Source organism: Oncorhynchus clarkii, chromosome 9, assembly GCF_045791955.1.
Source record: "Oncorhynchus clarkii lewisi isolate Uvic-CL-2024 chromosome 9, UVic_Ocla_1.0, whole genome shotgun sequence".
Lineage (NCBI taxonomy): Eukaryota > Metazoa > Chordata > Actinopteri > Salmoniformes > Salmonidae > Oncorhynchus > Oncorhynchus clarkii.
This window is the reverse complement of record NC_092155.1, coordinates 41,771,623-41,838,828: the sequence shown is the minus strand read 5'-3', so window position 1 is coordinate 41,838,828 and position 67,206 is coordinate 41,771,623. Positions and strand designations below refer to the sequence as shown.

Genomic DNA, 67,206 nt, shown 5'->3' with positions numbered 1-67,206 from the left:
GATAAGTGTGTAAATTACACAATTTTCTTGTCCTGCTAAGCATTAAAAAACGAGTACTTTTGGGTGTCAGGAAAAAAGTACATAATTGTCTTTAGGAATATAGTGAAGTAAAAGATGTCAGAAATATAAATAGTAAAGTACAGATACCCCAAAAAACTACTTAAGTTGTAATTTTACTTCAATACTTTACACCACTGAATGTAGGAGAGAGGAAGTTGTGTGTAGTACACTCCGATTAGGGCATACAGGTTTGAATGCCATGTTGTGGATGATAGGGAGACATGAAACAGGTCTGTGTGATGAGTGTTCAGTGGAGAAAACAATGGAGCATGTGTTGATATTTAGTGAATTCTATGACATAGATAGGGAGAGAGGCTGGATGAGTTTGGGGTTTGGTTGGTGTAGTGACGGGAGGAAAGGGGAGGGATGTGGTGTCTTGGCCTGCATTTCACTTTCTTTGAGCAACAGGACTAATGAAAATAATTTAATGTAGTTAGGCTGTGACTGGCCTCAAACTCCAGTACAGTAGGTGGCGGTGTATGCACCTTGAACATTGGATGCTATCCGCCAACCCAATCCCAAAGAAGAAGAAGACAAGCCAGCACAGGTGTAACACATACTATGCTTCTACATCTGCATTGCTTGCTGTTTAGGGTTTTAGGTTGGGTTTCTGCTTAGCACTTTGTGACATCTGCTGATGTAAAAAGGGCTTTATAAATACATTTGATTAATAGACCAATCGATGTGCCTAACTTGCTAACGTCCTACCTCAAGATATAAATGGGAAAAGCAAATCCTGTAACACATACAAAGATTAGTAATGACTTAAATCACACTGTGTCCTGTGAACTTCCATAGCCGCGGGAAGTAGGTCGGGGTTGGGGGTGCTGTGTTTTTTTTTCTCGCTGGAGGGGGGGCTGGACAAATCTTTTTTCCCATCCTGGCTCTGTGGACGGCTATATCGGTCCACTAATACAGGACTATTAAACTATTAAAGGCCCAGTGCACCACTTTTGTAAAAATATACACTACTGGTCAAAAGTTTTAAAACACCTACTCATTCAAGGGTTTTTCTTAATTTTACTATTTTCTACATTGTAGAATAATAGTGAAGACATCACAACTATGAAATAACACATATGGAATCATGTAGTAACCAAAAAAGTGTTAAACAAATATATGTGTTATATATAAGTGTTAAACAAAAAATAAATATTATATTTGAGATTTTTCAAATAGCCACCCTTTTCCTTGATGACAGCTTTGCACACTCTTGGCATTCTCTCAACCAGCTTAATCTTGAATGCTTTTCCAACATCTTGAAGGAGTTCCCACATATGCTGAGCACTTGTTGGCTGCTTTTCCTTCGCTCTGCGGTCCAACTCATCCCAAACCATCTCAATTGACGCCGACAGAGATGGTCGCCTCACTTCAGGTACTTAGGAAACTATGCAGTTATTTGGTTTTTTATGTATTATTTCTTACATTGTTAGCCCAGAAAATCTCAAGTGTTATTACATACAGCTGGGAAGAACTATTGGATATAAAAGCGATGTCAACTTACCAACATTATGACCAGGAATACGTCTTTCCCGAAGCGGATCCTTCGTTCGAACCTCCCCCTGGACATGGGATCTTATCCCAGAGGCCGACCCAAAACAAAGCGGTCGCCACAGGAGAGGCAGACGGAACGGCCTACTGGTAAGACTCAGAAGGTGAGCACACCATCCACCGCTTCCGAGCATATTACTTGCCAATGTCCAATCTCTAGATAACAAGGTGGACGAAATTAGGGCACGAGTTGCCTTCCAGAGAGACATCAGAGATTGTAACATTCCCTGTTTCACGGAAACATGGCTCAACATGTTGTCAGAGTCAGTACAGCCACCCAGTTTCTTCATGTTGCTACTCTAACTTCCGCTCTAACTTCCGCAGTGCATACAAAGCCCTCCCCCGCCCTGCATTCGGCAAATCTGACCATGACCCAATTTTGTTGCTCCCAGCCTATAGATAGAAAGTAAAACAGGAAACGTCCATGCTCAGGTCTATCCAACGCTGGTCTGACCAATCGGGTTCCACGCTTCAAGATATCTTTGATCACATGGACTGGGATATGTTCCGGATAGTCTCAGACAAAAACATTGATGTACAGTGGCTTGCGAAAGTATTCACCCCTCTTGGCATTTTTCACATTTTATTGCCTTACAATCTGGAATTAAAATAGATTTTTGGGGGGGTTGTATCATTTGATTTACATAACATGCCTACCACTTTGAAAATGCAAAATATTAAGAAATAAGATTGTAAAAAGCTGAAAACTTGAGTGTGCGTTGTCACGACTTCCGCCGAAGTCGGTCCCTCTCCTTGTTCGGGCTGTGTTCGGCGGTCGACGTCACCGACCTTCTAGCCATCATTGATCCATTTTTCATTTTCCATTGGTTTTGTCTTGTCTTCCTACACACCTGGTTCCAATCCCATCAATTGCATGTTGTGTATTTAACCCTCTGTTTCCCCTCATATCCTTGTCGGAGATTGTTTGTTGTATGTAGGTGTTTATTATTATTTCTGGTGGGCGACGGGTTTTGAACACTCTATTTGCTATTTTGTATACTTTGGTTTTCGGAGGTTTTGATGTTTATTAAACAGCTCCGTTTTTACCAAGTTCATTCTCCTGCGCCTGACTTCCTTGCCACCAGCACGCACCACATTATGTGCGTAACTATTCACCCCCCAAAAGTCAATACTTTGTAGAGCCACCTTCTGCAGCAATTACAGCTGCAAGTCTCTTGGGGTATGTCTCTATAAGCTTGGCACATCTAGCCACTGGGATTTTTGCCCATTCTTCAAGGCAAAACTTTTCTATCTCCTTCAAGGTGGATGGGTACCGCTGGTGTACAGCAAACTTTAAGTCATACCACAGATTCTCAATTGAATTGAGATCTGGGCTTTGAACCTCCATCCCAGTCTCAAACCTCTGGAAGACTGAAACAGGTTTCCCTCAAGATTTTCCCTGTATTTAGCGCCATCAATCATTCCTTCAATTCCAATGCCAATGAAAACATCCCCACAGCATGATGCTGCCAACACCATGCTTCACTGTGGGGATGGTGTTCTTGGTGGTGATGAAAGGGGTTAGACATAGCGTTTTCCTTGATGGCCAAAAAGCTCAATTTTAGTCTCATCTGACCAGAGTACCTTCTTCCATATGTTTGGGGAGTCTCCCACATGCCCTTTGGCGAACACCAAACGTGTTTTCTTATTTCTTTCTTTAAGCAATGGCTTTTTTTCTGCCCACTCTTCTGTAAAGCCCAGCTCTGTGGAGTGTACAGCTTAAAGTAGTCCTATGGACAGATACTCCAATCTCCACTGTGGAGCTTTGCAGCTCCTTCAGGGTTATCTTTGGTCTCTTTGTTGCCTCTCTGATTAATGCGCTCCTTGCCTGGTCCATGAGTTTTGGTGGGCGGCCCTTTCTTGGCAGGTTTGTTGTGGTGCCATATTCATTCCGTTTTTTAATAATGGATTTAATGGTGCTCCATGGGATGTTCAAAGTTTCAGATTTTTTTTTTATAACCCAACCCTGATCTGTACATCTCCACTTTGTCCCCTGACCTGTTTGGAGAGTTCCTTGGTCTTCGTGGTGCCGCTTGCTTGGTGGTGCCCCTTGCTTAGTGGTGTTGTAGATTCTGGGGCCTTTCAGAACAGGTGTATATATACAGTGAAGTTGGAAGTTTACATACACCTTAGCCAAATACATTTAAACTCAGTTTTTCATAATTCCTGACATTTAATCAGAGTACAAATTCCCTGTCTTAAGTCAGTTATGATCACCACTTCATTTTTTAAATGTGAAATGTCAGAATAATAGTAGAGAGAATGATTTATTTCAGGTTTTATATCTTTCATCACATTCCCAGTGGGTCAGAAGTTTACATACACTCAATTAGTATTTGGTAGCATTGCCTTTAATGCCTTTAAATTGTTTAACTTTGGTCAAACGTTTCGGGTAGCCTCCCACAAGCTTCCCACAATAAGTTGGTGAATTTTGTAGGCCTCCTTTTGTAGGCCTCGCCCACGCCTTTTCAGTTCTGATTTTCTATAGGATGAGGTCAGGGCTTTGTGATGGCCACTCCAATATCTCGACTTTGTTGTCCTTAAGCCATTTTGCCACAACTTTGGAAGTGTGCTTGGGGTCATTGTCCATTTGGAAGTCTCTGTGTTGAGATGTTGCTTCAATATATCCACAAAATTTTCCTGACTCATGATGCCATCTATTTTGTGAAGTGCATCAGTCCCTCCTGCAGCAAAGCACCCCCACAACATGATGCTGCCACCCCCATGCTTTACGGTTGGGATGGTGTTCTTTGGCTTGCAAGCCTCCCCCTTTTTCCTCCAAACATAATGATGGTCATTATGGCCAAACAGTTCTATTTTTATTTTTTCAGACCAGAGGACATTTCTCCAGAAAGTACGATCTTTGTCTTCATGTGCAGTTGCAAACCATAGTCTGGCTTTTTTATGGCGGTTTTTGAGCACTGGCTTCTTCCTTGCTGAGCGGCCTTTCAGGTTATGTCGATATAGGACTCATTTTACTGTGGATATAGATTATTTTGTACCTGTTTCCTCCAGCATCTTCACAAGGCCCTTTGCTGTTGTTCTGGGATTGATTTGCACTTTTCGCACCAAAGTACGTTCATCTCTAAGAGACAGAACGCGTCTCCTTCCTGAGCGGTATGATGGCTGTGTGGTCTCATGGTGTTTATACTTGCATACTATTGTTTGTACAGATGAACGTGGTACCTTCAGGCATTTGGAAATTGCTCCCAAGAATGAACAAGACTTATGGAGGTCTACAATTTTTTTGGTCTTGGCTGATTTATGTAGATTTTCACATGATGGTAGGCCTTGAAATACATCCACAGGTACACCTCCAATTGACTAAAATAATGTAAATTAGCCTATCAGAAGCTTCTAAAACCACGACATCATTTTCTGGAATTTTCCACACTGTTTAAAGGTGCAGTCAACTTTAGTGTATGTAAACTTCTGACCCACTGGAATTGTGATACAGTGAATTATAAGTGAAATAATCTGTCTGTAAACAATTGTTGGAAAAATTACTTGTGTCATGCACATAGTAGATGTCTTAACCGACTTGCCAAAACTATAGTTTGTTAACAAGAAATTTGTGGAGTGGTTGAAAAATGAATTTTAATGACTCCAACCTAAGTGTATGTAAACATCCGACTTCAACTGTATTTAATGCATTAGAACCTTGTTGTAAGTCATGTTTAAATAATGTTTTGTTCATTTCCCTTTCCCTTAAAATAATTGTTTAATGGTGCCATTATGTCTAATAGTCAATGCTACTTACTCTTATTTTTTTTCAACTTTGTCTAAGAATGACTCCTATGTCCCGGGGACAGTTCCCAGCAGTACTATAGCAACCAAGGCATCTGTATGGCCCTTTGGCCTCCTGCTTCCTTCCACATGCACTAATGTCTCTCTCAGTCTACTCACTGCACATTTAACTGCACTGTCAATGAAATATTAGCTGCGTGCTCAGCATGTACTGACAAAATCAATTTAAATCTTCTTCTGAAAGTAATTTAGTGGGATTCTCCTGGGTTGAAGACTTTACCTCCATGCGTTATTGTGATCCGGAGCGGCCACTCAAATACAGTTGATTATGTTACTCTGTAGTTTGGTTTACTACACAATTTTGGTTTCAGCAAGGTAGTTAAGTTCACGGTAAGTGAATAACTAACTCTTGATAAGGTATCACTTGACAAGGTATCTCAGTTAACGGCTCTTGATAAGCTATCTCTTGACTGAAAGATGCTACAGTTTGCTTACTCTATAGCACAAAGCGGGTAAGTGATAAATGAAAACCTTACTTTACATGGGAGATATTACGTTTAATAGTAGGATTCTATGGGAGATGAGCACTGTCTATGAAGTGTCTATGTGGTATGGTAACACTGGTGCTGATACATGGAGTACATGCTGCTGCAGACATGTTAATGGCAGACCCACTCTTGCATGCAGCTTTACAGTAAGCATTGGGTCTTGTTCCTATGCCCGGTCCCTGCAATAACTGCAATTATCGATCATTGACTAACAGTGAAATGAATCTCCTTCTGAAGGATATACAGTTCAATTAGTTTCCCCGTAGAGCTTCACAAGTGCTTACAGTATCAACACCATGATGTGTTTACTCTGAAGGGCCTCTAGACCTCCCCTACTAGAGAGTCGGGGTCAGACTTGGACCAGAAATTGGCACTGGTGTTTCTAACGCCACTCGCCCATTTTTCTTTTAAGTCCCCCGATTATTAGCTAAATAATGATAATTTAAAACAAATAAAAATGTAGACAAGCCCACTGAGCTGAAGATGGACCAGGGTCATTCCACCCGGAAAAACACAAGAAAGAGGTATGACACCCACCATCTCAGATTGTTCTATAATTGTTTCTGTTGTTAGAAAAAATATGGGATTAGCATTCCTGCAACATCACTGTGTTGAAATATAATTTAATCTCTTGAGAAATTAAGCCAATTGATTGCACACCACATTTTCTTCATAGGATTCATATACAGTGGCAAGAAAAAGTATGTGAACCCTTTGGAAATACCTGGATTTCTGCATAAATTGGTTATAACATTTGATCTGATCTTCATCTAGGTCACAACAATAGACAAACACAGTCTGCTTAAACTAATAACACACAGACAATTATAGGTTTTCATTGGTCTTTATTGAACGTTTACATGCAGTGTGCTGTGTAAACATTCACAGTGCAGGGTGGGAAAAGTATGTGAACCCTTGAATTTAATAACAGGTTGACGTTTTCTATAGTTGCGGATCAGACCTGCACAACGGTCAGGAGGAATTTTGGACCATTCCCCTTTACAAAACTGTTTCAGTTCAGCAATATTGTCTGGTGTGAACTGCTCTCTTGAGGTCATGCCACAGCATCTCAATCGGATTGAGGTCAGGACTCTGACTGGGCCACTCCAGAAGGCGTATTTTCGTCTGTTGAAGCCATTCCATTGTTGATTTTGCTTCTGTGTTTTGAGTCGTTGTCCTGTTGCATCACCCAACTTCTGTTGAGCTTCAATTGGCGGACAGATAGCCTAACATTCTCCTGCAAAATGTCTTGATGAACTTGGGAATGAATTTTTCCGTCAATGATAGCAAAGCTGTCCGGGCCCTGAGGCAGCAAAACAGCCTCAAACCATGACGCTCCCTCCACCATACTTTACAGTTGGGATGAGGTTTTGGTGTTGGTGTGCTGTGGCTTTTTTTTATCCACAGAGTGTTGTGTGTTCCCTCCAAACAACTCAACTGTAGTTTCATCTGTCCACAGAATATTTTGCCAGTAGCGCTGTGGAACATCCAGGTGCACTTTTGCAAACTTCAAATGTGCAGCAATGTTTTTTTTGGACAGCAGTGGCTTCTTCCGTGTTGTCCTCCCATGAACACCATTCTTGTTTAGTGTTTTATTTATCGTAGACTTGTCAACAGATATGTTCGCATGTTCCAGAGATTTCTGTAAGCCTTTAGCTGACACTCTAGGATTCTTCTTAACCTCATTGAGCATTCTGCGCTGTGCTCTTGCAGTCATCTTTGCAGGACGGCCACTTCTATGGAGAGTTGCAACAGTTCTGAACTTTCTCCATTTATAGACAATTTGTCTTAACATGGACTGATGAACATCAAGGCTTTTAGAAATACTTGTGTAACCCTTTCCAGCTTTATGCAAGTCAACAATTCTTAATCTTAGGCCTTCTGAGATCTCTTTTGTTCGAGGCATGGTTCACATCAGGCAATGCTTCTTGTGAATAGCAAACTCAAATTTTGTGAGTGTTTTCTATAGGGCAGGGCAGCTCTAACCAACATCCAAACTTGTCTCATTGATTGAACTCCAGGTTAGCTGACTCCTGACTCCAATTAGCTTTTAGAGAAGTCATTAGCCTTGGGGTTCACATACTTTTTCCAACCTACACTGTGAATGTTTAAATTATTTATTCAATGTAGACAAGAAAAATACAATACTTTGTGTGTTATTAGTTTAAGCACACTATGTTTGTCTATTGTTGTGACTTAGATGAAGAACAGATCAAATTTGATGACCCATTTATACAGAAATCCAGGTAATTCCAAAGGGTTCACATACTTTTTCTTGCCACTGTAATATTCAATAAATATAGTACCTAAATTCCGATTTGGACCAAACTTTTTTCTAACAATGAGTTAGACATGAGGAATCGAAAAACATTGTCAAAAACCACACCCACACACCACGCCAGTCCCACACCAACAATGAGTATATAGTATGTAGAGGGGCGGCAGGTAGCCTAGTGGGTAGAATGTTAGGTCAGCAACCGAAAGGTTGCTAGATCAAATCCCAGAGCTGACAAGGTAAACAATCTGTCGTTCTGCTCCTGAACAAGGCGGTTAAACCCACTGTTTCCAGGCTGTCATTTTAAATAACAATTTGTTCTTATCTGACTTGCCTAGTTAAATATATTTTCTCTATGTTCTCTATGTATGACAAGTATTACGAAGAGGCTCGGAGAATTGTTTCGTCATCATATGTAATGTATTCTGTAAAAATGAATTTGGTGACGTTTTTTCCACAAAGCTTAGAGAAGTTATTCATTGAAGTTGTTAGGTTTACGTCCCATCCTCGAGCCTGATATTAACAGGTTCTGACCACTAGATGGTACTGTTCCATGTGATTTTCCTTATCCCTGAACTCCAGACAATGGTACCAAATGTATCTGATTATTTGAAGGTGCAAGGTGCAAGTTCATTCAATTGAATGACTTGATTAAACGTCTCCCTTAAAAAAACAATGTTTATCTAGATGTGTAGCCTAGTTTCCTGTGTTCCCTCCCACTCCTGCCCGACAGACAATGTGCTGTGTTCACCATACTCATCTGCTGCAGTCACTGGCTCTTAATGGCCTCACAGCCATGAATATTAGATAAACTTTCCCTCGCCAGCAGAAAATGATGATGAGCTGTGATAAAATACACAGGCCGGCCAAGTGCTGAAAAAAACAACCTATAAAAAACACATCAATGTCCTATATTTTGAGGGTCCATGTTGTTGAGCTTGGTCTCTGTATTAGTAACTGACAATACAAACGAATGGCCACAAAGTGAAAAATTTGTCTAGCCACCGGCGTGACTAAGTGTGTTTTTGCTCTGCCTAATGACACTGCGGACTCCAAGGCTCTTGGACAACTTCATCGTCAGTCATCTATTGAGATTCCTATGGGAGCCTCCCTCCTTATCGAGGTAATAATTCTGCAGCTGGGACACAGGCCATTACTAAAGCGGGGTGGGGAGTAGGGGGGGGGGGGGGGGGGGGGGGGAGACAGGGGGATAAGAGAGCAAAAGATAAATTAGATAGAGAGGGAGTCACACACATCTGCATCCTAAACCAAGGAACACCATTTGGTTTTCGCTCCTCTTGTCTTGGAACTCTTTCCTTTTGACTTAACCTCTAATTCAGGACCATTCAGGGTCATTCTTTTGGTGTATCACTGTGCCTGGTCTAGAGAGATGGATGTATGAGCGGATGGAAGTTACCTGCAACCACAAGCAGCCCAGAGAGTAGACTGTCTTCAGAGTGCTGGGTGTCTCTCACACGCTGAGGAGACATGGCGGGGGATATTGTGGTGGGGATTCTCTATAACTTAGTATTACCTCTTCTTCTGCTTGCAGGTAAGTTTACCTTTATTTTACTTTGTATTCTTATGGGGCTGGAAAAATGTACAGTAACAATTCAAGTGTCAGTCCCCAATGCAGAAGGACTGTGGATGTGTTAGTTATTGAGGTAATAGTAGTGACTTTTACAGTTACATTGAGAGATTCTGCCTTTTTAAAGTGATCTAATAATATTGCTACAAGCACCATTTTGGATGCTTTCTGGAATTTTTTTTTTTTTTTTTTTTGAGACATGTTGTTTGGGGGAATATGCAGATTAATCAATTATGTCTTGTTTCCCCTGATGGTAATTCTTTGACTGGACACAGAAATATTGTATATTGTGATCATGCAGTAATTGAGTAACTTGTGCTGTAAAACTGTAATGGGGAATACAATGTTTAAGTTGTTGAATAGTATGTTTATTGTATTGTAAAATGTAAGACATATTTTACATGTTAAGGTGTCATTACATTCAGTAAGTATTCAAATTTTCTAGTTCAGAATTAAGTAAAGAAAATCAAGATTTCAAGTAAATTCAATAAGAAAAAAATACAATTAATCGTTCAATTATGCTTTCCTTCATTTGAGTGTTTTGTGTTGGTAAAAGATTGAGAAAGTTAAAACCATGACCCGTGACTTTGTTGTCAGTTTCATTGCCATTGTTGGTCCAAGAAGCCACACTGTTTGTTTTTTTTTAGCTGCTAACTTGTTTACTGTGTGATGGAGTTTTGTTCAGTCCAACACTAATGCATTTTGAATTAGCAGGTGCAATGGATCATAGTATTTTATTACCAACGCCTTTTCTCTTTGATGGATAATACTGTAGGCTATTTGTTTCTAGCAGGTCTTCTTCATCTGTATTTATTTGGATTTTCAGTAGGACAGACTCAACATAATGAAAAATCTCATAAAATACAGCATCAAGGACAAGAAATGAAAATCATACCTCGATATTATATTCAGATTAACATCAATGTAAAATCATTGTTTTCTCTCCGTAGCGTCATCATTCCGGTACAATGGTCTGTCTGTGGTGTATTTCCTTTTCTTTCTCACCCTTCCCCTGCTGCCAAACCCCTCTCTCACCACCATGCAAGGTAAGACTTCAGAGGAACACCACTGGCTTGGAAATGGCACCCCTACAGTAGTAGACATTAAAGAATAGGGTGGATTTTATTCTAAGCTACAAGGCCCTCTCTGTTTGAATGTTTGCTAATAAACACGGACCCTGTGTTTTTTCAAAATAGTGTTAATCAAGGCCATGACATTTAATGCTGATGATGTTTGATTTCAGCCATGGAATGTGGGAACTGACGACCACTGATGGTGTGTGTGTGTGTGTGTGTGTGTGTGTGTGTGTGTGTGTGTGTGTGTGTGTGTGTGTGTGTGTGTGTGTGTGTGTGTGTGTGTGTGTGTGTGTGTGTGTGTGTGTGTGTGTGTGTGTGTGTGTGTGTGTGTGCGCGTGTGTGTGTGCGCGTGTGCGCGTGTGATTCATCAACTCATTTTGATCAACATACAACATGTCCATTCTATTTTAGATTGATCAATAAGGTTGCTGAATTAAAGGATTGGTCATGTACTTTGTAAAGGGATGTGGCCTGTATGGTCTTATCTATTATGTATAACCTAGTAATTATATAGTCGAATTAAAAGTTGTGGTGTCAGCTCTTGTAAAATGGTTTTCTTGCATGCTGGACTTTTCTCTTCAATTCCTCGTAGAACCTTATCCATCTCTTCGTCTCGCTAATATGATATCACCCCTGGCTTGAGTGGCCGGGGGATGGTGCAGAGATGATTATACACATCATGCTGAAGCAGAATTGACCGGCCTTTACTTGGGAGGGCAGAAATGAAGAAAAGCTTTTTAGTAAAAAACATGGCATCAGAAAGAATTCAGACCCCTTCCATTTTTCCACATTTTGTTACGTTACAGCCTTGTTTTAAAATTGATGAAATAAAAAAAAATGCCCTCATCAATCTACACACAATACCCCATAATTACAAAGCATTAACAGGGTTTAAGACATTTTTGCAAATGTATTATAAGTAAAAAACAGAAATACCTTATTTACAGAAGTATTCAGACCCTTTGCTATGAGACTCGAAATTGAGCTCAGGTGCACCCTGTTTCCATTGATCATCCTTGAGATGTTTCTACAACTTGATTGGAGTCCACCTGTGGTAAATTCAATTGATTAGACATATATTTGGAAAGGCACACACCTGCCTATATATGGTCCCACAGTTGACAGTGCATGTCAGAGCAAACACCAAGCCATGAGGACGAAGGAATTGTCTGTAGAGCTCCAAGACAGGATTGTGTCGAGGCACAGATCTTGGTAAGGGTACCAAAAAATGTCTGCAACATTGAAGGTCCCCAAGAACACAGTGGCATCCATCATTCTTAAATGGAATAAGATTGAACCACCAAGACTCTTCCTAGAGCTGGCTGAGTCTTATCAGGAAAACTGACCAATCAGAGAAGGGCCTTCGTCAGGGAGGTGACCAAGAACCCGATGGTCTCTCTGACAGAGCTCAAGAGTTCCTCTGTGGAGATGAGAGAACCTTCCAGAAGGACAAACATCTCTGCAGCACTCCACCAATCAGGCCTTTATGGTAGAGTGGCCAGACGGAAGCAACTCCTCAGTAAAAGGCACATCAAGGACTGTCAGACCATGAGAAAAAAATCCTCTGGTCTGATGAGACCAAGATTGAACTCTTTGGCCTGAATGCCAAGCGTCACGTTTGTAGGAAACCTGTAACCATCCCTACCATCCATGGTGGTGGCAGCATCATGCTGTGGATATGTTTTTCAGCGGCAGGGACTGGGAGACTAGTCAAGATCAAGGGAAAGATGAACGGTGCAAAGTACAGAGAGATCCTTGATGAAAACATGCTTCAGAGCGCTCAGGACCTCAGACTGGGGCGAAGGTTCACCTTCCAACAGGACAACGACCCTAAGCACACAACCAAGAAAACGCAGGAGTGGCTTTGGAACAAGTCTCTGAATGTCCATGAGTGGCACAGCCGGAGCCCGGACTTGAACCCGAGCGAACATCTCTGGATAGACCTGAAATGAACTGTGCAGCAACACTCCCCATCCAACCTGACAGAGCTTGAGAGGATCTGCAGAGAAGACTGGGAGAAACTACGCAAATACTGAATACTTACATAAATGCATTTTAGTTTTTTAATTAAAAAAAAACTGCAATAATTTCTACAAACCTGTTTTTGTTTTGTCATTATGGGGTATTGTGTGTAGATTCATGAGGAAAAAACTATTTCATTTTAGAATAAGGCTGTAATGTAACAAAATGGGAAAAAAGTCAAAGGGTATGAATCTTTTCTGAATGCACTGTAGAACGTTTCAAAACACAGAAAGTGTCACATGATGTGTTTTGTATCATATGATGCAAAACGCCAGTGATGGAAATAGTACTAATTGTCATACTTGAGTAAAAGTTAAAAAGTTAAATTAAATGCTATATCAAATTCATTACATTATGCAAACCAGAGGGCATGATTTTCTTGTTTTTAAAATGTACGGACAGACAGAGGCCCACTTCAACACTCAGACGTCATTTACCAAAGCAGTAGTAGGATAGGTGTGGGAGTTAGGCCATTTTGCTGTCCTGCCTGAGCATGCGAAACCTAACTATTATTTTGTACATATTTTCTTTAGGAATGTAGTGCAGTAAAAGTAAAAGTTGCAAATACAAATAGTAAAGTAAAGTACCACAAAAAACGATATAGTTACTTTACACCACATCAAATGCATCATACTGTGTCACTTTCTGTATTTTTGTTAAAATTCCATTGGCTATCTTGAAAACTTGATTGCTGACAGGCAAACCTTTTTTGAGATTATATCGACAGTGAACTAATGGAATACCAAAATATAGTTTTGAGTGGGATTTTCCTTTAAATACAAGTGTTTTCTTTTTGATTAAGTTTGTTCTGATGTTCAGGCGAATCCAGTTCCATGTTGGCTACTTTAGTAGACTCTTGATCACAGAAACTGCTTGTACAAAGGCACAAAGGGCTCTATTTTCAGGAGGCGCAAGTGTCAAACGCCGGTTAGTTTGCAGTTTCGTCGTGTAAAAACTGGCGCACTTGCATTTTCCACTTCTTATGCCAGGCTCGGCAATTTACCTGTCTAACATTAGCCACTTGCGCTGGTGTGGCAATATTTGAGGTGTGTCCTTAAAAACAACCGCAAACGTGGCATTTTCCTGCAGCGCCAAAGGGACGTTTTAAAACCAACCAAAGCAGGTCTTAACAGTAACGCAGTTGCTCATGGCATATATTTTGAGAGTAGAAGCGCAGCCGTGATGCACAGTGCGCTTGGAATGAGAGGTGTACCTTTTGCACCGTGAATCTGGTATTAAGCAACATAAAAAAAAAAAAAAATGGATTCCCCATTTAATTTAATTAGATATAAAAACCAAACATTAATCAAAGCTGGTTAACAACTTGGCATAGGGGCGTCTTTTTTTTATCCTGGCCATGCATTAGTCAAGTAGCCTATAAATAAAGGGGTTTTAAATGGTCTACTGAGGGTGCCTTGTCCTCGTGCTTTTTTATGCTTCACAATTCACATAACTGCATAGTTAATTTCGCTGGTTCAATTAGACAATCCATCCCCATTTTCAAAAAGCACCACTCGTCCGATTATCAAAGACACGCTCCTGCAAACTACTCAGTATAATGCCATATCAACAGCGGATTTTTTTTTTGAATGTGCCTTGCACATAGGCAGTGACAGTTGACAGGAGCCTAGTATTTTGTATAGATAAGACATGCGTGTGCACACACTGCCATGGAACAATATATGCAATTAATGATATCACGCTTCTGGCCGCATTCTATATAGAAATATTTCTGTTGTTCTAAAAAAAGATAGCTTGTTTTTCGTTTCATTTGATTAAAAACCAAGCATAAGCCTCTCCCCTCAATTAAGGCGTTTTTTTTACCAGCCCAACGCATTCGGCAATTAGCAGCCTATCAATAAATGGTTTGTCTCATGAGACTGCTTTGAAATAAATATTAATCACCAAAGCTTTATTAAAATATCAAGTTTGGGAGCAGAAAAACAGTGAGTGGACTTCCCCCTTTTTAATCATAATTTTTTTGAACGTGCAACCCCCTCCATTTATCCATATGCCCATCATGAAATGATGGGATGAGGGATGAAATGTTGCCGGTGACCTTCATATTTAGAAGCAAAAGTAAGGAGCCTTGCACGAGCCTTGGCTTGTGCGAGCCAGAGTCATATTTAGAAACATTTATGTTATTTTCCTGCAACATTAGCTTGTTTCCCATTTAATTTTTATTAAAAACCTAAATATAATATATATTTCCATATTGAAGCCATGCACAGCTCACTCTCTGTAAGTATAGAGACAAATGGGATCTGCATTGCAGCAGTAGACTCCACCACTATCCTCAGCCATTAAGATAGGGGGAAAATGGAGTAGAAAAAGGCCATAAAAAGTAACAGCCTAATTACATGTAGTGGTCCCCATATGGATGATAACAGTCTGATCTGAATGCTTTGTATTTGTCTTTTACGTGTTGAAAGGAAGAAATATGTTTTGTTTCTCAACAAAAAAAAAGGAAAATATATTATTTTCGACCTCTGTTAATCTGTGTCTCTGGTCTTGTATTTCTAAAGGAAAAACAGGGAAGTTCCTGCTGCTCATCTGTTCTACCAGCGTGACGTTTCTGGCTCTCCAGTGTTTCATGCAGATCACTTTTGCCTACGTACCTCAGAATGGTAAGATAACACCAGCCTCTATCAGCTCACAAAGCCACTAACAACAGACTACTCAGAGATGCTGCGGAACACCGCCCAAAATAGAGGCCGAAGAAGTTTGTTTAAGAATTTCAATACACGGAGAGTATGATGAACGTATGACTTACTCATTCAATGAACATTTGATGAGGGTGGATGTTGCTTTGGCATTTTGCTGAACCGACTAAACTTGATCTTCTGTCTGAAATATTTGTGTTGTTCAACAGAGAACGAATATTGGGAAAATGTTCTCTACCATTTGGGCATTGTACGGTAGGGCCACATTTAGTTGACTTTTTTAAAGCAGACTTTGGTGGTGTTTCTAATGCAGGTGTTGTTCATCAGATTGTCTTGTGTTCTGTCCCCAGGTTCAGTTTGGTGGATGCAGGGAACACTTTGCGTCTCTTAGCCCCTGATCTGGGGCTCTTCCTGTCTGGGCTCTTCATACTCTGCCTGGTCAGGAAGTTGCTGTGCCTCGCGCCACAACTTAATGTCCACGAGAACTGCATCAAACCCTCTGACCCTGAGGTATCCACATGGCCAATTTCATCTGCCACTTTTGTTCAATTCACAGCATAGTTTTACCATGATTGTTTTACCTGAGAGCTTTAGAAAAGTACATCATACATGGTGATATGTTGTAAAGGATTTCAAGAATGTGAAGGTAGGGTGCCTCACCTTCTCACGCAGTATGTCAGCACCTCTACTCTAGTGGTTTGAGCATGGTCCTCCTTCAGCTTAAATCTGTTAGGAAGTCAAATATTGTTATGAAACAACACCAACTTCTTGTCCACCAAACTTGTGCTCTTTTGACAAAGCAGGATGTGGAGATGTCCGACTCAGAGTCTGAAGTCGAAAGTGATGTCACAGATGGCTCGTCCTGTGACAGCTCAGATGAAATCACAGCGGCGCCGGTAACCCCTCCTCAGTTTGTCCAGAAGTTTATTGCATTTGCCCTTGGACTGCGCCTCTTGCTGTCCGCCATCATGAACACAGCAGGGAAAGTAGTGGTCACCATACTACTGGGTCTGGCAGGTACATCTCAAAGGGCTGCCACTTTGGACTCTCATGTACTTGTCTTGCATGCCAGACTTAAAGTCTTGCATTGGCTCAGCATTCTCTGCTGTCCAACTCAGCCAAAATAAGACACATTTACTATCTGCTCCCGCACGGTACTATAATCTTCTCTTTTCTCCCCTTGACTGGTCCTCTTTCCCCTGTACCAGGCATCGCCCTACCCTCCCTGACTTCGGCAGTGTATTTCGGGACATTCCTGGGCCTGGTGTGGTGGTGGGTGTTTCTCCGCTCCCTCAGCCTGCTGTTTTTCAGTACCCTCTGCGTGATGATGGCTATATTCAGCGCTGGTCACCTGCTGTGCCTCTACCTGTACCAGCTTCCCCTGGCCCAACAGATCGTACCCCCACAGGACATCTACGCCAGGTAGGGTCACGGGACCAGGATGTAGCAACGCTGGACACTGGCTGGATGCTGACTGTGCAGATACACACTGTCCTTTTAACCATATTGGTTTGCTGGCTGAAAAACAGATTGTATTTATTCACACTTGTCGAAATAACAAATAATTACACACTCTATTACACTGGACACAGGCATATACAAATCATTGTTAATTAAATGTCATAAACTAATACATGCCCGTCTTCCAATTTCAGTATATACTTGATCTATCTACTGTGAATGTTGTTTGTATACCAATCTGGTCTATCCAGAACTAAAGTCTTGCGTAATTAGTCAGATGCTCGATTAAGTTCTGAGTCTATATGTAGTAAGAGAAGAGATCGGAACCGGAACAAAGAGCAAACGAGTCTATGGGCCAAATGTTCACTCCCCTTCCAAAATTTGAAAGATCCTAACGCCTGGGAAATCGTGATTTGTCCGAAGCACCGGAACTAATACCGCTCGTTATCTCACGCATTCTGTTGTATCGTGAGAGATCTACGGTCCCATTTTTGTTTACGTGGTCTGTCCCAAGAGATTAATCGCCCTCTGGTTTTGTTCAGGCTGTTTGGTATGACAGCGTTCATCCGGACCAATGAGACTGAGCCATACAGTCTGGGTCTGCAGGCAGATGTCAGCTGGCCTGTCTTCATCAACCCCATGGTGCTGCTGCTCCTCTATTACACAATGGTGGCTTTGCTGCACAAGTGGGTCTACATCCCCGAAGAAGAGGTACTTTACCTAGACTGAGACTCTAATGCAACTAAGACCTTCATAGTGAATAGCTGCATCTGAAATTCCCTATATTCCCTATATAGTGCACTACTGTAAATGGGTCAGGGCTCTATATAGTGAATAGGGTGCCATGTCAGACGCTGTCAATGTCTTGTGGATTAAATAAAACTTTGCTGGTTTATCCTTTGTTGGAAGTGTTAAGTGTGTCAGCCTGTGTATTTCTGCTAGGATACTCTGGTGAAGTCTGAGAGTCCAGTAGAAATCCCAGAGGATCCCCCCAGCTTCTCCAAGATCTTATTCATCTCAGGAGACAGACTGGAGGTCTTGAAATCTACTACAGTTCTATTTTTCTTCTACATTCTCCTGTAGTTTTACCATCATGATTTTCTACAGATTTCTGGAACAATTGTGTTTTTTATTTTGCAGCTACTGACCAGTACGGATGAGGAAACTTACATGCCAGATGAGGAGGTGCAGGAGGTACATTCTGCTCTCCCAATGTGTTGTCATAACTACCTTAACGGGACGTTACATGTCTGGTTAGACACTGTACATTCGGTGCGCATCACTTTTCTTCAAAGCCAAAATTCCTAAGCACACTGTTTTTCCTCTGCAGCCAATGGTCTTACTGATGAGCAGCTCATGGCATGATCTGAGAGGTCAGGAGATGGGGTTACTGCTGGGAGGGCCAGGGGCAGGGTATGCAAACTGCTACCCTCCACCACAATATGAAGGAATAGACTTGTCACCCTCACAAGGTATGTACCTGCCAGCCTTGCCAATGTCCAAGTCAAATCTACTCCAGGGTCCATTATTTGGTAGAATTACCACAATGTTCGGTTATAGACGAAAGGTTGGACTTATGGGAAGTCATTTTTTTTATCCACCTGGATATTTTGATCTTACCCAGTCATGAATATATGGTAGGAATTGAATATTGAATACATTTTCATCACTAGTGTAGAAACTGATACAACATATCCTTAAAATATGACAATTATATGGTATAACAACTCCATCTTCTGCTGTTTTCCTCTCTCAGAGTCGGAGGAGGTTGAAGAGAAGGAGAGGAGGAGTGATGTGTCTATGAGGGAGGGGAGGAGTGAGGTGTCTATGAGGGAGGGGAGGAGTGAGGTGTCTATGAGGGAGGGGAGGAGTGAGGTGTCTATGAGGGAGGGGAGGAGTGAGGTGTCTATGAGGGAGGGGAAGAGTGAGGTGTCTATGAGGGAGGGGAGGAGTGAGGTGTCTATGAGGGAGGGGAGGAGTGAGGTGTCTATGAGGGAGGGGAGGAGTGAGGTGTCTATGAGGGAGGGGAGGAGTGAGGTGTCTATGGGGGAGGGGATGAGTGAGGTGTCTATGAGGGAGGGGATGAGTGAGGTGTCTATGAGGGAGGGGATGAGTGAGGTGTCTATGGGGGAGGGGATGAGTGAGGTGTCTATGAGGGAGGGGAGGAGTGAGGTGTCTATGAGGGAGGGGAGGAGTGAGGTGTCTATGAGGGAGGGGAGGAGTGAGGTGTCTATGAGGGAGGGGAGGAGTGAGGTGTCTATGAGGGAGGGGAGGAGTGAGGTGTCTATGAGGGAGGGGAGGAGGGAGGTGTCTATGAGGGAGGGGAGGAGTGAGGTGTCTATGAGCGAGGGGATGAGTGTGGTGTCTATGAGGGAGGGGATGAGTGAGGTGTCTATGAGCGAGGAAGAGAATGGCCCCAGTGGACTGGCTGTGTTTGGCCTGTTCATCATGAAGCACAGCTACATCAGCGCACTCATCATCATGATGGTAAACCACTTCCTTTCCACGACGCTATTAAAGTTTTGGTGTAGACATTAGTCATTCAACAATTAACTCTCTGAAAACAATTCCTTTAAAAGTCTAACTGAATAGAGCTACGTTACCTTCACATTACCTTGCAATCTTTAAATATGAACATAAGATGTGTGGCATGCCTCCTGTATTCCTTCAACCACTCAGGTGTGGAGCATCACCTATAACAGCTGGCTGACGTTCGTCCTGCTGGTGTGGTCGTGTGTGATCTGGATGATGCGTGACCGTCGGCGCTACGCCATGATGAGCGCTCCCTTCCTGGCGGTGTACGGCACCTTGCTGTTGCTGCTCGCCTTCCTGAGCGGCCTGAGGCTGCGGCGGGATGAGCTGTACCCTGGCCTGCCACATGCCATGCTGGTGGACTTTGACATGGCCATCTACCCAGCACCCTGCATCCACCTGGGAGGCAAGGTGTTGTACACCTTCAGCTTTTGGCTGCTGTTCCGGCAACAACAGAAGGAGAAACAGGAAGAGCAGGATCTCAAGGAGTCTGACGAGTCTCTGGAAGAAGTGAAAGTACTCCCATGTATGGACTCCTCTCTTTATATGCACCCTTTATGGCTTTACATTGATAAAGTCACGTTCTCGAATTCAGTTCCGATGCATTAGAAATGGATGTGATATTATTCCTAGGTGTTTATAACAAGCTTCACTTAACAGTGCTCTCTAACTCATAGGTGTTTGAACCTTGGCCCAGGTACGGTGACATGTTCTACATTGTGCTCCTCCTCTCCCTCAGCGGAGGAAGGTGAAACCTCTCCCATAATGGAGATGCTGGGTTCAGCGGTCAAAGGAAACCTGGTGAAGTACTGGATCCTGTTCTGCTGCTCCATGTTCTTTGTGGTCAGCTTCTCCGGGAAGGTGATGGTCTACAAGATCCTCTACATCGTGCTGTTCCTCTTCTGTGTCGTCCTCTACCAGGTGGGCCTCATATATATGACTCCTAGATAGTGTTGTGGTGTACGTCAGTGGTGATGTGTACGCTGCACATGATATACAATGTACAGTACAACTTTACTGTCCATGTTCCAGGGAACAGCGGATATTACTGAACTCCTCCAGATTGCACACATCTCAGGGTGGCCGGTTAGGCTCGCAGTTAAGAGCGTTGGGCCCGTAACCGAAAGGTCGAATCCCCGAGCCGACAGGTGATACATCCGCCGTTGTGCCCTTGAGCAAGGAACTTAACCCCTTAGCTCCTGTAAGTCGCTCTGAATAAAAGTGTGCGCGGTAAATCACATGGTAAATCACACATACGAGACATTATAAACAGTCGGATGTTTTTCAGAAGGGAAGGGAGAGAGAAACAAATGTACTCTGTGAAAGATACGATTGTGTCAAACAAACAATCATAGTGGCTGTGGAATAGTTTCGTTCAAATAGCTGTATTAGTGGGTTTACCCGAAAGATTAATCCGACTCTGACTATGCAACTATCTTATCACTGACCTCACTATCGGTATGACACATTTACCGCCCGGCCTTACGGCCAAGACCTCAACAACAGCCAAAGGCTCTAAACTCTTATCAATAGAGCTTCCGTTATGAATATTGATCCGACCTCGTAAACACAGACACAAAACATTTCCGCGGCCATTTTCCTGGTTTCCCTCCCCGTCTGGTATTTCCGCTGACCTTTCAGCGCTGACCACTTACCTAATGGCCGAGCTACGACCTCACAGCACGCACACTGTCAGAAAGCCAATATGAACCTGACATTTATCAGTGCCAGCAGCACCGCTGTTTCACACACTGGCTGACTGAGGGGAAATAAACAGCAATTGAGTAAAAGACGTAGGTGTTCTTGCGTAAACAAATGTTGAATTTGAAATGAACATTTCAAGACACTGATGATAGATGGGCTCCCGAGTGGCGCAGCGGTCTAAGGCACTGCATCTCAGTGCTTGAGGCGTCACCACAGACACCCTGGTTCGGAATCCAGGCTGTGTCACGACCGGCTGTGGTTGGGCGGCGCACAATTGTGTCATCCGGGTTCGGCCGGTGTAGGCTGTCATTGTAAATCAGAATTTGTTCTTAACTGACTTGCCTAGCTAAATAAAGATTAAATAAAAATAGATGATTGTGAAAAGGTAACTTGTTTTGTGGTCGCCTGTTGTCATATGAAATTTGTAACATATTTTACTGTTAATAATATTGCTCGCTATGGTCATTGGTCTTTGATTATTGGTATGCCAAAAATCCTGGGGAGCAATATTAACAGTAAAATACGTTATTTTATAAAGATCAACCTAACCCTCTGATTTCCCTCAGTTACTAGACACATTTCATAGTGATTTGACCTGATTAGCATCATGGGATCTATGTTACCATTCCTCAGATCCGTTGTGACGTGTGGAGGCGAGTGCTGAAGTACTTCTGGGCGGTGGTGGTGGGCTACTCCATGGTGGTCCTGATTGCCATCTACATGTACCAGTTCAAGACTGTCTCTGGCCTGTTCAGACAGATCATGGGCATGTCTGAGGAAGGGTGAGTGGGCATGGTGGCACTGTGGCCAACCCTGTACATTCACAATGCTGCTTATGCCTCCATATTGTTGTAGTCATCCCAAGACTTTGATGTACTACATTGTTAATTGATTGATTGATTCATTGGCGCAAAATTACTCATATCTTATACCCTATGTCTAGAATTCTCCCTGGTGGTCCATGGCTAAGGAACATTTGCGTTTCACAGTGTCTTTGCATACTGTGACTGAGTTATTCTTATACAGATGTAGTAGGATCTTAATTTTATCACTATTTTGTTGCTGCGATTTTTCCTGCACTTTAGGAAATGCAAACTTTTAGTTTTAAAAAGGATTATTTTAAGTTTGTCAGACTTGACTTTAAAGAAAAATGTATCAACCCCTACCAAAAAGTGTCCACATAATCCACATAAGAATTCACATTTGCTGCTGTAGCAAACTGGCTCAAAATGAAGATCCTACGTCTGTTCGCTCAGTGCTGTCCCTGTCCCGCTCTGTCCTCTAGTCTGCGTGATCTCGGGTTGGAACAATATGATACTGTGGAGCTGTTTGCTCGGATCCTCCTCCCTGCAGCCTTCCTATTGGCCTGCATCCTGCAGCTACACTACTTCAACCAGGACTTCCTGGATCTCACCAACCTGGACAACGTACCTGTCCACCACGGACCAACCAGGTGGGACAGCTTACCTGATCGCAACCACTGGGATAATGTGCTTTATATCAGGGAGGAGGGAAATATTAGTCCATTGAAGTGTTTCTCTCGTGTCAACTGGTATTTTTAGAGACATACATTTTCTTAATCAAAAAAAATATGTACAATGGCGGTGGAGGCTGCTGAGGGGAGGACAGCTCATAGTAATGTCTGGAACGGTATCAAACCGCTCCAGCCATTAGCACGAGCTTGTCCTCCCCAATTAAGTCGCCACCAACCTCCTGTGCTGCAGAGAGATATTGAACATTTTGATCTGATTGGTCCCCAAAAAAATGGCGTAATACTTGCTGGGGTGTTCTTTCCTTTTTTTGGGGGGGGGGAAACAAGCTGTCTGTTATTCTCCACCCATCTCCTCTATGTTGTTGTGTCTCATCCGTTCTGTCCATCTCTTCACCCAGAGAGGAGGAGCTGAGGAACTCCGTCAATGTGATAGCTGACATGTAAGAGCCGTATTTTTGTCTCCGTGGACGGCATGCTTCACACAGTGGATTGCTCAGAGTTTGAGTCATCTTAAACAACCGCAGTTAGGCAAAAGCAAAGCAAGGAGTGTAAAAATAGGTTCCTCTCATGGTATGATAACACGTCGGCGCCGTTATACGGCGAAAGCAGCACCCTTTGAGCGTGCAGATATATCATTTCATTCCATCCGTCCGTCATGAATTCGGAGTCATTGGATTTCTACCACTGTAAGTGCAGTGTTTAACTGGTGTTTGTTTTTCCTCAGAATGAAAGAAAACGTTGAAAAGTTACAGAAACGGTACGTTCGTCAAACACTTTCTTCCTCTACGTGGATGAAACAGACCATGTATTGCATCATATATATATATATATATATATATATAATGTTGTTATACCGTATAATGTATTAAAATGACTACATCCACGATGGACTTGCCTGCCCTCTTTCTGGTAGGATGGCGAAGGAGCAGAGCGAGCAGACGAGTGGGGAGTCGGAACGTGTGGGGAGTCAGGACACGTTGGAGAATGATGGACTGTCTGCCTCATCAGAGAAACCTGAGGAGGAGCAGTGGGGAACAGGTGTGTGCCACTGAGACGCTGAGATTCCGATTCGAATTTATTGTACGAACAGTACATTTTAACAGCACAACGACAGTACAAGCAAAACACGCCACATAAACCAAAGTCTGGGAAATCTAGCACAGCATTTCAGATCTCATGTCTGACCTTATATCTGACCTTGAGTCTGATGTCCTTTTTGTGTCTGCCAGTTCCCCCAGAGGAGCGTCTGACCCAGTGGGGGTTGATTGTGGACCGGGCCAGCCTGCTGCTGTTCCAGGCTCTGGCTCTCTTCCAGCGGGCTCAGGAGATGGGCTGGAGGCTGCTGGAGGTTCACAGCCTCAAGATTGTTTCCACTGGCATCATCTGGGTGTCCCTACAAGAGGTCAGATGTCTTTATGTGACCCTTGAACTCCACATTCTCATTGTACCGTGACCCCATTTATAGCACCTTCTATATTGTATTTACTGCATTTACACTGCCCTGATTTTCACCACCTAATATGTTATGCAGGGCAGGGCGTCTGCACAAAACGTTTGTTTTCTTTCTTTTTTCTTTGTGCCCAAGGTGTCCCTGATGAACTTCATGTTCCTGGTTCTGTGGACCTTCGCCCTGCCCTTCCCCCGGCTCCGCCCCATCGCCTCCAGTGTGTCCTCGGTCTGGGCCTGTGTCATGGTGGTGTGTAAGATGCTGTACCAGCTCAAGGTCATCAAACCTCTGGAGTACTCCTCCAACTGCACCGCCGTGAGTTCACTTACCACTAGCATGCGAAACACTGACCAAATATTCACTAGTTATTCCACAGGCACAGCAATATATACTCAGTCATGGTTGGCTCCCAAGGGGATTATGTCGTCGTTTAGATACAATGGACTGTGTGTGCGTGTGCCATGCTTGCGTACGTGTGACCATCTACGTTTACAGTAGTATGTGTCTCTGTGTGTCAGAGCCTGGTGTCAGCTAACGGGACAGGGCTGGAGGGGAACATGGCAGAGCTGCTGAGGAGGTCTGTGCTGTATGTGAAGCCTGTTGACCCAGCCATATGGTGTGGAGCCCTGCGCAAGTGTGAAGACAGGATCCTGCCCTGTCTCAGCGTAAGACAAGCTTCTTACTCGGTGTCCGTGGTTATTCAGTAATATCGACGTCATTTGTCAATCCTGCCATGCACTGTATAATCATGAAATGAATTGAAAGAGAGATTTTGAGATATATGCATATTAATAACAGATTCATGCATATCGGTAAATACGGCACATGTAAATTAATATCCTCTCTATTATTAGTGTGGTAGCTTCATTGATCTGTGGTTCTATAGTTCAGTGGTCTGAGTGTTCTTCGGTTGTGTTTTTCTTTGACGTCAGAACCACCTGACGGTGCTGGGGCTGCTGGTGTTTGAGGTGACGGTCTCTCGACACCAGCTCTACTACCGCCTTCACAACAACCTCAAGGTGCCCACCTTCAGCATTATCTTCCAGGGCATCACACGCCAGCACCTGGACCATGGCATCCTGCCCTGCATCAAGTACTTCGTCAACTACTTCTTCTACAAGTTTGGCCTGGAGGTAGAGTAGCTCCAACCGATTCTTGGGGCTGCAATATCCTCTTTTACGGTTGATTTCCATTTGAGATTTGTATGACCTTTGCAGTGTTTTAATTTGAAATGCGGCTTCTGAAGTTATCTATAGTCGTCTTTGCTGTTAATCTATATGTTTAAATTTTTGTAGTGTCGTCACGGTGGTTGTATAGCTCTTTGAGATGGTCCTCCTGTCCCTCAGGTGTGCTTTGTGGTGGCGGTGAATGTGATTGGCCAGCGGATGGATTTCTACTCGCTGCTGCACGCCTGTGCCCTGATGGCCGTTCTGTCACGACGACGCAGGAAGGCCATTGGGGAGGTGTGGCCTAAGTACTGCTGCTTCACTGCAGGACTCATGGTGCTGCAGTACCTGCTCTGTATCGGCATCCCTCCCGCTCTCTGTGTCGGTAAGGAGAGATATGCTAAATGACGCTGGCAAAATGACGCTGACATCACATGCATTTCAGGTGCTGAGGGAAGGTTAGAACATGTATTTTTCCGGACGTCGAAAATTTGTACGGCGAAAATACGTATTTTCCCGGACGTCGAAAATAAGTCGCAAATGGATGTTGACTAGACGTCTTTTCAGGACATCGAAAATTAGTATTTTACGGACGTCAAAGAGACATCTTATGGGGACGTTGAAAATATAAATTACAGACGTTGAAAATATAAATTACAGATGTTGAAAATCTGTATTTCCGGTCATTGATTCTATGGACAAATTTCAACTGCACATACATTCTCAAAGACGTACGCATTATATCACAATTACAGTGGGGCAAAAAAGTATTTAGTCAGCCACCAATTGTACAAGTTCACCCACTTAAAAAGATGAGGGAGGCCTGTAATTTTCATCATAGGTACACTTCAACTATGACAGACAAAATGAGAAAAAAAATCCAGAAAATCACATTGTAGGATTTTTTATGAATTTATTTGCAAATTATGGTGAAAAATAACTATTTGGTCAATAACAAAAGTTTATCTCAATACTTTGTTATGTACCCTTTGTTGGCAAAGACAGAGGTCAAATCGGTACCAAATATAGACATCCGTGATTGGTTCAGATTTGATCCGGTCCGGACAGGACCAAAAATCAATGTCAGTAGACGTTTAAATCAAGGCCGGTCCAGGCTGCACCAAAAAAAAGACCTGAAAAAGACCACCTGGTCCAAATAGGAGCAAAAAAAGACATCCGGTAAACGCTTAGTGGAAACCGTCTTCTTCACCATAGTTAAAGTGTGATTAGGATTTGAGTAACACGTGTGGTGGAATTATTGTAATAATTTTTTTTTTCAAAACAATCAAACTTTGTTATTTAATTACGGCAGTAATGGAGCTGGTCGGTAATCACCCCTGGAAGTGATCACTGAGAACTCAACGAGCGGATTTGAGCCACGGCATTTTATAGCAAAGTCCATCCTCCTGGATGTTCATGACAAACAACAGATGTATGGAATGTGTCACAAGGTTAAGATTTGTGTGAAAGTTACTAATAATTCACAGCAGACAGTATCTCATTGTGTAGAGACCAAGGTCTGGCCCAGGGGTCATCTCTCCCTGGTACCATATAGAACAGAAACATTAACTCATGCTCTGGAATGCGGTATCCCCAAAGACATCGTAAATCTCCTGTCAGTGTTATCTCGCGGAGGCCCACTTTCAGTTCACACAGTCACAATAGAGTAATAAGAACCCTATTATGTTGCATAAAACAACCATTTGATGCAATAAAGTATTATAACATAATCTTGCAATTTTTCTCTCACACACGATTGCATATTACATAGGCCTTAAACCAGAGTAACTTTCGGGGCCAGTATCTACAAAGTGACTTAGGGTAGGAGTTTTGATCTAGGATCTGTCCATACAATCTTATTCATTATGATCTAAAATACTAAACTTATCCTAGATCAGCATTCCTACTCTGAAACTCCTTATGGAACAAAAATATAAATGCAACATGCAACAATTTCAAAGATTTTAATGAGTTATAGTTCATATAACGAAATCAGTCAATTTAAATAAATCCCTTAGGCCCTAATCTATGGATTTCACATGACTGGCAATACATACAGTGCATTGCGAAAGTATTCGGCCCCCTTGAACTTTGCGACCTTTTGCCACATTTCAGGCTTCAAACATAAAGATATAAAACTGTATTTTTTGTGAAGAATCAACAACAAGTGGGACACAATCATGAAGTGGAACGACATTTATTGGATATTTCAAACTTTTTTAACAAATCAAAAACTGAAAAATTGGGCGTGCAAAATTATTCAGACCCTTTACTTTCAGTGCAGCAAACTCTCTCCAGAAGTTCAGTGAGGATCTCTGAATGATCCAATGTTGACCTAAATGACTAATGATGATAAATACAATCCACCTGTGTGTAATCAAGTCTCCGTATAAATGCACCTGCACTGTGATAGTCTCAGAGGTCCTTTAAAAGCGCAGAGAGCATCATGAAGAACAAGGAACACACCAGGCAGGTCCGAGATACTGTTGTGAAGAAGTTTAAAGCCGGATTTCCCAAGCTTTAAACATCCCAAGGAGCACTGTGCAAGCGATAATATTGAAATGGAAGGAGTATCAGACCACTGCAAATCTACCAAGACCTGGCCGTCCCTCTAAACTTTCAGCTCATACAAGGAGAAGACTGATGCAGCCAAGAGGCCCATGATCACTCTGGATGAACTGCAGAGATCTACAGCTGAGGTGGGAGACTCTGTCCATAGGACAACAATCAGTCGTATATTGCACAAATCTGGCCTTTATGGAAGAGTGGCAAGAAGAAAGCAATTTCTTAAAGATATCCATAAAAAGTGTTGTTTAAAGTTTGCCACAAGCCACCTGGGAGACACACCAAACATGTGGAAGAAGGTGCTCTGGTCAGATGAAACCAAAATTGAACTTTTTGGCAACAATGCAAGACGTTATGTTTGGCGTAAAAGCAACACAGCTCATCACCCTGAACACACCATCCCCACTGTCAAACATGGTGGTGGCAGCATCATGGTCATCCCTGCTTTTCTTCAGCAGGGACAGGGAAGATGGTTAAAATTGATGGGAAGATGGATGGAGCCAAATACAGGACCATTCTGGAAGAAAACCTGATGGTGTCTGCAAAAGACCTGAGACTGGGACGGAGATTTGTCTTCCAACAAGACAATGATCCAAAACATAAAGCAAAATCTACAATGGAATGGTTCAAAAATAAACATATCCAGGTGTTAGAATGGCCAAGTCAAAGTCCAGACCTGAATCCAATCGAGAATCTGTGGAAAGAACTGAAAACTGCTGTTCACAAATGCTCTCCATCCAACCTCACTGAGCTCGAGCTGTTTTGCAAGGAGGAATGGGAAAAAATGTCAGTCTCTCGATGTGCAAAACTGATAGAGACATACCCCAAGCGACTTACAGCTGTAATCGCAGCAAAAGGTGGCGCTACAAAGTATTAACTTAAGGGGGCTGAATAATTTTGCACGCCCAATTTTTCAGTTTTTGATTTGTTAAAAAGTTTGAAATATCCAATAAATGTCGTTCCACTTCATGATTGTGTCCCACTTGTTGTTGATTCTTCACAAAAAAATACAGTTTTATATCTTTATGTTTGACGCCTGAAATGTGGCAAAAGGTTGCAAAGTTCAAGGGGGCCGAATACTTTCGCAATGCACTGTACATGCATCTGTCGGTCACAGATACCTTAAAAAAAAGGTAGGGGTGTGAATCAGAAAACCAGTCAGTATCTGGTGTGACCACCATTTGCCTCATCTCCTTCACATTGAGTTGATCAGGCTGTTGATTGTGGCCTGTGGAATGTTGTACCACTCTTCTTCCATGGCTGTGCGAAGTTGCTGGATATTGGCTTGAACTGAAACATGCTGTCGTACACATCGATCCAGAGCATCCCAAACATGATCAATGGGTGACATGTCAGGTGAGTATGCAGGCCATGATAGAACTGGGACATTTTCAGCTTCCAGGAATTGTGTATAGGTCACATGGGGCCATAAATTATTATGTTAAAACACGAGGTGATGGCGGTGGATGAATGGCCCAACAATGAGCCTCAGGAACTCGTCACCATGGGGCATTCAAATTGCCATCGATAAAATGCAATTGTGTTTGTTGTCCGTAGTTTATGCCTGCCCATATCATAATCCCACAGTCACCATGGGGCACTCAGTTCACAAAGTTGACATCAGCAAACTGCTTGCCCACACAATGCCATACACGCTGTCTGTGGTTGTGAGGCCGGTTGGATGTACTACCAAATTCTGTAAAACGACATTGGAGGCGGCTAATGGTAGATAATTAACATGAACTTATCTGTCAACAGCTCTGGTGGACATTCCTGCAGTCAGCATGCCAATTGCCCGCACCCTCAAAGCTTGAGACATTTGTGGCATTGTGTCGTATGACAAAACTGCACATTTTAGTGGCCTTTTATTTTCCCAAGTACAAGGTGAACCTGTGTAATGATCCTGCCGTTTAATCAGCATCTTGATATGCCACACCTGTCAGGTGGATGGATTATCTTGGCAAAAGAGAAATGCTCACTAACAGGGATGCAAATAAATGTGTGCCCAACATTTTAGAGAAATAAGCTTTTTGTGCTTATGGAACATTTCTGTGATCTTTTATTTCATCTCATGAAACATTGGACCAACACTTTACATGTTGCGTTTATATTTTTGTCCAGCATAACATCTCAATCTTCTCTTCTCTTCTCTCTGTCAGATTATCCATGGAGGACCTCCAGTCAGGCTTTGACCTCCAACCTCATCAAGTGGCTTTACCTGCCTGACTTTGCCATGCGTCCCTCCCCTTCCTTCATCCTCTGTGAGTCTCTTTATGTTCATCCCAGCCATTTCCAAATTCACAAATTGTGGGGAAATCTCACATTGGCATTCATTCTTGATTTACGTGGAAGTATGAGTTACATGCATATCTCAAGGATTCAGGCCATTGTCTACTACATATAGTGTGTACTGTAAATACCTTCATACACCATCAATCTGTAACTCCTACATAAGTGAACAAGGCAGCCATTTTGTTTTGCTGTGTGTCCAGACGACCACCTCCTGCTGCTGTGCTCCACGCTGCAGTGGCAGGTGTTTGAGGAGGAGAACCGGGCTGCCGTGCGCCTCATGGCAGGGGAGAACGTGGAGATCAGCCGCAGCCTGGACCCGCGTTCCTTCAACCAGTACATTCCCGTCAACAACTTCCTCCAATGCAGGTCAGAGGGCTCTCTTCGCTAGCGTGGGTTTTAGACAACTGCTTTCGTGAAACGTGGCCTGATTAGGAAAACTTTGAATTTTCAACTAGGGTTTTTTTTTCCAGTCAGGTCACATGGTCTGGAAAAAAAATCTTGGACCTACTCATATGGTTATATGGATATGTATGTGTCTCTCCTTACCTCAGGTCCTACTTGGACATCGCCAAAGTGTTTGTGTTCAGCTACTTCTTCTGGCTAGTGCTGTGCCTCATCTTCATCACGGGCACCACCCGCATCAACATCTTCTGCCTAGGCTACCTGGTAGCCTGCTTCTACTTCATGCTGTTTGGAGGAAGCTTGCTAATGAAGCCCGTACGATACATCCTCAGGCTCTGGGACTGCCTCATTGGATACACTTGCTTCGTCATTGGCATGAAGAACCTGCTATCGGTACGTTAACTAACTAATTATTAATTGCCTAGGATAGCCTATGCTAGTAACCCAGTCGATTTTAATCACTTGTCAGTGCTAACTGCCTGTTCTGTGTTAGTGCTTCACAAACTTCACAAACTCACTGTCTCAAGTCTAGTCTTCTCTCTCCTCTGTGCTATCTGTCTTGCTGTATGTGTGTCCACAGCTTGGCTCGTGTGCTTATCTGGACAGCCTGTTGAAGAATGGCTGCTGGCTCATTCAGGCCTTCAGCATGGTCTGTACAGTCAAAGGCTATGATGTCTGTAAGTGTGACTGATAATACCGATTAACACACTCTGTGTGTGTGTGTGTGTGTGTGCACGTGCGCACATCTTCTCAGTTGTGTATATATATATATGTGTGTGTGTTCCCAGCTGCTCCTGATGATGAGTGTGAGCTGCCGGAGGGGGAGGCGGGCATTGTGTGGGATGCGATCTGCTTCACCGTGCTCTTGGCTCAGAGAAGGGTTTTCCTCAGCTACTACTTCCTGTATGTGGTGTCTGACCTCAGGGCATCCAAGATCCTGGCCTCCAGGTTAATAATAACAATCATCATCATTTAGTTACTGACCACTTCCCTATCAATGATTTTTAGATGTTTTTAGAATACTTTGGTACTATTGGAAATAGTCATGTTTATCTATGGAATGGTACCAACTGAAAGTAGGACTTCATAGGTTGTTTGTCTCTCATATTTCAAGGGGTGCTGAGCTCTTTGAAGCCAAGGTGAAGAAACTGGTTGCTGCCAGACTGGAGATGGAGAGGAAGTCTGTGGCGTCCCTGAAGAAGCAGTAAGACTTATTCCACAGCAGTTTGTTTGTTCTCATTTAGTTCCCAGTCTAATGGGTTTGCTACTGTTGCATTGTTTGAATTCACTGTGTTGATTCCTTCCTCTAGGATGGAGAAGATCAAATCCAAACATAAGAGTAAGCCTGGCCAGGGAGATGCAGCAACACCCCCTGCTGATATAGTGCCAAAGGGTGAGCCTCATGGGGCTAGCTAGTGGAAGTTGTCCTTAACCACTGACGGAGGGTCAGTTCTTAAACATATACTCTTTGACCGGATCTTTGTATTTCCCCCTACTAGAGTTGGTGCTCAAATTGCTTTACATCATTTTAAGGTGGTGGGAGACTCAACTCATCATGATCATTATTCTTGTCATTCTCACTGAATGAACGGATACATTTATGATGTCAGGATGAATGGGTGAACATGTTTTCCAGGTGAGAGTGAGAAGGCTGGGAACGATCAGGGGAAATGGTGGAAACCATGGGTCTCTCGGCCTGGCGGTAAGTGTTCCATAAATCTAACTAACATAATTCCGATTTTGTCAGTTACAGAAAGAACCTTGAATGGGGAAATGGGATGGATATGGCTTGAAAAGATAAACAATGTGCTTGATTTCACCTTATTAGATCGGGTGCTGAATCCTCGTGTGTATATAATGGGATATGGTTTAATTTCATCTCATTATAAATACTCACTTTTTGATTCAAGTAATCAAAACCATTTATATACTGCAACAGTATAAAGTAGGATGTATAAGTAGGAGTTTGTCTTTGTTGTCTGACACTTCTGTCGTTTCCCCTCAGTTGAGAACAACTGTGGCTACCATCTTTTTGAGAGTGACAGTGAAGAGGAAGAGGAGGAAGTCCAGGAAAAGAAAGAGGAAGAGGCTCCACTAAAGAAGAAATCTTCTTTTCAGGCGAGGGCCATAAAAGACAAACTATAAAGACTAGTAAATTAGTATGTGTGGATGTTTTTGAATGTGATGTCAAACTGTGTGCCTCCTTTCTCCACAGATAGCCTATGAGGCATGGGCCACAAGCTCCAAAGCAGCCCTGGATTTGCACAAAAAAGAAGAAAACAAGATGAAAAATGAGGAGAAGAGGAGGGCAAAGAGAGAGCTGCAAAGACAGCAAGGTAAAGATGGGCTCGTTTGCATGGGGCTGTTTGCATAATGTTGTCATAGGTAGTGTATTATTTTGTGTCGTTGTCTGATCCAAGGCATTGAGAGAGCCGAGTCTCACGAGTCGGACGAGTTGGAGGTGGAAGAGAGCGATGAAGAGGAGGAGAAAGGTAAACATTCCACCTCCACAGACCCTTCGTGGATATACAGTAGACTAACTAAGTCCTTGCACTGCTCCTAACTTGATAGGTTTCTAACGACTCTGTCCTCTCACAGATAACCTATTTCAGAGGATCATCTACTCACTCAAGTTTCTATGGGTGTTCATCCTCTCCCTTTTGGATGACGTCACTGAGGGCCTTAACTCTTTCTGCAAAGATAACCAGGACATCACCAAAGTGCTGCGTTTTGAGAGGGCTCTTCTCGGCCAGCAACAGAAAAAGGTGTGTGAAACATTCATCCACTCTAACTCTCCAAGATGCTTTTTGTGTATTGCAGGGGATACTTCCATTTGACTTCACTCAATTGAACTCTGTTTTAATGATGTCCTGCCTGCAGTGAGGATAGTATTTTACTTGTATCTTTTCCCCTGTGCCTTCGACAGGGGAAAGAAGTGTCACAGGAGAGCGTGACGCGCTTCTATGAGAACTGGATGTCTAGGCAGAGCACTCTGGCCTCGCTGGAAGACCAAGATGACATAGTTCTCCCCATCTCCTCCCCACCACCTGTACCCTCATCACCGCGAGGTTACTCAAAGCTGAAACACACCCATTCCAAAATCTCCTGGGGTAGCAGCTTGTCCAGGTCTGCATTGATGTAACACCTATAGTCATGATTAGTGAATTCGTTTCTATTCCGTACGTAGACGTCATGTGTTATACAGAACGGATTACTTTTGAATGAATGATGGAGTAGTATTTTCTATTACTATGTTATTCTGCATTATAACCTCCTATATGGAGGATTTATAAATGGCCTCGTAAGAATAGGATGGCCACCATGTTTCCCTGTCGTCATGTCTTAGCTGCGTGACCGACGAGACCCTGCTGGGGTCTCGACAGCCCACTCTGGATGAGCTGGATGACCCTCCTCTACTCCAGCCAACTGCCGAGCAACTCAGACGGAAACTACTGAAAACTGCCAACCTGGACCTTGGCTCATTTGACAGCGAAGTCCCTCCACCAAGGTGATGTTTTTGTTGTTGTTTTATTTATTAAGATCCCCATTAGCCGGCGCCAATGGTCGACGGCTAGTCTTACTGTGGTCCAACACATAACGAAAAAATCATTACAGACAAAATCATTTACAATTTATCTACATTTAAAAGCATTAACATGTCGTGTGTGTGTGCATCTATCAGTTACACATACACGTCAGTACATACACACAACAAGTAGGTCACATGGTGGAGAGGCGTTGTGCCCATGTGGTGTTGGTCTATTTGTTTTTAAAAACAGGTTTGTTGTTCACTTGCGCTATATTAGATGGAACGGAGTTCCATGCACTCATGGCTCTGTATAATACTGTACGTTTCCTGGAATTTGTTCTGGACCCAGGGACTGTGAAAAGACCCCTGGTGGCATGTCTGGTGGGGTAAGTGTGTGTGTCAGTGCTGTGTGTAAGTTGACTATGCAAACAACTAGCAATTTCCAACACATTAATGTTTCTTATAAAAACAATAAGTGACATAATTAGTTTTTCCTCAACTCTTAGCCAAGAGAGACTGGCATGCATAGTTTTAATACAATGAAGAGAGCCAAGAGACTGGCATGCATAGTTTTAATACAATGAAGAGAGCCAAGAGAGACTGGCATGCATAGTTTTAATACAATGAAGAGAGCCAAGAGAGACTGGCATGCATAGTTTTAATACAACGAAGAGAGCCAAGAGAGACTGGCATGCATAGTTTTAATACAATGAAGAGAGCCAAGAGACTGGCATGCATAGTTGTAATACAATGAAGAGAGCCAAGAGAGACTGGCATGCATAGTTTTAATACAATGAAGAGAGCCAAGAGAGACTGGCATGCATAGTTTTAATACAATGAAGAGAGCCAAGAGAGACTGGCATGCATAGTTTTAATACAATGAAGAGAGCCAAGAGAGACTGGCATGCATAGTTTTAATACAATGAAGAGAGCCAAGAGAGACTGGCATGCATAGTTTTAATACAATGAAGAGAGCCAAGAGAGACTGGCATGCATAGTTGTAATACAATGAAGAGAGCCAAGAGACTGGCATGCATAGTTGTAATACAATGAAGAGAGCCAAGAGACTGGCATGCATAGTTTTAATACAATGAAGAGAGCCAAGAGACTGGCATGCATAGTTGTAATACAATGAAGAGAGCCAAGAGAGACTGGCATGCATAGTTTTAATACAATGAAGAGAGCCAAGAGAGACTGGCATGCATAGTTTTAATACAATGAAGAGAGCCAAGAGACTGGCATGCATAGTTTTAATACAATGAAGAGAGCCAAGAGAGACTGGCATGCATAGTTTTAATACAATGATGAGTAAAAGGTGCCACTCTGTTCTGGGCCAACTGCAGCTTTTCTAGATCTTTCTTTACAGCACTTGACCATATGACTGTATCAAGATAAGATACAACTAGAGCCTGCAGGACTTGATTTGTGGAGTGGGGTGCCAAAAAAGCAGAGCATCTATTTATTACAGACAGACCTCCCCATCTTTGCAACCATCTCTTTGTTATGGACAGACCTCCCCATCTTTACAACCATTGAATCTATATGTTTTGACCATGAAAGTTTACAATCTAAGGTAACACCAAGTAATTTAGTCTCCTCAACTTGTTCAACAGCCACACCATTCATTACCAGATTCAGCTGAGGTCTAGAACTTAGGGAATGATTTGTACCAAATACAATGCTCTAAGTTTTAGAGATGTTCTGGACCAGTTTATTACTGGCCACCCATTCCAAAAATAGACTGCAATTCTTTAAGGGTTTCAGTGACTTCATTAGTGTCATGTCTACTCCCGCTCCTCCTCTCTGGCGCTTTGTCGGCAGTTGTCTAATCATTACGCACACCTGCCACCATCGTCCTTCACGGAGTAGTGTGTTACCAATTGCTTTCTTGGTGACTATGGTCCCAGCTGCCTTGAGATCATTGACAAAATCCTTCCGTGTAGTTCTGGGCTGATTCCTCACCATTCTCATGATCATTGCAACTCCACGGGATGAGATCTTGCATGGAGCCCCAGGCCGAGGGAAATTGACAGTTCTTTTGTGTTTCTTCCATTTGCGAATAATCGTACCAACTGTTGTCACCTTCTCACCAAGCTGCTTGGCGATGGTCTTGTAACCCATTCCAGCCTTGTGTAGGTCTACAATCTTGTCCCTGACATCCTTGGAAAGCTCTTTGGTCTTGGCCATGGTGGAGAGTTTGGAATCTGATTGATTGATTGCTTCTGTGGACAGGTGTCTTTTATACAGGTAACAAATTGAGATTAGGAGCACTCCCTTTAAGAGTGTGCTCCTAATCTCAGCTCATTACCTGTATAAAAGACACCTGGGAGCCAGAAATCTTTCTGATTGAGAGGGGGTCAAATACTTATTTCCCTCATTCAAATGCAAATCAATTTATAACATTTTTGACATGCGTTTTTCTGGATTTTTTTGTTGTTATTCTGTCTCTCACTGTTCAAATAAACCTACCATTAAAATTATAGACTGATCATTTCTTTGTCAGTCGGCAAACGTACAAAATCAGCAGGGGATCGAATACTTTTTTCCCTCGCTGTATAGGAGTGGCTATAGAGTCAGCTGCCATCCTCAGTAGCTTTCTATCTAAGTTGTCAATGCCAGGAGGTTTGTCATTATTGATCGATAATAATACTTTTCACCTCTCCCACACAAACAGTTTTCAACTTTTTTATGCATAAGAACGATGGCTGACTGTTCATTGTTTGCATTTCCTGCACAGTTTGCCCACATTTTACCTTTATTTAACTAGGCAAGTCAGTTAAGAACAAATTCTTATTTACAATGACGGCCTACCCCGGCCCAACCCGGACAAAGCTGGGCCAATTGTGCGCTGCCCTATGGGACTCCCAATCACGGTCGGTTGGGATACAGCCTGGAATCGAACCAGGGTCTGTAGTGGCACCTCTAGCACTGAGATGCAGTGCCTTAGACCGCTGTGCCACTTGGGTGCCAGTTAAATAATCATTCAAATAATTGGCAACATCAAATGGTTTTGTGACTAATAAGCCATCTTTCTGCCCATCATTTCAGTTAAAGTACTCCAGTTTTTTTCCATCATTCTTTATATCATTGATCTTGGCTTCATAATACAGTTTCTTCTTCTTTTTGTTGAGTTTAGTCACATAATTTCTCAACCTGCTGTAAGTCAGCCAGTCAGATGTGCTGCCAGACTTATGAGCCACTCCTTTTGCCCCATCTCTTTCAACCATACAGTTTTTGAATTCCTCATCAACCCATGGAGCCTTAACAGTTCTAACAGGATGTAGCCACAATATTGCGATCACTGCATCCAATGGGTAGTAATACAGCTTCAGAACAAAGTTCTACAGTATTAGCAAAACTGGGATCAATACATGTGGATGATCCTGTTCCTGTAGTGTTTGTAAACACCCTGGTAGGTTGATTAATAACCTGAACCAGATTACAGGCACTGGTTACAGTGATAAGCTTCCTCTTGAGCAGACAGCTGGATAAAAACCAGTCAATATTCAGGTTCCCAAGAAAGTAGACCTCTCTGTTTACATCACATACACTATTAAGCATTTCACACATATTATTTCAATACTGATTGTTAGCACTTGGTGGCCTATAGCAACACCCCAAAAGAAAAGGCCCCAGATGTGCCAAGTGAACCTGCAACCACAACACCTCAATAACACTTGACATAAGATCTTCTCTAAGCATTACAGGGATATGGTTCTGAATATATACAGCAACAACTCCCCCATAAGTATTCCTGTCTTTCTATAGATCCTGCCTTGCAATATCCTTGTATTGCTACTACTGTGTCATCAAATGAATTATCTAAGTGGTGACTTCACTTAGGCACTTATGGTTTTTCTCTACTCTGTATACCAGACTTACTGTATATATTGTTTCATATTTACTCACTCTCTATACACCTCTATAAACTCTTCTATCTTAATAATGTCTTTGACTCCATCTTATTACTTTCTATAATTACATTTTTCAGCAGCCATGATGATACTGTTCCTGATAAGGAGGACCGTGAAGGAGAGGATGCATGTAAAAAGGAGGGGGAGTCTACAGCGGAGGAGGAGTATAGAATGGAGAAAGAGGAATGGAGGGAGGAAGAAGAGGAAGAGAGGGAAAAAGCTGTGATGTTTTCGGGATTTATCTCCCTGGACTATCTGGAGTGTAATGAGAAGTGCGACGATTTCCCAGACTCCCCCCGGCCTCTGAGTGAGACCAGGAACCTCACGGCTAGTGAGCTGCTGCTCAACAAGTCAGTCATGGGAGATTGGGACTTTGTGGTTTTTCTGGTTACAATTGTGGTATAGTCAAGTGGAACCACTCAGTTGTGTCACATTACCTCGTAGTAAATTAAAGTTGAGTATCACATATTTAATTTACACTTCAGGATACTCACATACTGTTTTTGCCCTCTATTGCAGCATGTTTGAAGACGATGAAATTGAAGAGTCTGATAAGTTTTTCCAGTCTCTCCCGAGGCACCTGAGACTGGTGTTTGCCCTGTACAACACCATGGTGTCGAAGTCAGAGATGCTGTGCTACTTTGTGATCATCCTGAACCACATGGTGTCTGCCTCCCTGCTCAGCCTGATCCTGCCTATCCTCATCTTCCTCTGGGCCATGCTGTCTGTGCCTCGCCCAACCAAGCGCTTCTGGATGACTGCCATCATCTACACAGAGGTAGGCACAGCAGGCACCCCCAACGGAGAGACATGTTGATTGGCTGGTTGGTTGATTGATTGGTTAGATGGAGGGTTGATTGATGATTCCTATCTCTTCCAGCTGATTGTGGTGGTCAAGTATTTTTTCCAGTTTGGCTTTTTCCCCTGGACCACCTCGGTCTACCGAGGCATCAATGCAGACCGGCCCTTTGCTCTGCCCAACATCATTGGGGTAGAGAAGAAATATGGCTATGTTCTCTTTGACTTGATACAAATGCTGGCTCTGTTCTTCCATCGCTCCATTCTGAAGGTACTGGCGGGAATGGTGGTTTCTGTGTTACATCATACAGGGTATACTAAAGCACAACTTCTCAAAACGTTCTTCTTCTCTCCGTAGTGCCACGGTCTTTGGGATAACAAAGAGGTGGAGATGCCGGACTTCTTCAAGAAGTTAAAGAAGAAGACGGAGAAGATTAAGATGAGTGGAGGAGAAAAAAAAGGGGACGAGCCGAAGCGAAGACTGCCCTGCCTCCCTCTCCAGGCCTCGACTGCGTCCTTGTTTTGCAGATGTGGAAAAGCCAACTCCACTGAGACAAACGGTACATACATTCAGCAGCATAAGCATAGTGCTGAAAACATCTCATTTGTTTGAAAGCGTACTGAAGTTGAAATGGTGACAGATGTGAAACGTTATCCAACCTGAAACTACGACCGTCTCTTGATGTGGATGGGATATTCTTGCAGGTGATATTTTGCTCACAAAGCGCCACTCCAAGAAGAAGAGGCACCACAATAAAGTTCCCCTGACCAGGAAGGAGAGCATCAAAAAGCTGATTAGAGAAAGGATGCTGGAGGCTAAAGCTGCTATCATTGAAGTGTGAGCATTTAGTGCACTATCATGTACTGATATGTGTTGTCGGTGTGTTCTGATACTTTAATTACACATCTCCAGTGATAAATGGCAACAACAAGTTCAGGCGGCAGCACTTTTGACTGGACATGAATGCATCTTTAAGTGACGATTTTTTTGGTTTAAAAATGAAAGAATATTTTCAGCCATGGTCGTCTTTTGTCTTCGCAGTGCCCTGCATATATACCTACCCATCAGGCAGTTCTTCTATGACATAATTCACCCAGAGTGCAGCCCGGTGTGTGACGTCTACGCTCTCATGTTTCTGATTGACGTGGTCAACTTCATTGTCATCATATTTGGATACTGGGCGTTTGGGGTAAGTGCCTGTTTGAGTCAAAAAAATTATTTGGAAAGCTATTAGGCCTATTTGTTTCTAGTGGATTTCTTTCACTGTTTTCTTTTTTTGTGTGTCGGAACAGAAACACAGTGCTGGTGCTGACATCACAGATGCTCTTGGGGAGGACCAGGTCCCTTCGGCCTTCCTGGTCATGCTGCTCATCCAGTTTGGCACCATGATAGTGGACCGCGCTCTGTACCTCCGGAAAACCCTAATGGGAAAATGTGTCTTCCAAGTGGTGCTGGTGTTTGGTATCCACTTTTGGATGTTTTTTATACTCCCTGGGGTGACTGAGAGGTCAGAGTTCATGTTTACTACTGTGTAAATAAACATGCAATAATAAAAAATAAAAAACAGAGCTGCTTATTTACCTTTTTCATTGTCATTCTCTTGTGTTCTAGGAGGTTCAACATGAACCAGGTGGCACAGTTGTGGTACTTTGTGAAGTGCATCTACTTTGGCCTCTCCGCCTACCAGATCAAGTGTGGCTACCCAAATTGTGTGCTGGGAAACTTCCTGACCAAGAACTACAACTACCTCAACCTATTCCTTTTTCAAGGGTACAGTCGATGCTCTATGATAGATAAGCAAAGGCAAGTTGAAAAGCCATCCACTTCCTTGTAAGGGTCTTAGATAATCCATAATACCAGTGCATTGGGTTGTCCATGTCTACTCCTCAGGTTTCGCCTGGTTCCGTTCCTCATAGAGCTGCGTGCCGTGATGGACTGGGTCTGGACCGACACCACCCTCAGCCTGGGCAGCTGGATCTGTGTCGAGGACATTTATGCCAACATCTTCATACTCAAGTGCTGGAGGGAGTCGGAGAAGGTAACTGGGATGCCGAACTGCCAATAGGCTGGTAGCAGTTGACAGTTCCCAACTGAATCACTATAGAATTGTTTGTCTGTCTTCGTTTGATGTCTATGAACACTAGAGTATACTAAGTATTATTGTATCAAGAATAATTGTGTTCAACTTGAACTGATTTGAAATTGTGTTGAACTATGAATTTGTACAGAAATACCCACACATCCCAGGGCAGAAGAAGAAAATGGTGGTGAAGTATGGAATGGGTGGCTTCATCATATTCTTCCTCATCAGTGTCATCTGGTTCCCCCTCCTCTTCATGTCATTGGTCAAGTCAGTGGCTGGAGTGACCAATCAGCCTCTAGATGTCTCTATTCAGCTCAGCATAGCAGGATATGAGGTTTGCGATGGCCCCATCAGCTCACAATCGCTCTGTTTTCTGTGATGTTTTTTCTTCTTCTGTGAAACTGTTAATGCTGGTGTGGTTTTCTGTGTGCGTTTCTCACAGCCAATGTTCACAATGAGCGCCCAGGAGCAGAACCTGGTGCCATACTCAGTTGCAGGCCTCAACCGGCTCAACAACCTCTATGCCACTCACCCAGTAAGTGTTCTCCATCTCGCTACAGCAAGTTGCAAGTTTGAGGACCTCTGACGTACTCCTCTCTCTCTACCTCTCTCATTCTCTCCTAGTCAGCTATGCAGTTCCTTGGGAACTACATGGCCGAGGACATTGTCATTGCAAAGATCAAGAGTGATGCCAGTCTGCTGTGGAGCATCAGCCCTGCCAGCCGTGACGCTATGATCCATGAACTCAGCAACTCCACCCATATCTACATCACCCTGCGATGGGTACTACTCAGGTACATGCAGTGTAGCAGGACCAGCTACGAACAAGCGTTGGATAGGGCTCTGGGTTGGTTATACATGAACAGGGTGTAACACCGTTGAGGCTCAAGGACTGTCTTTTTTGGACTTTGTGTAACTGCCAAGACCGTATGATTGGTGAAATAAACATACACCATATGATACAGCCATAAACAACTAGACGTAACCAGTGAGTGAGTGGTTGTGATATCACTGAGTTTGTACATGTGCCCCTCCTCCCAAGGAATGCGTCTCTGTCGATGAACGTGGAGACCATGGGGGAACACACTGTGAAGTATGAGGACCGGACCCTGAGGGATCAGATCGTTCAGATGCTCAAAGGGACACGCAGTGACTCTGTGTGAGTCTCATCACAGCACTCTCACTATATCATCAAATGTTATTGGAATTCACAGCCACAGTCAACATTACATCAATAACATAACCTTAACTCTGAAAGCTAGATGTAAAGGAACTTATTACATTCAGAATAACCCCAACTATAAAAGAGACGATCACAACGGTTATTATATATTGGTGTCGATATGCTCAACAACTCTCATTCATTCTCTCTGATAGGATCATTGAGTCTCTCCTGCCCAAGTTCCTCAGAGGTTCCGGAGGACCTGTGTCCAATATGGCCACCCGTCTGAAAGTAGGTTAGTGACACTATTCAACCATCATACTGTATAGAACCCTCAAACTCAACTTTGGACCTCTTATGGTAAGAGTTCAATACCCCTGGTATAGAACATCAACATAACAAATGCAGATGCGTGTATTACTATGGGATCTTAAAAATGTCATGGTCTCTGCTTCTCGTTTGATTCAAATCTTCCCTGTCCCATCTAACACCGCAGAACACTCGGATCGGCCTGAGGACCTGCAGACTTTTGCCTTCTTCTTGCCCCTGTCCATCAAACTACAGCGCGCAGAAGACAACGGAAGTGCAGAGGGGGGTCAGTGGTGGATAGTGCAGGAATGCACTCCTGGAAAGGGGCACATCCAGAGCAGCTGCCACAAAATTGAGATAGTGGTGTTCAACGACAAAGTCAGTCCCCCCAGCCTGGATGCTCTTGCGGGACAGGGGTAGGTTAAAAAACAAAACCCATGCAATGCTTCCCCAGGAGCCATTTACATTTTGAGAGGAATATCCCTTTAACTTGTTGATTTGTTCTCACTGCTAAATAAAGTCTCTTTCTGCCCTTTTCCATGGAATCCCATATGATAATGTTGCTTGCCTGGCCTCGACCTTCAACCTGATTCCACCTTGCTACGGCAGAATCGTGGGCCTGTACATGTCTGTGGTGCTGGTCGTCGGGAAATTTGTCAGGGAATTCTTCAATGGGATATCCCGCTCAATTATGTTTGAGGAGCTGCCGTGTGTGGATCGGGTGTTGAAGCTCTGCACGGACATCTTTGTTGTGCGAGAGACTGGCGAGATGGAGCTGGAGGAAACACTGTTTGAGAAGCTCATCTTCCTGTATCGCTCACCGGAGACCATGATCAAGATTACCAGAGAGAAGAGCGACTAGAGAGCATGATGACATTTGTTATGAAGAGGACGATTTGGCTTTTGGTTCTTATCTGGGGTGTATTCATCATGCCGATTTTGCAACAGAAACTGTTCACTCAAAGGTTTTGTAACAAACTAGTTTCTATTGGACAAATTCAGGTAGGTCCCTCCCTGTTTTGTTTAAGAACCAAACAGCTTCCATTGCAAGATGTAATGAATACACCCCTGGAGTTGCACTTTTGATTGTACTCCTGCACAATGCATGCATTTTTCAGTGACTTATGATTTTACAACGGAAGACCATAGGCCAATCAGAAGTGTTCCAAATGTTAAACAATTTAATTTAAGTTTAGTTGCAACATCATAGATGTTTTGTATGAAGCTGATAGAAATACATTATGTAGAACAGACCTGCTTCTCTCTCAACATTCTGAACACGACCCCGTTTCATTCCACTGAAAAGCTCATCTAAAAGTATTCATTCTCATTTCACACTGTAGTTCATGTACAGTATTTAATTCAATGAATAAAATATTTGAACTACAAGGCCAAGTTCAGAGCTTTTAGCCTACTTTTACATGTGTTCACAGTTAATATTGCCAGATAAAGCATGAGTTAATCTAGCAGACAATTATTTTTAGATGGGAGTTTTATTTCATTTTCTTAATTACAAATTATAAAGGGGAAAAATCAATTATGTTAAGTTTTCCATCTCTCGACAAATCTAGATGTAACCCTTGCTTTGTCATCCATCACAAAGATATGTTGGCCGGGACAATGACAAATCCTCTTGGTCCCGAAGAACATCCATTACATGATGACGTACTCAGATCCTGCAAGATAAAGTGTGTCAAGTTAAACTGATCTTAGAAACTAGTGATGGTAGCTAGCTATTTGTTGAGAACTACAGATTATCAGAGTAATGACCATAGACAATCTGATATAGAGCTGATATTGTCCCACTATGGGCATTAAGGTGTGTTGATAATCTGCAGTTCTGTAGTGTTCTACGTCTATGGTAATGACAAATACTTGACATGCTTACTTGGCAGCTGCAGTATGTACAAAAAAAATATCAGGTGTGATAGCAAGAGCAGATGAGGCAATATGGTGTGATGGTTAGTGGGTGGTAGATGAATTGAGGTCCAGCATCCCCACCTCTTATCCACAATACTGTAGTGATTTCTGATTTGTCTTTTCAACACTTACATGCTACAGCCTTTGGTACGTAGACTTTGACGCTGGACTCCGCAACCTTCAGTGCCTCGACTTTGAACTGGGGTTTCAGTGCCGCACGCACTGCACTTGCGCAGATCGCAGAGAAGCGAATGTAGCTGCAGAGGACACAGATAATCACACTTTAGCCAACATGCCGAGGCTAGCATCTGAATGATACTTAATTCATTGTCATGTGTTCTTAAACCACGATGATGCGTATAACAAAAAGAGTGGTACCACACCAATTACGACAATTGATATAACTCACGGGAAACACGTTAGTTAGCTTGTCAAGTTCATTGAACGTGTTAGCATTCCGGCTAGCTGGATAGTCATATCCATCACACCAGAGCTCTCAAGCAAATATGCAATTTAGTAACTACATAATTTAAGTGCATCACCTTACATTCAGAATACAAGCAAAATGTAATATTGTGTTAAATATACAATACATTTACCTAAGGCCAGCTTGTCTCCAGTATGCAACCATTTTGCCAGCGATGTTTCGTTCAAGGACAACTCGGAAATGTGCGTGATGACGTCGTTAGCGTGGACCCGTCTTCTTTTTGGGGATTTGGTTGGCGGATCGCATCCGAATTTTAAGTGCATATACCGCCACCTACTGTACTGGTGTGTGATGCCATTCACGGCCTACCTACATTAAATAATTGTCTTTTTTTATTGAAACTTTATTTAACTAGGCAAGTCAGTTAAAAACAAACTTACTACAAACTTCCGACTTCAACTGTATGTATTACAATTGTATTACAATTATACACTTCAACAGTGTTTACCACTCCTACCCCATCAATGGTGGCAACCGCAGCGTTTTAACTGGTGGCAACCGCAGCGTAATCAGGTGAATAGTGGCTGGTGCTGAAAATATAGCTAACTTGTTATGCAAGTGTTGCACACCAACAGATGGAGATGGAGCCTAGACCTATACAAAATAACTTAACTGGCTGAGGTAGGCTATGAGGCTTAACAGCCTAATATAAGTAGATTTTATTTTAATTGTATTAGGCCCACTTACAATTGCAACTGGTCAAATATTTAGCATCCAACTTTAAAACAATAATTTAAAGAAAAAAAGTCTGCACGTTCAAACTAAAACAATGTAACTACTAATTAAAAGCCCACATTTGTAAATCCCAAACTCTAAAAGTAATTGGAAAGGTAGATGCAAATTATGTGTGACATTGTGGTTACAATAAAGAATGTAGCCCATCATGCTACTTTTTATAGCCCGGCTACTGTTGTGAAAACCCCTCAACTTGCAATGTATTCAATACTTTTAAAATTTTTATTTAACCTTTATTTAACTAGGCAAATCCGTTAAGAACAAATTCGTATCTACAATGACAGCCTAGGAACAGTGGGTTCCCCTTTCCCATTTTGTATCACAACGTGTAATGGATCTAAATTGGGGGCGGTAATGCAACATATTGGATGCCAACCGCAGTTAAACATAAACGAAGACGAATATTTTCGTCAACAAGAAGTACAACATTACACATCCTTTCAGAGACGTCAGCTTGTTTTCTGTAATATCATAATAGCTTTGGAATCGCGATATTATGTACTTTCGAAGAAAATAGGCAGGTTTCTCGATTTGCACCCTGCCTTTGAGAAGGCATTTCGTGAGGATTAGTTTAGCAACCGCGTCACGCAGCATGACAACGTGAACGCGATTGGTCGACAGTCTGCTGGATGGGGTGCTATATAGTCCTCCATTCATTGACCAATGGGATCCCTATATCCTCCTTTCTTTAATATCTCTTAACCAATTTTATATATATATATAAAACTAACCCATTGTTCTAGCTCATTGTTCTATCTGTGTCTCAACATTATCCAAAGATTTGTATAACTAACCCACTGTTCTATATGTGCCTTCTCTCCGCAATCTTCTCTTGACTCGCTTCCTGGGGGCGGGATATTGTCTGTGATTTGCGATTGACAGCCCGTTAAATTTGGTAGGCACAGCCTTTCACGTTATGTAAGGAGATATGTACGAGATAAATTCTTACTCAAAAATACGCGTCAGAAAAATTACAGTGCAGTGTACTCGGTCATGTTTTTCTCTGATTGGTTGATCATTTTTTTTTTAAGAAGTGGGTGGAGGGGACGGACCATAATTTTTCCACTAGTGGGCAACGTCGTTTCCTTCACAGCTGAGGTCAAGCTGTCGTAAGTGGCCGACTCGCAAGCCCTGACAAAACGGTCTAAAACATGAAGATCTGGACCTCCGAACACATATTCAAGTGAGTAAATTATTAATAAGGATTTATAAAGTGCGTATTTTAAATACGCTTGATATTACGTTATCTTGCTAGCTTATTTAAGTTTGTAGCATGCTAGCGCTGGTAGTGGTAGCTAGGTTCCCAACCGGCCAACGTTAGCTCTTTGACTTTAGCCAGCTAACGCTAGCCTTCTGCCAAATTAGTGAGTGTTTAGTTAGAGCATCTAACGTTGTAGCTAGCTAGCTAACAAGCTACTTGGCTAGCCAACACATCAAACTCTGTCCATTGTTATTGCTAGCTATTGTTCTACGAATGGCTATCGAGAAAACAGGCAGCCATAATTATATTAACGTTACTAAACAGTATTTTTAACTAACCAAATCATACTAGCTAGTTAGCTAACGCTGCTAGTTAGCCACATTACAAGTAGCTAATTAACTATGTCAATGCATTCCAGTCGAAGTATCCAGCAGTGGTCGAACTTGCGAATTCATTATGTTCTCGTAACCTGCCATGGAAAAAGTCACTTCCGGTCGTAGCTGTATAGAAATGGCGTTAAAGGTGTTTCTCTCATTACGTAACGGTCACTGAGGTATAATAAGAAGGGCAACAGTCCAAGCCAACAAGCTAAAATATGGCAACAGTAAAAACATGGCGTAACCCGCGGACGATGCAGCGCAACCCCTCGGGCCAATTGAGAGAGTCACACTAACACATTTAAGTTAATTACTAGCTCCCACCTTGGGCCAATCGGTGTAATTGTGTTCACACAAGTTTCCTCAATCGTCCCAGTGCTGTCTGAGAACGCGTGATTAACGGACGGATCCACTGTCGCTTCCCCGATTTCATCGTAAGGGGGCAGTTAAAGGCCTTAACATTTCACTTTGGCTGCTGTTAAATGTTAAAAAAAAACAGGTATTCACTCTGAGACTCGAATAAAGGGCGTTCTATTCCAGCTAGCTACCCACCTACTGTACTGGAGGCACAATGGTTGGATCATGGTTCTTATGTCCCAATAACCAGGGTTTAATACTCTGGGGATTTTATACCTCTAACCAGGTTTCCATCCTACCATTTTATGCGAGTCAAGTACATGTCTTTTTTATATTTTTTATTACTGGACTGATTGTAACATTTTGTCTAAACTTTCCAAATGTTGACAAAATACAAAGAGATCCCATCTTGTCTACCGTCTCTTTAAAATGAATTGTGAGAAATATTGATATAATATCGAAGAACTTGGAGTCACGCGACAATGTGTGGTCCTCCCACAACGACTAGTCGGGAAAGCATGCAGTTAAAATAAGTTAGGAAGAACTTCACAGGTTTGAAAAAGTGACAGATGTTGAGCTCAATTGATGCTCCTTTCCAATAAATATTGTGGGTCTTATTCTGGTGACATGATCATCGATGCTTGGCTGCCTGTTTGACAAATAAAAATAATCTTGCTCTTTTGTCCAATATCTCATAATAGAGTGGGGGTAGGCCAGCCTACATCTGCAACCTGTTGGCTAGAGTGCACCTGCTAATACCAACACTCGCTATATAACACCATTATTTTGTTGTGAGATCCATCAATAGAGTTGAAAATGCTAAGCCCATTTAACTTGTCTTTTTATTCTGTACATGGGAATTTAACTGCAAAACATATGTGTATTTGCACTACGTCATCACGCACAGCTTTTTATCTACATCAAGTCAATTTGATGGACACTCATCTCTGGTGGGTAAATGCACATTTTAGAATATTTGCATAAATCATGTCGCCAATTAGATGGAAACCTAGCATGCGATTTGTAAACAAAGCTGCAATTGTACATTAAAAAGGATACATGGTCAAGGTCAAACCAAGTACATTTACTTGTATTACTGAACCCATAATGAATATTTCAAAATCCATGTCCCACAGTATAATGTCTAGCTGGCTAAACTACTCCATGGTGACGGAAGTTTCTGATTAATTCCACCAATGGAGTGGAGCAGACACCAGGCTTTGTGGAATTCAGCTCCAACTACATCGATTCGCCCAAGGTCAATACTTAAAAAAAAAAAATAATAAGTTAATTCTGAAACGCTTACCTTGTAAGCAGAGACCAGGCTTAGGGGAATTCAGCTCTGACTAGTGATTAGCCCAAGGTCAATACTTACATATTATGAAACATTTACCTTGTACCCATGTTTGTTCTCTGTAGTTGCATGCCTTTGTTTGCTATAATCTATACTTTATCCATAAACGTTAATCAAATTGTTTGTCCTCTGTAGTTCCGTGTCTGTTTGATTGCTGAAATCCTTACTTTTTAAATAAACATTAAACAAATACAACCATTGGCGGTTTGCTCATTGCTTTTGCTCGAAGATGACTGCTCAGCGCAAATGCACATGTCACTTGAATCTCAACAAGGAAAAAGTTGATGGTTGAATTTGATTAACGTTTATGGATAAAGTATGGATTATAGCAAACAAAGGCATGCAACTACAGAGAACAAACATGGGTACAAGGTAAATGTTTCATAATATGTTTTTAATATGTAAGTATTGACCTTGGGCTAATCACTAGTCAGAGCTGAATTCCCCTAAGCCTGGTCTCTGCTCCACTCAGTCATTGGAGTTCATCAGAAACGTCCTTCACCGTGAAGTTTAGTCAGATAAATGTCAGGACAGGTTTTCAAATGAATTCATTTTGGCGCATGCCATGATGTCCACGTGATAAGATTATGAAATGCACACATTATGATAGTATTACAGTCATATTGATTTCCTGTCTTGTCTTTCTTTCCCCCCCACCCCCCACCCCCCCACACAGCCACCCGTGGGAGACTGTGACTAAGGCAGCAATGCAGAAGTATCCCAACCCAATGAACCCTGGCGTGGTAGGGGTGGATGTGTTGAACAGACATGTGGACACACAGGGCCGGCTATACAGCAACAGACTGCTCAGCACAGAATGGGGACTGCCCTCCTTGGCCAAGACTGTAAGTCCTCAGCACACTGGATGCCTGTCTCCAATATTGCCGCTGATATGATTATCCCGATGAGTGCATTGCAGGTCACCAGTCCCAATGAGGATACATATTCTTCTCACTGCTGTAGATATTGATATACTTTTCTGCACACGCAACAATCCAAATCCATTGCTTTTATCAGAAGTTGAGTGTACTAATGTTGACAAATTCAATCGGAGCAGTCAGGTTTATTTCAGGGGCTTAGTCAGTATGTGTAGGCTTGCTGTTTAGACTAGGCAAAATATTGAATGATGCTCATTCCAGTGAAGTGGGTAATGCTCAGAACAGTTGGCTGTCTGTACAGCTCTGTGGTAGTTGCATGATTGCACACTGCCATGACCTCAGCTCTGCTAGACCTTTTACTGAAGGTTGTCTCAGCTTGACGGTTCAGACTGGTGTTGTGTAATCAAGACCGCATGAAGTTATTGGGTCAATGTTTCTTAAACCTTAACTTGTGAATCAACAGATCTGCGGATGTATTGTTTTTGTCATTGATGTCAAACATGTCACTGACTGTGATGTTAATGTTTATTTTTATCCCAGCTCATTGGTATAACACGAACCAACACATACATCCAGGAACATTCGGTGGTGGACCCCAAGGAAAAGACTTTTGAGCTGCAATCTACAAATGTGAGTTCAAACCTATTGTCGGATGTATACTGAACAAAAATATAAACACAACATGCAACAATTTCAAAGATTTTACCGAGTTACAGTTCATATGAGGAAATCAGTCAATTGAAATTAAATTATTAGGCCCTAATCTATGGATTTCACATGACTGGGAATACACATATGCATCTGTTGGTCACATATCTTAAAGGTAGTGGCGTGGATCAGAAAACCAGTCCGTATCTGGTGTGACCCATTTACCTCGTGCAGCGCAACACATCTCCTTTGAATAAAGTTGATTAGGTTGTTGATTGTGGCCAGTGTAATCTTGTCCCGCTCTTCAATGGTTGTGCCAAGTTGCTGGATATTGGCAGGAACTTGAACACGCTGTTGTACATGTCAATCCAGAGCATCACAAATATGCTCAATGGGTGACATGTCTGGTGAGTATGCAGGCCATGGAAGAACTGGGACATTTACAACTTCCAGGAATTGTGTACAGATCCTTGCGATATGGGGCTGTGCAGTATCAGGCTAAAACATGAGGCGGTGGATGAATGCAATGACAATGGTCCTCAGGATCTCGTCACTGTATCTCTGTGCATTCAAATTGCCATCGATAAAAGGCAATTGTTTGCATAGCTTATGCCTGCCCATACCATAACCCCTCCGCCACCATGGGGCACTCTGTTTACAATGTTGATATAAGCAAACCACTCGCCCACACAACGCCATGCACAACAACGTCTGCCCGGTACAGTTGAAATCGGGATTCAAGAGGTGAGGAGCACACTTCTCCAGCATACCAGTGGCCATCGAAGGTGAGCATTTGCCCACTGAGGTCGGTTACGATGCCGAACTTCCGTCAGGTCAAGACCCTGGTGAGGATGTTCACACAGATGAGATTCCCTGAGACGGTTTGACAGTTTGTGCTGAAATTTTTCAGTTGTGCAAACCCAGTTTCATCAGCTGTCCGTGTGACTAGTCTCAAGATTACCCCGCAGTTGAAGAAGCCGGATGTGGAGGTCCTGGGCTGGCGTGGTTGCACATGGTCTGCAGTTGAGGCTATTTGGATGTACTACCAAATTCTCTAAAACGATGTTGGTGGCTTATGGTAGATAAATTAACATTAAATTCTCTGGCAATAGCTCTGGTGGACATTCCTGATAATGCTGTTTAAACAGTTTCATAATATGCCACACCTGTCAGGTGGATGGATGATTTTGGCAAATGAGAAATACTCACTAACAAGGATGTGGTGTGCAAATTTGTTTACATTTGAGGGATACTCTTTTTGTGCTTGTGGAACAGCTTGTGGATCTTTTATTTCAGCACATGAGAAATGGGACCAGCACTTTACCTGTTGCATTTGTTTGTTCAGTGTACATTTGTGGATATTGTAGCTAGCTTTAGCCCTGTAAACTGACATTGATGAACTTTCCTCTGCTTTCAGATTTCATGTACTAACATAGTATCTGTGGACGAGAAGTTAACATACAGGCCGCATCCGCAGGATCCCGAAAAGTAAGAGCTAGACACACACACACACACACACACACACACACCTTTTCTTTATGGGTTGATTTTAAAGGTTAATTACAGCAAAATTAATAAATAGGTTTGATTTTCACAGCTAAACTTTTTTATTCTGTTTGTTCTTGTGTTTAGGACCATACTGACACAAGAGGCACTTATCTCTGTGAAAGGAATAAGTCTGAGCAGTTACCTGGAGGGGCTCATGGCCAAAACCATCTCGGCAAACGCAGGCAAAGTAAGTCCTCTCACTTTACACCTGCAGCCTGGATGGAATATCTGAATGGAAATAGTATGAGATAAAACAATCTCATCCATGTATGGCCTTGTTCAGCCCATAACTTCCCCATGTGTGTTTGGTATTTTGTTCAGGGACGAGAGGCGATGGAGTGGGTCATCAGGCGGTTAAACACAGAGATCGAGGAGCTGGCAGCGACGGCACAGGCCACAATCCGCATCCCCATGGCAGCTGCAGTCGCAGAGAAATGATCAGCCGCCATCTCAATGGAACTCAGACATTTTCCCTGAAAAGGGAGACCTCCCCCTAATCTGCCAGCACAGCCACCTCCTGTATTGGCCCACTCATTTTCTGTCACAAGAATGCATCCTTCCCTCAGCGGACTGCCCATACAAGCAGGGTTACACACTGTTGGGTACACAGTGAAGCTGATGATGGCATGCTGCGTTCGTAACCAAATGGGAGGTGGGAATTTACCAGTTGTGAGGTCTTAAATACTAGTTGGATGCATTCACATGCTTTGAATTTGAGAAAAGCCTAATGGCAAACAAGCTGCGTAAACCTTAAACTAAAAGTAAAGCTATCATGTTTGCATACAAATTATAGTATTCAAAAGCCATATTAATAGATTGACAATTAAATGCAACATTTATATAAATTAATGTGGATTGTTTCCCACTAGTAATTACCAGCCTTTCAGGTGGCTTTTTCCAAGTTGTATGTGGCATATTTTGACTTCCCACTTGGTTATGAACGCAGCAGTAAACAGGGTTGAACCGGGTTGCATTCGAGGCTCATGGGATTTCTGGTCTTCTAACATTTTGAATCACACCGTGCCTACAGGTCATCAGGTTTATTTATTCTCCTCCTGCCCTCTTATTGTTATTCTGCACTGATCTGGTTTCCTCTCTGGCACTTGAAGTTTCAATTGAACATCATTCTATGTTGCCTATGCCAGCCATGCACTTACAACCATGAATAGGCTAGTAGTCATTTTCAGGGAACAATTAACTTACTGAGAAGAGAAACTAATTATGTTTGTGGGTCTGTTTGGTGGGGTGTTGTAAAGTTACTGTTAGATATTCAGTAATGAAAACGTGAATTTTAATTACTTTAACTCATTGTTATTGCACGTATTATTACCAAGTAACAAGAGTACCACCATTGTATTCACTATGTTCAGAAGTGTGGATATATTTGCTAAATTCTCCCAAATGGTTCTCAACAGTTACAACAGTATGTGATTTCCACAACCTTATGAATATTGGCCCTGTAGTGTTGGGTGTAGTCAGTGAATGTTAACGGTGGCCACTACGACGGGGTATGTTTGGGATCATTGGACAGGAGTGATTGTTGGTTTTTAACTCTGCAGTCTTGAACAACCCATTTTGTACAATGTCAACATAGTATGAGTAAAACAAACAAATCACATTTGTGATCCTGAACCTACCAGGATTGTTTCTTCCCTCTCATTTGGTGGCATATGACAGTATTTGTGTTTTTATAAGCTCTTAGTGGTGTAACCTACTGCAGTGGTTCATCTCACCAGTCTCCTCCCGCCAGCAGTGACATTTGCTGGGTTCGGTAGTAATTACCCATTGTAAAGTCATGTGTTGGATGCATTCACATGCTTTGAGAAACGCAGATTGGCTAATGGCCAACAAACTAACATCTGTCATATAAACAAATTGGTGTTAAAAAAAAACATTTTGTGGCATTTTAAGGAAGAAAATGCTGTTATCGAGGTAATTTCCTTAGTAGGCAATGTCAGAGGTCAGCATGTGGGAGAAGGTGCTCGAGGATGACAGTTCCCCACTAGTAATTAACAGTTGTGGCAGTTTTCAAGTGGATTTTTCCCAGTCGTATCTGGTAAATACCACCTTCCCACTTGGTTATGAATACAGTGTTATTACGTCATAGAATCAGTTCTACATATGCCTATTCAGATACACTCCCCTTTGGGATGTTAAACTCCCCTTTAAAAACTATTGTTACTGTTGTCCCACTTGTGTCAGAGTTGTATTGATGTTGGGTGAAGTCTGAGTGGCACTCCAGATATCAGTCACTTGTTTCAGGAATGAAGTGTCATGCGCGGAACATTTGAAAACAATGGCTATATATGAGTACACATTCCGAGAATGTCAAACAGAAGTACTTAACACTGAAATGATCTCAATAAAATGTTATTGTTTCATGAACAGGGTGTCTTAGATGTGATCATGTGGGCAAGTACTAAAAGTTTAAACTGTGTATTTATAGATATGCTGCTAATTTTTACTCTTATGGCCATAGCTAAAGGCTGGAATTTCTTAGGCCAATCAGTGGTCTACTCACATGAATATTTTTTTAGGATCGTAAACGCCCATATCATTCTGTTGGTACGCCCACACAATTCCAACACAATCTCCTTTTAAAAAATTTTTTAAGGAAAACTATTTCACTCATATTGTAAGTAATTATAGGTTAAGTCATAATTCATAAATCTGGAAACACTGGACAGGTACTTTAAACATAATTACACATTTCCCAGCCTACAGTCTATCAAACTACAATCAAATATAGAATAATTGTTTAAAAATATACACTAATAGATATTAAGACTGAGATACAGACCTGCTGGACCTTCAGCATAGGGTTAAACATGTAATGCATGGTGGGTAAAGCAATGCCCTCCAGTTTGCCTGCCACAAACGAAAGCCAGTGGTTCAGGGTAACTATTTCAGCAGGCCAGTTATTAGGCCTAGGCTTACACAATGGGTTTGTAGGGTAAAGTAATTTCATGATGACGTGATTTGACGATGTACAGTATTTAGTCAGCCACCAATTGTGCAAGTTCTCCCACTTAAAAAGATGAGAGGCCTGTAATTTTCATCATAGGTACACTTCAACTATGACAGACAAAATTAGAAAAAAACTATCCAGAAAATCACATTGTAGGATTTTTAATGAATTGATTTGCAAATTATGGTGGAAAATAAGTATTTGGTCAATAACAAACGTTTATCTCAATACTTTATATACCCTTTGTTGGCAATGACGGAGGTCAAACGTTTTCTGTAAGTCTTCACAAGGTTTTCACACACTGTTGCTGGTATTTTGGCCCATTCCTCCATGCAGATCTCCTCTAGAGCAGTGATGTATTGGGGCTGTTGCTGGGCAACACGGACTTTCAACTCCCTCCAAAGATTTTCTATGGGGTTGAGATCTGGAGACTGGCTAGGCCACTCCAGGACCTTGAAATGCTTCTTACGAAGCCACTCCTTCGTTGCCCGGGCGGTGTGTTTGGGATCATTGTCATGCTGAAAGACCCAGCCACCTTTCATCTTCAATGCCCTTGCTGATGGTAGGCTTTGTTACTTTGGTCCCAGCTCTCTGCAGGTCATTCACTAGGTCCCCCCCGTGTGGTTCTGGGATTTTTGCTCACCGTTCTTGTGATCATTTTGACCCCACGGGGTGAGATCTTGCGTGGAGCCCCAGATCGAGGGAGATTATCAGTGGTCTTGTATGTCTTCCATTTCCTAATAATTGCTCCCACAGTTGATTTCTTAAAACCAAGCTGTTTACCTATTGCAGATTCAGTCTTCCCAGCCTGGTGCAGGTCTACAATTTTGTTTCTGGTGTCCTTTGACAGCTCTTTGGTCTTGGCCATAGTGGAGTTTGGAGTGTGACTGTTTGAGGTTGTGGACAGGTGTATTTTATACTGATAACAAGTTCAAACAGGTACCATTAATACAGGTAACGAGTGGAGGACACAGGAGCCTCTTAAAGAAGAAGTTACAGGTCTGTGAGAGCCAGAAATCTTGCTTGTTTGTAGGTGACCAAATACTTATTTTCCACCATAATTTGCAAATAAATTCATTAAAAATCCTACAATGTGATTTTCTGGAATTTCTTTTCTCATTTTGTCTGTCATAGTTGAAGTGTACCTATGACGAAAATTACAGGCCTCTCTCATCTTTTTAAGTGGGAGAACTTTCACAATTGGTGGCTGACTAAATACTTTTTTGCCCCACTGTATATGGTCAATATGAACATGAATAGGCCTACTGTAGTGGACTAGGGTTGTGCTTATATTCCTGCACACATTACAGAACTTCCCACTCAGTCTAGATAACACTGACATCTTCAAAACATTTTCCAGGTCTGCAAAAGAGTGATGTCAACATTTAGTATCTCTTTATTTATCCATGCAGGGCCAGTTTCCCAGATACAGATTAAGCCTAGTCCTGGACTAACAACCATTGACTGTATGTAACAGTGTAGCTTCCGTCCCTCTCCTCGCCCCTACCTGGGCTCGAACCAGGGACCCTTTGCACACGTCGACAACAGTCATCCTCAATCACAAGAATTGTTCGTCGGTAGCTTCATGAAATAGATTTCCATGGCCGAGCAGCCGGACAGAAGCCTAAGATCACAATGTGCAATGCCAAGCGTCGGCTGGAGTGGTGGAAAGCCATCAGATTCTGGAGCAGTGGAAACGCGTTCTCTGGAGTGATGAATCACGCTTCACCATCTGGCAGTCCGACGGACAAATCTGGGTTTGCGTATGCCAGGAGAACGCTAGCTGCCCCAATGCATAGTGCCAACTGTAAAGTTTGGAGGAGTAATAATGGTCTGGGACTGTTTTTCATGGTTTGGGCTAGGCCCCTTAGTTCCAGTGAAGGGAAATCTTAACATTACAGCATAAAATGACATTCTAGACAATTCTGTGCTTCCAACAATGTGGCAACAGTTTGGGGAAGGCCCTTTCCTGTTTCAGCATGACAATGCCCCCGTGCACAAAGCTAGATACATACAGAAATGGTTTGTCGAGATCGGTGTGGAAGAACTTGACTGGCCTGCACAGAGCCCTGACCTCAACCCCATCGAACACCTTTGGGATTAATTGGAACGCCGGCTTCTAACCAAGACTAATTGCCCAACATCAGTGCCGGACCTCACTAATTCTCTTGTGGCTGAATGGAAGCAAATCCCCGCAGCAATGTTCCAATGTCTAGTGGATAGCCTTCCCACGAAAGTGTTATAGCAGCAAAGGTGGACCAACTCCATATTAATGACCATGATTTTGGAATGAGAATGAAATGTTTGACGAGCCGGTGTCCACATATTTTTGGTCATGTAGTGTATGTCCTTGAACCGATTACTTTAAAATCACACACATACAAAGTTATAAGGACAATTGAGTTGCTAATGGCAGCTTGCAGTACTTTGGTTGGCCTTCAATTTGAGATACTCCTTGAGAGGGGGCAGCACTGGGCTAGCATGCAACATCACTTCCTAGAGTCGCTCAAACTGCGCATGCAATGTTTCCAAAAACTCCTCCATGTAGCAAGATGGCGACACGCTGAAATTACATTTCCTAATCATCAAACGCGCCACTGAGCATTTTCATAGGAAACAACAGGGTGATGTCAACGATGGCTTCGTCCATATCCAATAGGCATCTAAGTGTTGTTGGATGGATGTTTGGAAAGTCACTGTCATAGTTGAAAACCCTTTATTTCAGATGCAGCAGGTGTAGCTATTTAGGTAGGACTACTGTTTCATGTTGTTTGGACTGTTGTTTATAAGACAGTTGCTAAGATGAAACTTGGCTGTTATTGTTGCAAATACTATTATTTCGGATTTAGATAACTAGCATGCTAACTGGCTAGATATGGTAACTCTGTGTTATGGTTAGTGTAATTACCTTCTTAGTATCTATCTTCAAATTATTTTCAGGGTGTATTACAGTTAATTGGTGACAATGATATTAACATATATTTAGCATGACATTCATGCATTATTTATAATATATTTACAACCCAAAAGTAATGTGAAATGCACTCATAAGTTATGACATAAGCTTCATTTGGGCTAAGCTTCATTTGGGCTTGATAGCCAGCTAGCTAAGCAAATTGCAGGCTTATGAGGCAGAGCATTGCATAATGGGTGAAGATATGCACCCTTGGAATCGTAATATGCTGTAGACAAGGGCAATAAAGAAGCTTCAAAATAACAAAAACAAGGAATTGTGCAGTATGACTAAGAAAACCCATAAAACATAAAAATGTACAAAAATCTTATATTAAAAGCATAATAACCCGGTTATAAAGAATTATCCTTTAAATAGAACCATGAGGAAACCTGCAGGAAATGTAATGCTGAAGAACTGAAATTTCCACAGAAGAATATTGTTTCTTAACGTTTTTGGAACCATTTCAGAACATGACTCTAAATAGAACCACAAGGAAACGTTATGCTGAAGTACTGAAATTCCCACAGAAGAATGTTGTTACTTAATTAACCTTCTCTGAAATATTTTAGAGCATTCCTAATGTCAAACCAGTTGGAGAACGTTCTGAGAGCATTGCCAAAATTGAAATGAAATGTAACCATGTTTGAACTTTTAGGAAACATTCTGTTAAAGTAATGAAATGCCAAGAAAATAATTTATTTTTATTAAGTTCCTTAAATATGCTGAAAATGTTTCACAGACAAACAACTATCTTGCACCATTCCGAGAAAGTCGTGGGAAGGTTGTATGCAAAAATAACCATAGGACAACCGCGTTCTCACCAAGCTCTAAGAAACATATGGTTCTCAGAACGTTATGTGCTAGCTGGGTTGTCCCTCTGAAATAGCACTGCTTTCCTATAATGCCATGAACAACATTTTAGTTACAATAAAACCATATTCAGCAGATCGCAAATAAGAAATAATGTTGTTATCAGTGTTTTGCATAAGAGATATGCTGTTTCCAGTGCATTTGGAAAGTATGCACACCCCTTGACTTATTCCATATTTTGTTGTGTTACAGCCTGAATTCAAAACGGATTAAAGTAAAATAAAAAAGCCCACCCATCACACAATATCCCATAATGACAAAGTGAAAACATGTTTTTAGAAATTTTAGCAAATGTATTGTTAATGAAATACAGAAATATCTCATTTACACAAGAGTCAATACTTTATAGAAGCACCTTTGGCAGCCATTACTGCTGGGAGTCTTGGAACAAAAGCTTTCCACATCTAGAGAAGAATGTAATTGCTTTGCTCCGTTTTTTGCAGTATTACTTGTGTCTTATTGCAAACAGGATGCATATTTTGGAACATTTTATTCTGTACAGGCGTCCTTCTTTAAGGTATTTTGGAGTAATTATAAGGTTGTTGATCCATCCTCAGTTTTCTCCTATCACAGCCATTAAACTCTGTAACTGTTTTAAAGTCAACATTGGCCCTAATGGGGAAATCCCTGAGCAGTTTCGTTCCTCTCTGGCAACTGAGTTAGGAAGGACGCCTTTATCTTTGTTGTGACTGGGTGTATTGATACACCACCCAATGTGTAATTAATAACTTCAACATGCTCGAAGGGATATTCAATGTTTTATTTTTTACCTATCTTGGAATAGGTGCCCTTCTCTGTAAGGCACTGAATAACCTCCCTGGTCTTTGTGGTTGAATCTGTGTTTGAAATTCACTGCTCGACTGAGGGACCTTACAGATAATTGCATGTGTGGGATACAGAAATGAGGTAGTCATTCAAAAATCACGTTCACCACCATTATTGCACACAGAGTGAGTCCATGCAACTTATTATGTGACTTGATAAGCACATGTTTACTCCTGAACTTATTTTGGCATGTCTCAACAAAGGGGTTGAATACTTATTGACTCAAGACATTAAAGCTTTTATTTAAAAAATAATTGAAAAACATAATTCCACTTTGACATTATAAAGCCAGTGCCAAAAAAACTATTTAATCCATGTTCAATTCAGGCTGTAACACAACAAAATGTGGCAAAAGTCAAGTGGTGTGAATACTTTTTGAAGGCATGTAAAATGCAATGAAGAATTTACCTAAGTTGATTCCTAGCTCTCGTCTAGATGGTTGTAGTTCTGATTTGGGACTCAATTGCGATCAAATCATGTGATATTTATACAATGAACACCTTCCTTATATTGAGTTGCACACCTTTTGACACACAGAACAGTCTCAATTCGTCAGGGCATGGACTCTACAAGGTGTTGAAAGTGTTCCACAGGGATATTGGCCCATGTTGACTCCAATGTTTCCCACATTTGTGTTAAGTTGGCTGGATGTCCTTTGGGTGGTATACCATTCATGATACACACGGGAAACTTTTGAGCGTGAATAACCCATCAGCGCTGCAGTTCTTGACACACTAATACCGGTGCGCCTTGGCACCTACTACCATACCCCGTTCGAAGGCACTTAAATATTTTGTTTTGCACATTCACCCTCTCCCACAATCCATGTTTCTATTGTCTCAAGGCTTAAAAATCCTTCTTTAACCTGTCTAATCGCCTTCATCTACACTGATTGAAGTGGATTTAACAGGTGACATCAATATGGGATCATAGCTTCCTTTTCATTGTAAAGTGAAACTGTTGAACACCTATCCTCTTTGGTGAGTGGTCAGGTACAGTGAGGCTTGAGAGAAAATGTTGCAGTTTTAAAGCAAATTTCCTGCAATTCTGCACCTTTTGGCATGAGGCTGAGAGAAATGTTTGCAGTTGTAAAGCTAATTTCCTGCAATTCTACACATTTTGCTATCATATGCTATCTGGGGGTATGTCTTTTAATTTTTGTATTTTTAAAATGTATGCTGATGACCTCTTGGGGTCCACTAAGGTCCCCAAAGTATCCAATGCTGACCTCTAGTTATAAGAGCATCAGAACTTTCACAAGCATCATGTGGGTCCCATATCAGAACATCCTCATTCTGAGAAGAATTGTTACTATTGAAAATCAGGAAATTAAAGATGTGGTGCTTTTTACAGTGCAACATAATGTAATTTCAAATAATATTTGTTATGCTTAATAAATGGGATCCGGAGTGGCGCAGCGGTCTAAGGCACTGCATCTCAGTGCTAAAGGCGTCTCTACAGACCCTTTTTCGATCTAGGCTGTATCACAACCGGCCGTGATTGGGAGTCCCATAGGGCGGCGCACAATCGGCCCAGCGTCGTCCGGGTTAGGGTTTGACCGGGGTAGCCCGTCAGAATTTGTAAGACTTGCCTAGTTAAATAAAGGTTAAATAAAATATATGGTGTGTTACGGCTACAACATGATTCAAGTAAATTTTGAAAATTTGAATGCATGTCTAAGCATGTCTAAGCATACAGGCAGACAATGCACATGTGCATGTGAGGTGAGTGAGCCTGTGATAATTAGCAGAATCCTCCTCCACACAACAACACACTGCCTTCCTAATCCACAGACTCTGCTTCCATTTGACCGTTTTACAGAAAGCCCTCCAAACTTTCTATATTCATCCATAAAAACATGTATTTTATTCACCCATATATAATTTTTTCCCACAAACATGAGCGTGCACAAATTATAGACATAATGAATCCAAAGATATGAACATAACGCATAAAATATTCGATTAATTTCTCTGCTAATTCAACACATACTCTTTTCTTACATGTCATGATAAATTCAATGAAAGCACAATTCACATTCAACAGATAGGTAGACTACAGAAGACAGATGGTTTCATATAAACATTTAGAGCCACTGGTTTGCACTGCAATAATTCACTTAATCCATAATGACACTTGAAACACCAAAAACCAAGTACAGTTGAAAACGAATCGAAATGTTTTGATTAACCAAGTACATTTATCCTATAGCTCCATCCCACGTGGGTGCCCCGAGCGTGTTTTATCTTTAAATCGACTGAGATTATCTAATTCTTTAGCAGCTAGAAACCAAAAATAAAACGCTAATAAACTCATTCTCAATGCAGATTCAACACATCCACACATAACCGAGGCCTATGCACAGCTCATTTTCACATGCTAACCTTGCCTGATCGAACCTTGCATGATATTCACTGTTTCAGAGATGATCCATTCTCCAAGGACACTACATTACCCCCTTCCTAGTTAACACAACAATTCAGCACTGAATACTCTACACTATGATTATAAATTTGATTATTGCACATTGTCATCAAGAAGGCAAAACAAAAAAACGAAGTAAAACAATTACACAGTATCCCTTATGCGCTGTCAATCAGTCTGTCATTACGCGCCTATGATTGATGAGAGTATGACCACATTTAAAGTATGGGCTACAGAGGTAGAACGTTCTTATTCTTCGACTCCATATTTGAATGCCTCGATGAGCCCTTCTACTGAGTGAATACAACCAGAAATGCTGCATATCCCCCCTATGACAAATATGGCGACGTCAAAGAACACGTGGTGCCATAAAAGTTTCCTCCACATCAGCTTTAGATGAAAGAGAGCTGGGAGAAGGAAGCACAACCCGGCGCCGGTAAGACTCCCGGTGAGGCCCATGAGGAGTGCGAAGTGAGGGACAAAGATGGCCATGATCAACGTGAACACCACCAGGAGGCACCGGAGGCCCAGTCCCCAGGACTTAATCCTTCCTCCCGGGCCATAACAATCAGGGAATATGGCGCGCCCTCCATCCTGGAAAAAAGACTTCTCCAAGACCTCTACAGCAGCGAAGAATGGCAGCGGATATGACAGCAAGGCCTTAGCCACAAGGAATAGGTTGACCACCGCTCTGATGGTGGACGGCAGGTTGTCCGTGATGACCTCTTTGGTGGCATCTGCCCAAGTCAAGTAGGCCACTAGAGCGAACAGGCCCTTCAGGACGCAGGCTCCAATGTGGGTCCAGTCCATCATGCAGTGGAACTCGCTTGGCCTCTGCATGTTCCCCTCCAGCGAGGGCAGGAAGATCTGGGACGTGTAGCTGAAGACGATGATGCCAATGGAGATGGGGAACTTCTTGACATCAATATAGAATTTGACTTTGTCCCAGGCCCAATCGCGGGCTCTGGAGAGGCAGTAGGCTATTACCAGGATGTTGATGACGAAGTGCGCGATAGTGCAAAGCAAGCTGAACTTGGACACAGCCTTGAGGCTCTTGAGGAACGCGCAAGGCAAGAGGGCGGCCGTGGCGACTACAGACCAGGCCTTCTGCGAGACCGGCAGATTGGGGAAGCTGTTGACCATCAGGTTGCCACTGACCACCACGTACAGGATACAGGTCATGACCAACTCAATGATCTGAGCAACGTTAACGATATGCCCGCCCAGAGACGGGAACCGTGGCTGGCAGCACGCGTTGGCGATGTCCACGTAGGAGTCCCTCACCCGCACCAGAATTCCATCCTCGTTCTCCTCATACAGACACGCAATAAGAATCTTTCCGGTGTAACAACATACAACAGCCGCAAATATGATTAGAAAGAGTCCGAGGTATCCTCCGTGAAGAATGGCGTAGGGTAACCCAAGGACGAACATCCCCTGCGGATACACAAGCACAGTTGAGTCGTAATGGTCATGGTCTTATCGAAGTGACAGGCTCCCCGCCCCACATAGACAAGAAATTAATGACATTCAAAGTTGCATAATTATAACAAACAGCATTTATTTGCATAATCATATGTGTGAAAATCTAAATGTAACGATTGGAGTTGGGAGAAAAAAGTATAGATCTGTCGGGCACTAAGCGTGCAGGCTCAGAATTGGAATTTGATTTGAAACGATGCTTATTTTTTGTTGATATTAATTTAAAATTTTAAAACTAAGATATTTCCTCACCAAGACCGGATTTATTTTATATAATCCACTGTGAAATGTTATCAAGAATAATGAAATGGTCCTTATTGTGCCTGAGGCTAATCCAAATAATTGTATTCATTCCAGATGGAGTTGGGTCTGTTTTTTACTGATAGGAAATAGGCGATCTAGAATAGATCCCTATTTTCCTTTAAAATCTCAAAATGCTTCGTATTTAATTGACATCCTCGTCCGATGAAATGAAGGCAAATGCCATTGTTTATGTTTAAAAAAATATATATATATACATATATATATATATATATATATATATATATATATATATATATATATATATATATATATATATAGGAATCACTCGTTTTAAATTAGGGATTTTGAAATAAGAAGCCATAAAATAGGACAATTCATTTATCTGGAAGAAATAAATGAAAGTATATTTTTACAAGTGAATGTGAAAAATTATAGTAGTTTTAAATGGAAATTGGGGTCTTCTGAATGATATAGCGTAATGCATTGTGCTCTGAAATGATTCCAAGGCGATTGTTGACAAAAGGCCTACATTGGCGTAGTGACAATATGTTCATGTCATTCTTCAAATCATTTCTACCTGAATGGCATTGGTGACGTTCCACCCCGCTTCCCAAGACGTAATTTTGGGTTTGACCTCTGATGCCAACTCGTTACACGCCCCAGTGTTCTTGATGGAGGAGGATGATGGGCCGGTGCCATCTCTCTGGTAGTGGCTGTCTCCCTCCATCAACTCGTCTCCTCCGTCCATCTCTCCCCCTTCCTCGTCGCCCTGCATGATGTCCATCTGCATCCCCTGCCTGTAGTCATAGTCCAAGTCATCGCAGTCCACGAACCCCAGACCCTCTTCATCTGTAGCGGCCTGGAAACCCAGTCTGGCGAACACTCCGCTGACCTTGGCCTGAGACTTATTGGACACTGTGTTGGCTGCATTGGTCAGCTTGTTGCCGATCTTGTGTCGAATTAAGTGAGCCATTGTTGTGAGATAAAATGTGAATCTTCAGATATTCATTGGATCAAATTTGAAAATTGTTGAATAAATACATGCAGTGTGCTTATGAGCTATTTTGGCTGCTGCTGCTGTGAGAGAAAGATAATCATGCCTGTTGCCAAGACGTATCGACGTTGCTCTTAAAGGCTGCCCAACCGTTACATCCACACAGGCTGTCGTTTAAAATCCCGTCTGTTGGTCTTGATTATCCATGTCACTCTCAAATCCCTCCTGTCACTTTCTTGGCATCAGAAGAAACGAAGTAAAACAATTCATCCTCATTCAAATTGATCATGTTGATCAGGTTAATGTGATCGAATGTCCCTGTTTGTGACCTCTCCATGCAGTTGTCGGTGTTGGTCTTGATGTTGCGCTCAGTTTTGCTATAGCCGTGACAAGTGCAAACCACAAGCCGCAGAATCTTAGAGGGGGACTAGGCACGTGTCCTCATAGACTGCCAATGCAATGACTTGCTCAGCATGCACAAACCCCTCATGGTTCTGAAGCGGTGTGTGTGTATGTGAGAGAGTGAGAGAGTGCGTGAGTGAGTGACAGAGAGAGAGAGAGAGAGAGATTACTTTGAGATTTTGGAAGGAGAAAAGGGTGTTTGTTACCAGAGGCATGGATGCTAGCTCCTAAGCTTCATTTATACCAAATATTTTACTTATTCGAATAAGCTAATTTTGCATATTTGATTAGGCTTAATTATTTTGTATTTTTTTTTCCATTTTTTTTTCAATTTGATTCATTATTTGTTCCAATAATTTTTCGTTATGATTGTATTGATCCAGCAGAGATAATATAAGTTTCATATAAATCTAGTTTCTAATTGCAGACACGTATGTTCGTTTCAAAATCAGACATTAGGGAGTTACACTGCGAACCATTCATAGGCCTATATCTCACACACACACTGTCTTAGTCTTTTTATTCCTAATGCAAAAACAAATATCAGAGGTGTAAAATCACTTTAATGTCTATGGAGTAAATATAAAATATTTAAATATCAAAGCCTAGTATATTCGTTAGATTATTTATTTTTGTGTTTTAGTTTAATCGCTATACGAATTTGGATCCAAAGTTGTGTTTCATGCCCCTTTGACCCAAGTAGCCAATGCACTTAAACTTTTTTTTTTAAATGTAGCCTAATTTATAGCAAAACAAAACTTGTTTTAATATGGTCTCTTATTTGTTGTCCGAGCATTTTAATCGATAATAGGCAATTTACTACCCGCTACACCTGCGTAGCCTAAGTACAGTTTTGTTCATGGAGTCAGATACTTAAAAATGTAATAAATTCCATGTTTTTTCAGCTGCTAAATTAGAGAGAATGACCCGCGTGCATCGGCATGAGAAAATTCAACTCGTTTCCGCATTGCAGAACCTTGGACAGGCCTTGCTAGTACCATTCTTTTTAGGTAACGTTTCACTGACTCCTTCGGTGTCATATGCCAAAGAGTAGGTTACAAGGAGTGGAATGTTAGCTAAAAAGACTGGTAAGCCTACCCAGACTAGAGCTTTGCGTTTGCGCATGTGTGCTATAAACTGTCTGTAATGGCCTAGTACATTTTAAATGCCCCCTGTAGTTTTACAGTATATTTCCAATGTAGCCTACTCAGAATGACTCAATTCCTCATGGTTAGGTGGCCTGGAAACCAAATGGCTAATATATTATGTCGGGTGTCTTGAATACGCATGGCATTTTAGTTTGATTCAACACTCATGTCATGTGCGTCTGCTTTATAACTCCCAAATTACGATATGACATTAAAATGCAGAAATATTTAAGAAAATTAAGAAGAATAGGCTAAATCTCTGAAACATTTGATGCCTCCAACAGTAATCCCTCAGATGATAAGAGGCACCTCATATTTTCCCTCGTAATCGGTTCCGACACGTCACAACGCATTGCAGTATTACTGTCGTCAGGTTTTGGTGCCTGCGTATGCAAAATGTGCTCGAGCACATTGTTGAAGAAGAGGACTTCAAAGCATTTCTAATGTTTCCTTCTGTTGGAATATATTATGAAAATGAATGAAAGACGCAACTGCCATTTTGCTCGTGTTGAATTGTGAGTTGGTAAGAGACAAAAACGTGAAAGACAATGAAAGCTCTAAATTTAGTATCAACCCAGAGGACAGAGAAAGTTCCACATATTTTTATGCTTGGCATAGGCTGCTTTGCCATGCTGCCATTTGTGTTCAGGCATGCACAGTGTGTGTATGTGTCCGTGTATGTATGTGTGTGTGTGTGTGTGCATGTATGCATGTGGCTCACCCTCCCTTGTGAGATAGGGCTAATCTCTATATGTGTGTGGAGGCACATGTGTGTGTGTGTGTGTTTAGTGGAGGATAGTGAGGAAAGAATATTCCCCGGAGAGTCCTTGGGGCATCTCAGTGACTAAGCCTCCCTCCCCCATCATGTGCAAAACCCTGGGCTAATACTGGGACAGAGGATAGGCTGCAAATGTCACACACACACACACACACACACACACACACACACACACACACACACACACACACACACACACACAC

The 67,206-nt window shown here is 42.2% G+C and overlaps 3 protein-coding genes across 3 annotated transcripts; 2 read left to right on the top strand and 1 right to left on the bottom strand.

The window, feature by feature from the left end:
- Positions 1-9,669: 9,669 nt before the first annotated feature.
- On the top strand, positions 9,670-43,392 carry LOC139417549 (piezo-type mechanosensitive ion channel component 2-like). Its single transcript, XM_071166791.1, has 55 exons — positions 9,670-9,733; positions 10,720-10,815; positions 15,393-15,494; positions 15,740-15,785; positions 15,881-16,040; positions 16,331-16,547; positions 16,739-16,952; positions 17,534-17,702; positions 17,934-18,026; positions 18,132-18,185; positions 18,322-18,463; positions 18,748-19,136; positions 19,368-19,478; positions 19,671-20,049; positions 20,263-20,444; positions 21,861-22,009; positions 22,513-22,680; positions 23,118-23,159; positions 23,444-23,476; positions 23,633-23,757; positions 23,949-24,121; positions 24,305-24,481; positions 24,685-24,831; positions 25,099-25,299; positions 25,513-25,717; positions 30,057-30,158; positions 30,390-30,555; positions 30,741-30,984; positions 31,172-31,268; positions 31,380-31,539; positions 31,706-31,795; positions 31,902-31,984; positions 32,228-32,293; positions 32,597-32,709; positions 32,807-32,927; positions 33,012-33,083; positions 33,190-33,356; positions 33,518-33,717; positions 33,938-34,099; positions 38,112-38,384; positions 38,554-38,812; positions 38,915-39,103; positions 39,191-39,392; positions 39,538-39,670; positions 39,875-40,022; positions 40,126-40,340; positions 40,445-40,603; positions 40,724-40,871; positions 41,062-41,250; positions 41,359-41,451; positions 41,541-41,710; positions 41,959-42,075; positions 42,294-42,373; positions 42,575-42,803; positions 42,997-43,392. The coding sequence occupies exons 1-55, from the start codon at positions 9,670-9,672 to the stop codon at positions 43,247-43,249; spliced, it is 8,538 nt and encodes a 2,845-aa protein (XP_071022892.1). The 3' UTR covers positions 43,250-43,392.
- A 2,999-nt stretch (positions 43,393-46,391) lies between these two features.
- Positions 46,392-54,993, top strand: LOC139416320 (PRELI domain containing protein 3B-like). The gene is made up of 6 exons (XM_071164825.1): positions 46,392-46,712; positions 49,495-49,663; positions 50,237-50,326; positions 51,762-51,832; positions 51,977-52,079; positions 52,214-54,993. The coding sequence occupies exons 1-6, from the start codon at positions 46,681-46,683 to the stop codon at positions 52,328-52,330; spliced, it is 582 nt and encodes a 193-aa protein (XP_071020926.1). The 5' UTR covers positions 46,392-46,680; the 3' UTR covers positions 52,331-54,993.
- Positions 54,994-61,894: 6,901 nt separating this feature from the next.
- Positions 61,895-64,955, bottom strand: LOC139417230 (vesicular inhibitory amino acid transporter-like). The gene is made up of 2 exons (XM_071166476.1): positions 64,259-64,955; positions 61,895-63,372 (listed from the first exon to the last, which is right to left on the bottom strand). The coding sequence occupies exons 1-2, from the start codon at positions 64,652-64,654 to the stop codon at positions 62,185-62,187; spliced, it is 1,584 nt and encodes a 527-aa protein (XP_071022577.1). The 5' UTR covers positions 64,655-64,955; the 3' UTR covers positions 61,895-62,184.
- Positions 64,956-67,206: the final 2,251 nt, after the last annotated feature.

What these genes read in the sequence shown, in the direction of transcription:
- LOC139417230 (XM_071166476.1), bottom strand. Translation starts at nt 64,654, where the DNA reads ATGGCTCACTTAATTCGACACAAGATCGGCAACAAGCTGACCAATGCA. An exon ending in ACGTCACCAATGCCATTCAG is followed by an intron (nt 63,373 to 64,258) that starts GTAGAAATGATT and finishes GTGTATCCGCAG; the next exon opens with GGGATGTTCGTCCTTGGGTT.
- LOC139417549 (XM_071166791.1), top strand. Translation starts at nt 9,670, where the DNA reads ATGGCGGGGGATATTGTGGTGGGGATTCTCTATAACTTAGTATTACCT. An exon ending in GTCCACCACGGACCAACCAG is followed by an intron (nt 22,681 to 23,117) that starts GTGGGACAGCTT and finishes CTCTTCACCCAG; the next exon opens with AGAGGAGGAGCTGAGGAACT. An exon ending in GGATCCTGCCCTGTCTCAGC is followed by an intron (nt 24,832 to 25,098) that starts GTAAGACAAGCT and finishes CTTTGACGTCAG; the next exon opens with AACCACCTGACGGTGCTGGG.
- LOC139416320 (XM_071164825.1), top strand. Translation starts at nt 46,681, where the DNA reads ATGAAGATCTGGACCTCCGAACACATATTCAA. An exon ending in TGCCCTCCTTGGCCAAGACT is followed by an intron (nt 49,664 to 50,236) that starts GTAAGTCCTCAG and finishes TTTTTATCCCAG; the next exon opens with CTCATTGGTATAACACGAAC. An exon ending in TCTCGGCAAACGCAGGCAAA is followed by an intron (nt 52,080 to 52,213) that starts GTAAGTCCTCTC and finishes TATTTTGTTCAG; the next exon opens with GGACGAGAGGCGATGGAGTG.